Below are 66,074 nucleotides of genomic sequence, written 5' to 3' on the forward strand. Positions count from 1 at the left end.
GAAGCGTTTTTTCTTTTTTTCCAGCTGCTTCTCCACGAGCACCTTTTTCTCGAGGATGAGGATTTTCAACTCCTCGATTGTTTCTGTATTTTGCTTCTCCAGCTTATTGCATTTTCTCTCCACTTCTTCTATTTTGGCTTGTTCTTCTTCCAACCTTTGTTTCAGTACTTTAGATGTTGCCTCCTGTTTTTGCAGTTTTTCATTTTCTCCTTCCAGCTCAGATGCTTTGAACTTCATTTTGTTGTAAAGTTCTTGCAGATTTTGGTTTTTCTTCTCAAACTCTTGGAGAAGAAGTTTTTCTTCTTTCTGCTTAATGACCAGCTGTTCTTTCTCGTGAAGCAGCTCTTGATATTTGTGCAGTGTCTCATCAACCTTTACCTGCAGCATCCTGTCGTTTCCCTCCATGTGCTGGAGCTGGCACTCCATGTCTCCCTGCTTTCTGTCCAGCTGCTCTTTCTCTTGGAGGATTTCTTTATTTTGTTGCAGAGCTTCATCAAGCTTTCCTTTCAAGCTTTCATTGTGCTGCTCGATGCTCTGAAGCTTGCAATCCATTTCTTTTTGTTTGATCTCTTGTTTCCTTTTCTCTTGAAGAAGCTTTTCATTTGCTTGCAGTGTGTCATCAAGCCTTTTTTTCTCATGTTTGTACATTAGCTCCATGTCTCGGAGATTGCAGCGCATCCCTCTCTTCTTCATGTCCTCTTCTTTCTTCTCTTGGAGGAGTTTTTTATTTTGTTGCAGAGCTTGATCAAGCTTTCCTTGCAAGCTTTCATTGTGTTGCTTGATGCTCTGAAGCTTGCAATCCATTTCTTTTTGTTTGATCTCTTGTTTCCTTTTCTCTTGAAGAAGCTTTTCATTTGCTTGCAGTGTGTCATCAAGCCTTTTTTTCTCATGTTTGTACATTAGCTCCATGTCTCGGAGATTGCAGCGTATCCCTCTCTTCTTCATGTCTTCTTGTTTCTTCTCTTGGAGGAGTTTTTTATTTTGGCACAGAGCTTGATCAAGCTTTCCTTGGAGCTCCTGGTTCTTTTTGTCCATGTCTCGGAGATCCTGTTGTTTCTCCTCAATAATAGCTTCCTTTTCTTGAAGCTGGTATGACAACTTTTTTAATTCAGCGCTCTTTCTCTCATTTTCCTCCATCAAGAACTTAATGTTCTCTGTGTTTGTGAGCGTTTCATCCTCCATTTCTTCCAAACGCTTTTCCTCCAGTTCTACTTGGTCACACCAAGGAAGAGAGGAGAGGTAAGGGTCTAGTGGCTCATCCCAGGGAAGAGCGTTGGGGTCAACTTCTTGTCTCTTTGGATCTGTTTGAGACATGTTGGGTCTGGATACAGTGACTATTGCAAAGGATCCAAATATTTCAAAAGACTTTTCTGGCGAACGGTTCAATGCTGCAAACATCAATGCTGCGAGAAACGGTCTAAAAGTTGTTGCTTTTCACCCATATTTAAGGGTTTTAAGGATCAAACGATCAAAGGATCAGAATGGTGGCAAGATTCTACATGTGTGTGACGTCATAATTCTGTAAGGCAATGAGGTTGTCACATGATATTTTTGGAGGAGGGCTTTTTTCAACTTGGACAAATTATCAGTAAAGTTTCAATCTCTGTTATTTTCCCCAAAAAACGTGTTGTCGCAATAATGTTTTCTACTGTAATTAGTGCCAACAGATGGCGGCAGTTTAAAGTTGGGTGTTACTCTGCCCAGGCTGCTACCATAGAAGAAGAATGTAGACCAATAGTACCTTAACGATGATATAACTAATACTCCTTCTACTAATAATGACAATAACAACAAAATTATAATAATAATAATGTCAAAAATACCAGTAATAATAATAACAATAACAACATAAACCACAACATTACTACTAATAATAATAAAGATAAACAAATATATTAAAAAAATAAAAATGATAATAATAATAAAACTGATTATAATAACAGTAACAATATCAATCATAACAACAACAGTACTAACAACAATAATAATAATAATAACAATAACAATGAAGGTGTTGCTGCAGATCTGAGTCCCGACTCTGCAGCCTTTCTAGTGCTGCAAAGAAAATAACAAATAGAAAAAGAAAAACACCAATAAACTGAGTGTGAGTGTTTTTCTACAAGTTACACTGAATATTTGCACAGACATGCTGACTGTTTGCTGGGAGACGTCACCTGTTTTTAATAGAATAGCAGGTAAGCTGTTCTCTGCCGCTGCTCACACACAGACTCACACGTGGTCTGGCAGACGAACTCGTCATCGTACGTGAGCCGGCTGTCTGTGACGTCGTCTCTTCCGCTCATCTGGTGAACGTCGTCACAGACGTAATGTCCTGAGAGGAGAAGGCGCACTTATTAACGTCTCATAAACTTTCAAAGCTGACCTGCATTCAGCACATGTGTCTGAAAGCACCCACTCACCGCTGTAAGCTGAGGAGCCCAAACGACTGATCACGCTGACCAGCAAATAGCGAGCAGTTTCCTGGGAGAGAGCAGCAGCACCACCCGTTAGCTTAGAAATGGACTCCATCTGTACTTGAAATGAACTGTGTGCCTTTTCCCTTACCTCTTCACTAAAGGCTGTGTCCTGGCTGATCACCAGCTGCTGTGTCAGAACAATGGGGCTGTTCTTCTTCTCCACAGTGAACAATGGAGTGAATGTAAACCGCTTCAGCTGGAGGATCAGCACACTGAAAGAGATGAGATGAAGAGGCTCAGAGGAAGACGCAAGGAGGACATGACATGAACAAAACTGACACCGACTGAACTGTGGTGGTTTGAGGCCTTTGGGGACCGATTTGAGGTTACTCACTTGGGCATGTTCAAAAGAACAGCAGCTCCTCTTTGATTTTCTTAGCTCCGCACTGGCATTCGTAGTCCAACGGGCCGCCCTGCAGCAGGGAGCAGGAGGAACAGGTGCATTAGAGTTAAACTCTTTTACAGATGAATTCACATATTCGTGGGAGCAAGCCTGTTCACAGAATAGAGTCTAAACGTGCTCTTACTTTCAGACTCCAGCCCCGCCCTCCAGCAGCTCCGCCGCATCCTGCTGGCTGGCACAACCTTGCCATTGGCTGCTGCCAGGGACTCAACAGGTTAGAACAAACCTGCAGACACAACCTCACCTTCCATGAATGTCCACAGGTTAGCGGCCCTCGCTCTGCTGGTCCTCCAAAGTGAAGAAGATGCCTTCTGGTGGCGGTGGTGGAAGCCATCATGCCTCAGGACTACTACACCAAGAATCTGGTGGCCTCTCAGGTCAGCAGACACACTCACCTGCTTGCCTGCTGTGATCTGTTTTAGTGATCAGTGAGGCTGATCTCTGTGAGTCTTTGTGCTCAGACAGACAAGCGCATGCTGAAGGACTTCATGGCGGAGAAGCTTCCTCGCCTGGCATCTCAATTTGAGCATCACAACATTGACGTCTCTCTGGTCACCTTCAACTGGTTCCTGGTGGTTTTTGTTGGGAGTCTGCCGAGCGACATCCTGATGCCTCTGTGGGGTACGAGGGTACCAAGCTATCATACATCCGAACGCACCATGACAGAGATACAGACAACAGCTGAATGCACCACAGTAGTATCCATGCAAACAAAAATGATTTTGTTTTGACCTTTAGATGTCTTTATTTACATTTTAAGAGTAATAAGACATTGTTTACTAAGCATGGGGAACTGTCATGTGACATGAAATAGGAGTGGGAAAGCAGATAATTCTAGTAACGACCTCACAGTCTACCACAAGCAGCGTAAATCCAGACGATGAGCGGGACAATTCCTTTGGGCTTGTTTCTGTATCTGACAAATGCAGCACAGCTTTTACATCGTTTGTCTCAGGAAACAAGAAGGTAGTTCAGACCCAGAAATTTATACCACACAGGGATAAATGCTGACAACAGCTTCAGCCACGTAGATCTAACCCAGAAGTTTAATTTAAACTTAAAGCTCAACTACCAAGTAGGTTAAGATTATCTGGTAAGTGAGGAACCAAGTGGCTTCTTGGAAATCGGTCAGAGCTGTAATGAGTAAATGGCCCAACTGCACCACAGTCCTTAATTGTTGTGAGTATATAATGAATAAACGGCCTTTAATTGTGTGGTGTGAGTGTCATGTTATGAAATGTGTGTGTGCTGCAGGTGATTTTCAGATACACACACAGAAGGCAACACAGAGAGCTGCACTCTAAAAGATCTTTAAATATAGTAAACATACCTTGTGTGCCACAGACTGCTCCCAAACACGAGGGGGCAATTAATACCTCTAAAACACTTAAGTTGGCTTTATTAAACGTTTGATCTTTAGCTGGGAAAACATTTTTAATTAATGATTTAATCACTGAGCACAGCCTTGATTTTATGTTTTTAACTGAAACTTGGTTGGACCAAAGTAACAGTGGAGCTGTTCTCATCGAGACGACCCCTCCTAACTACAGTTTTATCAGTGAGGCCAGGGTGAGCAGGAGAGGAGGAGGGGTTGCCGTCTTATTTAATGAATCATTTCAATGTAAGCAGCTATCTCCTGGAAGTTTTCAGTCTTTTGAATATGTGGCGTTACAGCTGAAGGCTCCATCCAAAGTTGTGTTTCTTAATGTTTACAGGCCTCCCAAATACTGCACAGACTTTTTTAATGACCTCAGTGAACTGCTGTCTGTGATCTGTGTTGATTTCGACTGTGTAATTATTGTTGGGGATTTTAACATCCATGTGGACAACCCTCAGGACAAAGGGACTAAAGACCTGAGTAACACTCTGGGCAACTTTGGGCTGACTCAGCATGTAACAGAGCCCACACATAATAGAGGACACACTCTTGACCTACTGATCTCCAAGGGCCTGAGCATTTCAAAGGTTACTGTGTCTGATGTGGGCCTGTCTGATCATTACTGTGTTTTCTTTGAAAGTAAAATCTCAGCCCACACAAATATATCAACAGCAGTGATCACAAAACGGTGTATAACTGAACACAGTAGTGAGATCTTTAACCAGGTCTTCCCATTAACACCTGACCTGTCCAGAGGTTCAGTCAATGAGCTCGTCACTAGCTTCAATGCTAAAATGTTAAATGTAATGGACACTATTGCTCCCATTAAGGTGAAGGTTATCTCTGGAAGGAAAAAGTCTCCGTGGAGAAACTCCACACTGGTGAAAAATGAAAAAAGAGAGTGTAGGAAAGCTGAGCGCAGATGGAGAAAAACAAACCTCCAGGTTCATTATGACATCTATAAAGAGAAACTTCACAATTATAATTTACAACTGAGGAGTGCAAGGAGGTCCTACTTCTCTGACATCATCACCAAAACAGTCATAATGCTCGGGTCTTATTTTCTACAGTTGACAGGCTAACAAACCCTCCTGTGTCAGTGGCAGCTGAACTTCATTCGACCATGGCCTGCAATGACTTTGCCAAATTCTTCACAGAAAAAATCCAAAAGATTAGACAAGCAATTGGTACATCAACAGCAGATCCAGGATATGTACTGTGTCCACCGAAAAACTGTTTAAACACCATCAAACAGTTTCACCCTATTAACAGCAAAGACCTGGAGGACATCTTAGGTCAACTGAACTCCTCCTCTTGCTGTTTAGATGTCCTGCCAACAAGTTTTTTCAAAAAGGTCTCAAAGACTTTGGAGTCAGACCTGTTACAGATCGTAAACTTTTCTTTAATGTCAGGTGTGTTTCCAGAATCACTAAAAACTGCTGTAATAAAACCTATACTGAAAAAGGACAATCTTGACAAGACACAAATGAATAACTACAGGCCGATCTCAAATCTCCCATTTTTAAGTAAGATCATTGAAAAAGCAGTTTCTCAACAGCTCAATTACTTCTTAACACAGAATAACTGCTATGATGCCTTCCAGTCAGGTTTTAGACAGAACCACAGCACTGAAACCGCTCTGACCAAAGTGTTTAATGACATATGTTTGAATACAGACAGTGGAAAAATGTCAGTCTTAGTTTTACTGGATCTCAGTGCAGCATTTGATACAGTTGACCACAACATATTACTCAAACGACTGGAGAACTGGGCAGGTCTTTCAGGAACTGTACTAAACTGGTTCAAAACATACTTAGAAAACAGGAAATACTTTGTATCAATAGGTAACTTCACATCTGAGCAGACAAGTATCACATGTGGAGTTCCCCAAGGTTCCATCTTGGGACCCCTTCTGTTTAACATTTACATGCTCCCACTGGCACAGATTATAAAGAACAACAAAATAAACTATCATAGCTATGCAGATGACACACAAATATATATCACAATGTCACCAGGAGACCGAGGCCCTGTACAGGCTCTTGGTAAATGCATTGAGGAAATTAATGACTGGTTGTGCCACAATTTTCTCCAGCTAAACAAAAACAAAACTGAAGTAATAGTCTTTGGAGCCAAAGAAAAACGATTACAGGTCACCAGAGAACTTCAATCTATACACCTAAAAACCACAAACCAGGCGAGAAATTTGGGTGTAGTGATGGATGCAGACCTAAACTTAGAAAAACACATTAAGACAATAACAAAGTCAGCTTACTATCACCTCAAGAATATTTCAAGGATAAAAGATCTGATGTCTCAACAGGACCTGGAAAAACTAGTCCATGCATTCATCTTTCGTAGGCTTGATTACTGTAACAGCATCTTTACAGGTCTACCTAAAAAATCAGTCAGACAACTACAGCTCATTCAGAACTCTGCTGCTCGAGTCCTCACTAAGACCAAAAAAGTGGACCACATCAGTCCAGCTCTGAGGTCTTTACACTGGCTGCCTGTCCGTCAGAGGATAGACTTTAAAGTTCTGATGCTGGTCTATAAAGCTCTGAATGGTTTAGGACCAAAATACATCAGTGACCTCCTGACCCAATATGAACCTTCCAGATCCCTCAGGTCATCTGGATCCGGTTTTTTATCAGTTCCCAGAGTCAGAACCAGACACGGAGAAGATGCATTCAGCTTTTATGCTCCATATATCTGGAACAAACTCCCAGAAAGCCTCAGATCAGCTGAAACACTCAGTTTATTTAAAGCCAGGTTGAAGACTCACCTGTTCTCAGCTGCTTTTGAATAAAGCACCAAATCCACACTTTTAAGCTTAAATTTCAAAACTTACATTTTAACTACTGATTTTATCTACTGTCCTGATTTTATCTACTGTTTTGATTTTTGATTTTATATACTGTTTTGTTTGTTTGTTTGTGTTTGTTTGCTTGTTTGCTTGTCTTAGTCAATTTCAAATCATGCTTTTTATTTGTTTTTGTTTTTGATGTCTCTGTAAAGCACTTTGAATCACCTTGTTGTTGAATTGTGCTATATAAATAAACTTGCCTTGCCTTGCCTTGCCTTGCCTTACACTCTGGCTCTGTTCAAATACAAAGAGGACGACATCCTGAAGATTCACGACAGCGTGGAGATTTACCAGTACCTGCGCTTCTTCACCAAGACCGTCTCCAATGCCACGTAGAAACACTCACATTCATGAGTGGGTGAGGTAAATGGTCCTCGACCAATATTAAGGATTTGCCTGGTGACAGAAATTACTCCTTGGCCCACAGGCTCAACTGGAGCCATAATAAAGGAAGAAAGAGCTGAAAGGCTTATTTGAACTCGGGAAAAAATTGTTTCTCCTTCCTCTCTTTGACGGCTTCCTCTAACAACATTTTTTTCATTCTCCTCAGAACCATCAATATCTCAAGGTTCAGGAAGGACAGCATTGACTGAATCAATACTGTAACTCTCATTGGTGGGAGACTTTTCATTTTCATTGATGTTTACAGAAACGCTGCTTGTGGGAACCTCGGTTGTTTCAGAGGTGGGTAACTGTTCATCTCTGGAATCAAAAATCGGAACCCATCAGGCTCTAAATAACAGCTGTCAAGCTCCTCAAAGCTGAATACTGAGTGCCACAATTTTACAGACAGATTGGGTTGGTGATTCTTAGAAGCCTATTGAATCAATAAATCAATTTTGTTAAAATGTGTTTTCAAGGCTAGGTGCGGTTAGACCTGTTGCCTTACCTAATGATAAAGAACGTATAGTGAAACCTTTAGCAATTAAAATATTGTCTGGTTTCATTTATAAAACATGGAAAAGACGATTTTGCATTAGAAAAGTTTTATTTATTCACATGAAATTTAACCAGTAACATTAGTAAATGAATCAAATAAAATTTGTCTACTCTATTTGTAGGGCAATCAGAAAAGCCAAACAATATTTTTCATAACAGAGACATAACAGAAGGCATAACAGAAACTCTCAAGCAACATGCAGCATGAGCAGCAAAACGATAGTCCACTTTACCTTTGCTGGTGGAATTGGAGTAGCATTGATTCATAGTTGTTCTGTTATCATTGATTGTTGATCTATTATAGTCGACCAGGTGACAACAATCACGTTGAAAAATCATTTATTTATAGCTGACCAGGAAACTAAAGCTGCTATCACTTGGACTATTCTGTAGCAGGGATAAACTTGTACACAATTTTAGCAGATTGAACTACTTAAATTTTAATCCAAAATGTAAATTCTGCTGACTTGAATCCAAATGTGAAGCCATAATTTATTGATATATTTGTTTTTCTAATCACAATGATTATCCAGTTTATCACAAGCCAGTAATCCTCAGTTTCAACACATGCAGCCTTCCAAAAACTGATAACCATGGTGACAGAGCTGATCTGAGAAGTCGGGGACCTCCGTGAGGAGTTCAGAGCTTTCCGTCAATCCTGCAGCACTGAACCTGTTGATGCTGGGGTTTTGCCTCTGGATTTGCCTTTGCACAATTTGGATGAGGTTAATAATGCAGAGGCAATTCTACAGTAACTGTAAGCAAATAAAACAATGGTAAATTCTTAAAAGTTTTATAGGTTTTGTAATTCAGAACTTTATAAATTGTCCAGTTTGGTTAAACTGCTTAAAAATGGTTTGCTGCTTTATGGTCTGCTGGAATATACAGCAGCAGGCTATCATTGGAAGATCCAACAATAGGAATTGAAAAACATTTCAGAGCAAATATTTCAGTTAATTCTCATCATTTCTGGAAAATTAGGCTTTGGAAAGAAAAATCATTCTGTCTCTTACATACGTCTGTTACATCTATTTCACGATGTCAACACACAGGCATATACATACACATTTAATTCAATTTTTAAAAAAATATATTGATATGTTAGACGCATTTCTTTGATTGGAGGGACCACACTGGAGGTGCGAATCCATCACAGCTGGCCTTTGCCATTACAAATGAGCTGGCTGTTGGACTTAACTGGGCCGGGAGAAAAAATAAGGAGCAGACCAAGCAAAGGAGGGTATTTAAAGAGATAGTGCTCTTAAGGTGCATTTTTGGGGAGTTTTATTGTCTAAATGTCATTGTGTCACTTTCTTATGAGGCTTCAGTGAACTGAAAAAGCTTCTGGGATGAGAGGCGAAACGTCTTGAAAACAGTTAAAGAAGTCCGGTTGCTTTTTCCCCCCAAGCTCCTTAGAGTTCTCTGAAAATGGTCAGGTAGAAGGACTGGACTGAAAATGAGTAAAAAAGCAGCCAAAGCCCAAAGGAGGTTGAAAGACTGGAAACTATTGCTGAGGTCAAGTCAGTGTAAAAGTTACCTACAAGTCTGGCACCTTGAAAGCAAAACATAAAGAAATAAGGTGTAAGGCCAAATGTTTGGTCCTGCGGCCAACCGGACCATGAAATATAGAGCACAGGTGAACAAAGTGAGGCAGCAGTTTGCTGATTTCCACCTTGTGCCTTTCATGTTGATCAGCTTAGTAGTTTGCCAGCTTTCTCGCTGTTAAAGACTTTTGGCGAGAGGTTATTCATATTTGAACTCTAATTGAACAAATTTTTTGTTGTTGTTTGTTTGTTTTTGGGTGTTTTTGTTGTCTTAGATGGCCTGACTCAGCAGGTGGGGGTAAATGCAGTTTCTGAGTTCACCTTTGTTCAAACAGTGCAGAAATGGTTTCGCTATGCTCCAGACCGGATTGGGTGGTGCAGGACGCCCGATATCCAGCCCCGTCACGGAGTAAACTAAAAACAGTGAATAATACATTTAACAAATAAGCAAGCTTTAAATTTAAGCACAGAGACTGCAGACGTAGCCGCGCCATTCCAGGGCTTTTTGGTTAGCATGAGGGGTCTAGCCAGGACCCTTACTGGATGGGAATCGAACTTGCGACTCCAAAGATGTGTAGTCTTACCACTACACTATCCAGCTGCGCTACACTATCCAACAAAAAATGTTTTTAGAAAATAAAGTTGCAAAGATGTCTATTGTCTTTTTAAAAATTTGATAAAGTCTGATGCTTAATATTATAGGGATATTAATATCCCTAATATTATAGGGATGACTTCTGTTATGACAGAATTAATTGGGTAAATTATATTTAAAATTGTAACATTGTAAACATAATGTTACAATTTAACATGATGTAAAATTGTAACATTGTAAACATAATGTTACAATTTTACATTATGTTACAATTTAACATAATGTAAAATTGTAACATTGTAAACATAATGTTACAATTTTACATTATGTTACTGTCAGAGTCGGACGGTGCCCCGACCGGTCGACCTGTGTGTGTGTGTGTGTGTGCGTGTGTGTTTGTTCTCCTCTCTCTCGCTCTGCTTTTTCTCCGGCTCCGCTGCGATTGTTACGTGGTCGCGTAGCAACGGGAGACCCCCGACCCGGAAGTGCTGCCGCTCTGCGCTGCCTCACCTGCGAGCTTTTCCTCGCCAGCTGCTGCTAATTATCCGCCATCGTTGGCAGGGCTATTTAATGGTGTGGCTGAGTGACACACAGCGCTGGAGTATTGCACCAAGCCTGGAAGTGAACGAGACGGAGAGACGGAAGGGGAGACTTCACTGATTCTCTGGAGTTTTGTGGACACACGAGGGGAGACGGGGAGAGGAGCACTGAAGGGACTTGCACTGTGGATAACTGTGGATTGGTTTTGGCTTCACTGTAAATAAAGACACTGTTCAACTTAAACGAGAGGTCCGCGTCTGGGTTCGCTAACTCACCACCCTTAACAGTTACAATTTAACATAATGTAAAATTGTAACATTATGTTTACAATGTTACAATTTTACATTATGTTAAATTGTAACATAATGTAAAATTGTAACATTATGTTTACAATGTTACAATTTTACATTATGTTAAATTGTAACATAATGTAAAATTGTAACATTATGTTTACAATGTTACAATTTTACATTATGTTAAATTGTCAGTAGGCCTGACACCGGAACCGGGCTGGACCCGCTTTTGCTTTCAGCCTTCAGTGGGAAAGCAGTTATTAATATTCAAAAATAGGGCATTCTGCACAATGAGTACTTTTTGGTACTTGAAGTATATTTTGATGCTGATGCTTCAGGACATTGTGCTGCATTGTCGAACCTCTCTGGGCTTCCAGTTAGAACGACCTCACAGTGTTTTATTTTGATCTGGTGTGAAGTGCATGGTGCGTAAATGACAGCATGATAGTCACATGATAAAACTGACTTTTCTTTTTTAAAATTTTACTGGATGTGCATTTTGTTCAAATGTCTTTTTCAGCATTTGTACATAAATATTCTGTATATAAATATTTGATTTTCATTTATTTTACAGAGTCCTTTATTTTGTTTCACACATATGACGTTCATGTCAAAAGACATCAAGACTGTACACAAAGATGGATGGATCTGCCTTGCATCTGCAGTCTTTATAACGACCAGCAGGGGGCAGTGTATTACAGTCTATGAGAAAATGATCCTGCATTTTACTGAGACCTGTTTCATGCACTAGTTTCATGTCTCATTGAATCCAGCATGATGGTGATTTTGTAAATTAAGGTCACATCTTCATCACATCTAATTTCAAAACACTGATCATTTTTTTTAAAAAGTGAATTCCATACCAACTGCAGGAATAAAATAGGAATAAATAACAAACGAGAAATACATACAAAACAAGAGAAAGGCACACATGAGAGAACAGGTCACATGACAGCACAGCATTTTCCACCCACAATTTGAACTAAATAACAGATGGCACGTATTCATTCAACTTGCAGACAATGAAAACAAACGGAAATCAGAGTAAAATTTAAAAACTTTTATTGATGTTAACTTGAAGTGCTGAATTAGCCCTGTTGTCAGTTCAAATCACTTCAATCTATAGCACACTTTAAGGTCTTTAGACCTTAAAAAGTAATGCACTGCAAGGTAAGCTTGCAGCATATTACTTTAAGGTCAACTGTGAAACTTTGTGGAAAGCCTGAGACAAGTTGATGAGTCAATGAAGCGCACTTCCTTCTGATGACGGCTATACTGAGATGAGTTGTTGAGGATATCCTGAACATTATTAGACTTCTGACACCTGGCAAATAAACTCTCACGCAATATGAGAACATAATCAGTGTTTATCAGAAGGAAAGTGTGATTAACTAACAGCAAAAAGCCAGTAGCTGGTACATGAATGGATAAAAATTGGATCCCTCTCAGATTTAATCGGTTGCCCTCTTATATTCCGTTGTTGGAACCTAACCGCATCCACTGAATTAGTGCAGTTTTCAGGACAGTAAAAATAGAGAACTCTGATAGACACAATTTCTGATTACTGATAGTGTTTCTTAATGCAAAATGGGCTTGCCATTTAAAATGCAATTGCTTTATGTTAGATCTTTAGTGAAGAAGGGTCATTTTTGACTCTGTGGACAAGGGATGCAAATGGAATGTGAAGACAACAGGAAGTAGGGTGAATTAGGGTTTCGCGTGGTCTTCAGTGCATGAATTTCATTGCCACTTTATTTCAACTTTTTGTTAATGTCTTCACAAGAAAAACAAAAGAGATTCTGTTGATTCTTGTTTGTGCTATCTGTTTGTGAAAGAAAGTACATTTTACCATATCATATTGTGTTTGCTGCCATTGCTGCCATTTATTTTACTGGTCCTGCCCGAGTGTCTGGGCTGCATTTGTCTGTGCACCTTTGTTCTGGCATTCTGCTGATGGGTTTCACATGCTGGGCTTTCCCTCTTGGTCCAGACCCAGCAGCCTGCTGCTGACCACACACAGCCTACAAGCTGATCTATTCATGCATCCATCCATGCATGCATCCATGCATGCATGGCCTGGTTATTGTTGAGTTATCACCTCCAGCTCCTTGTACATAACCAGGTAGATACTGGGCTGGGCCGGATCTCTGAGCTCAATAACAATGACAAAAATGCCAAACACTTTACTCTTCATGGTAAAAAAATGTATGTAGCCAAAATCAGTGTTTTATATACAGTGTAAGTGAACAACATTGCTACACTGCTGATGTTTGATTTTAGAGGCTTTCTTTATAAGAACTATGATATCATTTCTTTTGGTGATTAACAGTTTTTATATAATTTTTATATCATATGTAGCTTTCAAGAAGCCAAAGATCACTGGACTAAAAGACTACAGACCTGCGCTCTGACATCTGTGGTCATGAAGTCTTTGAGCGCCTGGTTCTCTCCTATCTTAAGACCCTCACGGCCCCCCTCCTGGACCCCCTGCAGTTTGCATACAGAGCCAACAGGTCTGTAGACGATGCCATCAACATGGCTCTACACTTCATCCTGCAGAATCTGGACTCCCCGGGAACCTACGCCAGGATCCTGTTTGTGGACTTCAGCTCTGCCTTCAACACCATCCTTTCAGACCTTCTTCAAGGATAGCTTTCCCAGATGAATGTGCCTGATCCCATCTGCCGGTGGATCACTGACTTCCTGATGGACAGGAAGCAACCAGTGAGGCTGGGGAAGAATGTCTTGGACTCCCGGACCATCAGTACAAGCTCCCCTCAGGGCTGTGTTCTTTCTCCTATGCTCTTCTCCCTGTACACCAACTGCCGCACCTCCAACCACCAGTCTGTCAAGCTAATTAAGTTTGCAGATGACACCACCATTATTGGACTCCTCTCAGACGGGGATGAGTCTGCCTACAGGATGGAGGCTGAACATCTGGTGCCCTGATGCAGCTGCAACAAGCTGGTGCTGAATAAGTGTTATTTTCATTTACCACAAGAGGGAGATGCACTTAAATCTCTGAAGCACAATTGCTTAAGGTTAAAAAGCAGGTGGATCTCATGAATAATACCCTGTATTATATAAGTGTATTGGATCCTCAAGGCTATAGATGCAGGTTAGTGGCTCAGAGTTTTACTGGCCCAAGTACATTTTTATTGCTTGGCTTGTATTTTTAAATATGAACGCAATTTAATTGAGACAGTATTTTATATTATTTCACTTTCAATGTAAAAAAATGTTGTAAAAACGTTGAAAAAAAATAGTCACCCCTTTGAAAAGTACTCTGTTTTTGCTCTTTCTTGGGTGGTGGGTGAATGGGGGTGTCACATTGCTCGTTGTTTTCCAATCGCTACTAGACTGAGAACGTAACAAGCATAAACCACATTATTTTTTGGATTTGGATACATGGAAACCTCTTGTTTATTTTGTGCCATGTACTGTCACATATGCTAAGCCTAATTACACGATGATTGCCTGAGCCTATTCTTGTTAAATGATGAAAAACTCAAAGGCACGTTTGGGCAGTGGATCTGTGTGAAATCAGCAACTTGCAAAACTAAATCAAAATGTGGGCTATTGATTCTAAAAATAGAATTCGCAACAAAGTTCAACATTTACTAAAACCGCAATTCAATCATCTGAGAATCTTTACTCATAAAACGATAACAGTTAGCTGACTTTATATGCAGTGATTTACTGCTCAATGATCAAAGGGGAGATTTATGCAATAAAGAAGACTGTCATGAAAAGTAGGTGGTATCTGATCTCCTGTAACCTGTTGAGCTAAGCTGTCTTACCAGCTCTGCTCTCTGATTTTTCTTTTATAAAAACCATAAGTTATTTGTTTGCAAATGGATTTCAGAAATATCGACATACATTTTTCAATTAGCAGAAACTTTATGTCAGTAGTGCAAAAACCTGCACTGATCTGACCTAATTTCTTCCTCATTCTGATTCCTGACCTGGGAAGGGAGAGAAATATATTTTTGTTTTGTTTTTGTTTGTCTTCTTGTTTTATTTGATTCCTTGTGGGATTTGGATCCAACAAGTAAAGTATGCATATTATGCACACACACAAACACACATGCAGCTATTACCATTTCTTGTATTCTTGAATAAAGACATTGATCTGACACATTTAAAATGCAGTCAATTGTTTTTATTGTTATATTATTAAGAAAAAAAGAAAAAGTGGGGGTGGGGGGGATGTAAAGAAGAGCTTAAAGGAAAGGGCTAGAGGAGAGAAAACCCCAACAATCCCCTCTGAGCAAGCACTAGGCGACAGTGGATAGGAAAAACTCCCTTTAAAGGCAGAAACCTATGACAGAACCAGGCTCTAGAGGGGGCAGTCAACTGTCGGGACTGGTTGGGGGGTGAGGGTGAAAGAGATGGGGGGGGAGGGAGATGGGAGAGGTGTTAGTAGTTAAAGGGAGGGGGGGGGAGAGGGGAAAATTAAGCTGGAACAGAGGTGGAGGAAGACGAGGTGACATTGGCAGTAGTGAAAGAAGGAGTGTCCTTCCTCCGGAAGAAGCAGAAGCGTTTTTTCTTTTTTTCCAGGTGCTTCTCCACGAGCACCTTTTTCTCGAGGATGAGGATTTTCAACTCCTCGATTGTTTCTGTATTTTGCTTCTCCAGCTTATTGCATTTTCTCTCCACTTCTTCTATTTTGGCTTGTTCTTCTTCCAACCTTTGTTTCAGTACTTTAGATGTTGCCTCCTGTTTTTGCAGTTTTTCATTTTCTCCTTCCAGCTCAGATGCTTTGAACTTCATTTTGTTGTAAAGTTCTTGCAGATTTTGGTTTTTCTTCTCAAACTCTTGGAGAAGAAGTTTTTCTTCTTTCTGCTTAATGACCAGCTGTTCTTTCTCGTGAAGCAGCTCTTGATATTTGTGCAGTGTCTCATCAACCTTTACCTGCAGCATCCTGTCGTTTCCCTCCATGTGCTGGAGTTGGCACTCCATGTCTCCCTGCTTTCTGTCCAGCTGCTCTTTCTCTTGGAGGATTTCTTTATTTTGTTGCAGAGCTTCATCAAGCTTTCCTTTCAAGCTTTCATTGTGCTGCTCGATGCTCTGAAGCTTGCAATCCATTTCTTTTTGTTTGATCTCCTGTTCCCTTTTCTCTTGAAGAAGCTTTTCATTTGCTTGCAGTGTGTCATCAAGCCTTTTTTTCTCATGTTTGTACATTAGCTCCATGTCTCGGAGATTGCAGCGCATCCCTCTCTTCTTCATATCCTCTTCTTTCTTCTCTTGGAGGAGTTTTTTATTTTGTTGCAGAGCTTGATCAAGCTTTCCTTGCAAGCTTTCATTGTGTTGCTTGATGCTCTGAAGCTTGCAATCCATTTCTTTTTGTTTGATCTCTTGTTTCCTTTTCTCTTGAAGAAGCTTTTCATTTGCTTGCAGTGTGTCATCAAGCCTTTTTTTCTCATGTTTGTACATTAGCTCCATGTCTCGGAGATTGCAGCGTATCCCTCTCTTCTTCATGTCTTCTTGTTTCTTCTCTTGGAGGAGTTTTTTATTTTGGCACAGAGCTTGATCAAGCTTTCCTTGGAGATCCTGGTTCTTTTTGTCCATGTCTCGGAGATCCTGTTGTTTCTCCTCAATAATAGCTTCCTTTTCTTGAAGCTGGTATGACAACTTTTTTAATTCAGCGCTCTTTCTCTCATTTTCCTCCATCAAGAACTTAATCTTCTCTGTGTTTGTGAGCGTTTCATCCTCCATTTCTTCCAAACGCTTTTCCTCCAGTTCTACTTGGTCACACCAAGGAAGAGAGGAGAGGTAAGGGTCTAGTGGCTCATCCCAGGGAAGAGCGTTGGGGTCAACTTCTTGTCTCTTTGGATCTGTTTGAGACATGTTGGGTCTGGATACAGTGACTATTGCAAAGGATCCAAATATTTCAAAAGACTTTTCTGGCGAACGGTTCAATGCTGCAAACATCAATGCTGCGAGAAACGGTCTAAAAGTTGTTGCTTTTCACCCCTATTTAAGGGTTTTAAGGATCAAACGATCAAAGGATCAGAATGGTGGCAAGATTCTACATGTGTGTGACGTCATAATTCTGTAAGGCAATGAGGTTGTCACATGATATTTTTGGAGGAGGGCTTTTTTCAACTTGGACAAATTATCAGTAAAGTTTCAATCTCTGTTATTTTCCCCAAAAAACGTGTTGTCGCAATAATGTTTTCTACTGTAATTAGTGCCAACAGATGGCGGCAGTTTAAAGTTGGGTGTTACTCTGCCCAGGCTGCTACCATAGAAGAAGAATGTAGACCAATAGTACCTTAACGATGATATAACTAATACTCCTTCTACTAATAATGACAATAACAACAAAATTATAATAATAATAATGTCAAAAATACCAGTAATAATAATAACAATAACAACATAAACCACAACATTACTACTAATAATAATAAAGATAAACAAATATATTAAAAAAATAAAAATGATAATAATAATAAAACTGATTATAATAACAGTAACAATATCAATCATAACAACAACAGTACTAACAACAATAATAATAACAATAACAATGAAGGTGTTGCTGCAGATCTGAGTCCTGACTCTGCAGCCTTTCTAGTGCTGCAAAGAAAATAACAAATAGAAAAAGAAAAACACCAATAAACTGAGTGTCTCAGGACGTAATGTCCTGAGAGGAGAAGGCGCACTTATTAACGTCTCATAAACTTTCAAAGCTGACCTGCATTCAGCACATGTGTCTGAAAGCACCCACTCACCGCTGTAAGCTGAGGAGCCCAAACGACTGATCACGCTGACCAGCAAATAGCGAGCAGTTTCCTGGGAGAGAGCAGCAGCACCACCCGTTAGCTTAGAAATGGACTCCATCTGTACTTGAAATGAACTGTGTGCCTTTTCCCTTACCTCTTCACTAAAGGCTGTGTCCTGGCTGATCACCAGCTGCTGTGTCAGAACAATGGGGCTGTTCTTCTTCTCCACAGTGAACAATGGAGTGAATGTAAACCGCTTCAGCTGGAGGATCAGCACACTGAAAGAGATGAGATGAAGAGGCTCAGAGGAAGACGCAAGGAGGACATGACATGAACAAAACTGACACCGACTGAACTGTGGTGGTTTGAGGCCTTTGGGGACCGATTTGAGGTTACTCACTTGGGCATGTTCAAAAGAACAGCAGCTCCTCTTTGATTTTCTTAGCTCCGCACTGGCATTCGTAGTCCAACGGGCCGCCCTGCAGCAGGGAGCAGGAGGAACAGGTGCATTAGAGTTAAACTCTTTTACAGATGAATTCACATATTCGTGGGAGCAAGCCTGTTCACAGAATAGAGTCTAAACGTGCTCTTACTTTCAGACTCCAGCCCCGCCCTCCAGCAGCTCCGCCGCATCCTGCTGGCTGGCACAACCTTGCCATTGGCTGCTGCCAGGGACTCAACAGGTTAGAACAAACCTGCAGACACAACCTCACCTTCCATGAATGTCCACAGGTTAGCGGCCCTCGCTCTGCTGGTCCTCCAAAGTGAAGAAGATGCCTTCTGGTGGCGGTGGTGAAAGCCATCATGCCTCAGGACTACTACACCAAGAATCTGGTGGCCTCTCAGGTCAGCAGACACACTCACCTGCTTGCCTGCTGTGATCTGTTTTAGTGATCAGTGAGGCTGATCTCTGTGAGTCTTTCTGCTCAGACAGACAAGCACATGCTGAAGGACTTCATGGCGGAGAAGCTTCCTCGCCTGGCATCTCAATTTGAGCATCACAACATTGACGTCTCTCTGGTCACCTTCAACTGGTTCCTGGTGGTTTTTGTTGGGAGTCTGCCGAGCGACATCCTGATGCCTCTGTGGGGTACGAGGGTACCAAGCTATCATACATCCGAACGCACCATGACAGAGATACAGACAACAGCTGAATGCACCACAGTAGTATCCATGCAAACAAAAATGATTTTGTTTTGACCTTTAGATGTCTTTATTTACATTTTAAGAGTAATAAGACATTGTTTACTAAGCATGGGGAACTGTCATGTGACATGAAATAGGAGTGGGAAAGCAGATAATTCTAGTAACGACCTCACAGTCTACCACAAGCAGCGTAAATCCAGACGATGAGCGGGACAATTCCTTTGGGCTTGTTTCTGTATCTGACAAATGCAGCACAGCTTTTACATCGTTTGTCTCAGGAAACAAGAAGGTAGTTCAGACCCAGAAATTTATACCACACAGGGATAAATGCTGACAACAGCTTCAGCCACGTAGATCTAACCCAGAAGTTTAATTTAAACTTAAAGCTCAACTACCAAGTAGGTTAAGATTATCTGGTAAGTGAGGAACCAAGTGGCTTCTTGGAAATCGGTCAGAGCTGTAATGAGTAAATGGCCCAACTGCACCACAGTCCTTAATTGTTGTGAGTATATAATGAATTAACGGCCTTTAATTGTGTGGTGTGAGTGTCATGTTATGAAATGTGTGTGTGCTGCAGGTGATTTTCAGATACACACACAGAAGGCAACACAGAGAGCTGCACTCTAAAAGATCTTTAAATATAGTAAACATACCTTGTGTGCCACAGACTGCTCCCAAACACGAGGGGGCAATTAATACCTCTAAAACACTTAAGTTGGCTTTATTAAACGTTTGATCTTTAGCTGGGAAAACATTTTTAATTAATGATTTAATCACTGAGCACAGCCTTGATTTTATGTTTTTAACTGAAACTTGGTTGGACCAAAGTAACAGTGGAGCTGTTCTCATCGAGACGACCCCTCCTAACTACAGTTTTATCAGTGAGGCCAGGGTGAGCAGGAGAGGAGGAGGGGTTGCCGTCTTATTTAATGAATCATTTCAATGTAAGCAGCTATCTCCTGGAAGTTTTCAGTCTTTTGAATATGTGGCGTTACAGCTGAAGGCTCCATCCAAAGTTGTGTTTCTTAATGTTTACAGGCCTCCCAAATACTGCACAGACTTTTTTAATGACCTCAGTGAACTGCTGTCTGTGATCTGTGTTGATTTCGACTGTGTAATTATTGTTGGGGATTTTAACATCCATGTGGACAACCCTCAGGACAAAGGGACTAAAGACCTGAGTAACACTCTGGGCAACTTTGGGCTGACTCAGCATGTAACAGAGCCCACACATAATAGAGGACACACTTTTGACCTACTGATCTCCAAGGGCCTGAGCATTTCAAACATTACTGTGTCTGATGTGGGCCTGTCTGATCATTACTGTGTTTTCTTTGAAAGTAAAATCTCAGCCCACACAAATATATCAACAGCAGTGATCACAAAACGGTGTATAACTGAACACAGTAGTGAGATCTTTAACCAGGTCTTCCCATTAACACCTGACCTGTCCAGAGGTTCAGTCAATGAGCTCGTCACTAGCTTCAATGCTAAAATGTTAAATGTAATGGACACTATTGCTCCCATTAAGGTGAAGGTTATCTCTGGAAGGAAAAAGTCTCCGTGGAGAAACTCCACACTGGTGAAAAATGAAAAAAGAGAGTGTAGGAAAGCTGAGCGCAGATGGAGAAAAACAAACCTCCAGGTTCATTATGACATCTATAAAGAGAAACTTCACAATTTTAATTTACAACTGAGGAGTGCAAGGAGGTCCTACTTCTCTGACATCATCACTAAAAACAGTCATAACGCTCGGGTCTTATTTTCTACAGTTGACAGACTAACAAACCCTCCTGTGTCAGTGGCAGCTGAACTTCATTCAACCATGGCCTGCAATGACTTTGCCAAATTCTTCACAGAAAAAATCCAAAAGATTAGACAAGCAATTGGTACATCAACAGCAGATCCAGGACATGTACTGTGTCCACCGAAAAACTGTTTAAACACCATCAAACAGTTTCACCCTATTAACAACAAAGACCTGGAGGACATCTTAGGTCAACTGAACTCCTCCTCTTGCTGTTTAGATGTCCTGCCAACGAGTTTTTTCAAAAAGGTCTCAAAGACTTTGGAGTCAGACCTGTTACAGATCGTAAACTTTTCTTTAATGTCAGGTGTGTTTCCAGAATCACTAAAAACTGCTGTAATAAAACCTATACTGAAAAAGGACAATCTTGACAAGACACAAATGAATAACTACAGGCCGATCTCAAATCTCCCATTTTTAAGTAAGATCATTGAAAAAGCAGTTTCTCAACAGCTCAATTACTTCTTAACACAGAATAACTGCTATGATGCCTTCCAGTCAGGTTTTAGACAGAACCACAGCACTGAAACCGCTCTGACCAAAGTGTTTAATGACATATGTTTGAATACAGACAGTGGAAAAATGTCAGTCTTAGTTTTACTGGATCTCAGTGCAGCATTTGATACAGTTGACCACAACATATTACTCAAACGACTGGAGAACTGGGCAGGTCTTTCAGGAACTGTACTAAACTGGTTCAAAACATACTTAGAAAACAGGAAATACTTTGTATCAATAGGTAACTTCACATCTGAGCAGACAAGTATCACATGTGGAGTTCCCCAAGGTTCCATCTTGGGACCCCTTCTGTTTAACATCTACATGCTCCCACTGGCACAGATTATAAAGAACAACAAAATAAACTATCATAGCTATGCAGATGACACACAAATATATATCACAATGTCACCAGGAGACCGAGGCCCTGTACAGGCTCTTGGTAAATGCATTGAGGAAATTAATGACTGGTTGTGCCACCATTTTCTCCAGCTAAACAAAAACAAAACTGAAGTAATAGTCTTTGGAACCAAAGAAAAACGATTACAGGTCACCAGAGAACTTCAATCTATACACCTAAAAACCACAAACCAGGCGAGAAATTTGGGTGTAGTGATGGATGCAGACCTAAACTTAGAAAAACACATTAAGACAATAACAAAATCAGCTTACTATCACCTCAAGAATATTTCAAGGATAAAAGATCTGATGTCTCAACAGGACCTGGAAAAACTAGTCCATGCATTCATCTTTCGTAGGCTTGATTACTGTAACAGCATCTTTACAGGTCTACCTAAAAAATCAGTCAGACAACTACAGCTCATTCAGAACTCTGCTGCTCGAGTCCTCACTAAGACCAAAAAAGTGGACCACATCAGTCCAGCTCTGAGGTCTTTACACTGGCTGCCTGTCCGTCAGAGGATAGACTTTAAAGTTCTGATGCTGGTCTATAAAGCTCTGAATGGTTTAGGACCAAAATACATCAGTGACCTCCTGACCCAATATGAACCTTCCAGATCCCTCAGGTCATCTGGATCCGGTTTTTTATCAGTTCCCAGAGTCAGAACCAGACACGGAGAAGATGCATTCAGCTTTTATGCTCCATATATCTGGAACAAACTCCCAGAAAGCCTCAGATCAGCTGAAACACTCAGTTTATTTAAAGCCAGGTTGAAGACTCACCTGTTCTCAGCTGCTTTTGAATAAAGCACCAAATCCACACTTTTAAGCTTAAATTTCAAAACTTACATTTTAACTACTGATTTTATCTACTGTCCTGATTTTATCTACTGTTTTGATTTTTGATTTTATATACTGTTTTGTTTGTTTGTTTGTTTGTTTGTGTTTGTTTGCTTGTTTGCTTGTCTTAGTCAATTTCAAATCATGCTTTTTATTTGTTTTTGTTTTTGATGTCTCTGTAAAGCACTTTGAATCACCTTGTTGTTGAATTGTGCTATATAAATAAACTTGCCTTGCCTTGCCTTGCCTTGCCTTACACTCTGGCTCTGTTCAAATACAAAGAGGACGACATCCTGAAGATTCACGACAGCGTGGAGATTTACCAGTACCTGCGCTTCTTCACCAAGACCGTCTCCAATGCCACGTAGAAACACTCACATTCATGAGTGGGTGAGGTAAATGGTCCTCGACCAATATTAAGGATTTGCCTGGTGACAGAAATTACTCCTTGGCCCACAGGCTCAACTGGAGCCATAATAAAGGAAGAAAGAGCTGAAAGGCTTATTTGAACTCGGGAAAAAATTGTTTCTCCTTCCTCTCTTTGACGGCTTCCTCTAACAACATTTTTTTCATTCTCCTCAGAACCATCAATATCTCAAGGTTCAGGAAGGACAGCATTGACTGAATCAATACTGTAACTCTCATTGGTGGGAGACTTTTCATTTTCATTGATGTTTACAGAAACACTGCTTGTGGGAACCTCGGTTGTTTCAGAGGTGGGTAACTGTTCATCTCTGGAATCAAAAATCGGAACCCATCAGGCTCTAAATAACAGCTGTCAAGCTCCTCAAAGCTGAATACTGAGTGCCACAATTTTACAGACAGATTGGGTTGGTGATTCTTAGAAGCCTATTGAATCAATAAATCAATTTTGTTAAAATGTGTTTTCAAGGCTAGGTGCGGTTAGACCTGTTGCCTTACCTAATGATAAAGAACGTATAGTGAAACCTTTAGCAATTAAAATATTGTCTGGTTTCATTTATAAAACATGGAAAAGACAATTTTGCATTAGAAAAGTTTTATTTATTCACATGAAATTTAACCAGTAACATTAGTAAATGAATCAAATAAAATTTGTCTACTCTATTTGTAGGGCAATCAGAAAAGCCAAACAATATTTTTCATAACAGAGACATAACAGAAGGCATAACAGAAACTCTCAAGCAACATGCAGCATGAGCAGCAAAACGATAGCCCACTTTACCTTTGCTGGTGGAATTGGAGTAGCATTGATTCATAGTTGTTCTGTTATCATTGATTGTTGATCTATTATAGTCGACCAGGTGACAACAATCACGTTGAAAAATCATTTATTTATAGCTGACCAGGAAACTAAAGCTGCTATCACTTGGACTATTCTGTAGCAGGGATAAACTTGTACACAATTTTAGCAGATTGAACTACTTAAATTTTAATCCAAAATGTAAATTCTGCTGACTTGAATCCAAATGTGAAGCCATAATTTATTGATATATTTGTTTTTCTAATCACAATGATTATCCAGTTTATCACAAGCCAGTAATCCTCAGTTTCAACACATGCAGCCTTCCAAAAACTGATAACCATGGTGACAGAGCTGATCTGAGAAGTCGGGGACCTCCGTGAGGAGTTCAGAGCTTTCCGTCAATCCTGCAGCACTGAACCTGTTGATGCTGGGGTTTTGCCTCTGGATTTGCCTTTGCACAATTTGGATGAGGTTAATAATGCAGAGGCAATTCTACAGTAACTGTAAGCAAATAAAACAATGGTAAATTCTTAAAAGTTTTATAGGTTTTGTAATTCAGAACTTTATAAATTGTCCAGTTTGGTTAAACTGCTTAAAAATGGTTTGCTGCTTTATGGTCTGCTGGAATATACAGCAGCAGGCTATCATTGGAAGATCCAACAATAGGAATTGAAAAACATTTCAGAGCAAATATTTCAGTTAATTCTCATCATTTCTGGAAAATTAGGCTTTGGAAAGAAAAATCATTCTGTCTCTTACATACGTCTGTTACATCTATTTCACGATGTCAACACACAGGCATATACATACACATTTAATTCAATTTTTAAAAAAATATATTGATATGTTAGACGCATTTCTTTGATTGGAGGGACCACACTGGAGGTGCGAATCCATCACAGCTGGCCTTTGCCATTACAAATGAGCTGGCTGTTGGACTTAACTGGGCCGGGAGAAAAAATAAGGAGCAGACCAAGCAAAGGAGGGTATTTAAAGAGACAGTGCTCTTAAGGTGCATTTTTGGGGAGTTTTATTGTCTAAATGTCATTGTGTCACTTTCTTATGAGGCTTCAGTGAACTGAAAAGGCTTCTGGGATGAGAGGCGAAACGTCTTGAAAACAGTTAAAGAAGTCCGGTTGCTTTTTCCCCCCCAAGCTCCTTAGAGTTCTCTGAAAATGGTCAGGTAGAAGGACTGGACTGAAAATGAGTAAAAAAGCAGCCAAAGCCCAAAGGAGGTTGAAAGACTGGAAACTATTGCTGAGGTCAAGTCAGTGTAAAAGTTACCTACAAGTCTGGCACCTTGAAAGCAAAACATAAAGAAATAAGGTGTAAGGCCAAATGTTTGGTCCTGCGGCCAACCGGACCATGAAATATAGAGCACAGGTGAACAAAGTGAGGCAGCAGTTTGCTGATTTCCACCTTGTGCCTTTCATGTTGATCAGCTTAGTAGTTTGCCAGCTTTCTCGCTGTTAAAGACTTTTGGCGAGAGGTTATTCATATTTGAACTCTAATTGAACCTCTCTTTTTTACTGTTTTTTTTTTTTGTTGTTGTTGTTTGTTTGTTTTTGGGTGTTTTTGTTGTCTTAGATGGCCTGACTCAGCAGGTGGGGGTAAATGCAGTTTCTGAGTTCACCTTTGTTCAAACAGTGCAGAAATGGTTTCGCTATGCTCCAGACCGGATTGGGTGGTGCAGGACGCCCGATATCCAGCCCCGTCACGGAGTAAACTAAAAACAGTGAATAATACATTTAACAAACAAGCAAGCTTTAAATTTAAGCACAGAGACTGCAGACGTAGCCGCACCATTCCAGGGCTTTTTGGTTAGCATGAGGGGTCTAGCCAGGACCTTTACTGGATGGGAATCGAACTTGCGACTCCAAAGATGTGTAGTTTTACCACTACACTATCCAGCTGCGCTACACTATCCAACAAAAAATGTTTTTAGAAAATAAATTTTTTTCTTAATTGATGCAAAGATGTCTATTGTCTTTTTAAAAATTTGATAAAGTCTGATGCTTAATATTATAGGGATATTAATATCCCTATAATATTAATAGGGATTAATATTATAGGGATGACTTCTGTTATGACAGAATTAATTGGGTAAATTATATTTAAAATTGTAACATTGTAAACATAATGTTACAATTTTACATAATGTAAAATTGTAACATTGTAATCATAATGTTACAATTTTACATTATGTTACAATTTTAAATTGTAACATTGTAAACATAATGCTACAATTTTACATAATGTTACAATTTAACATAATGTAAAATTGTAACATTGTAATCATAATGTTACAATTTTACATTATGTTGCAATTTTAAATTGTAACATTGTAAACATAATGCTACAATTTTACATAATGTTACAATTTAACATAATGTAAAATTGTAACATTGTAAACATAATGTTACAATTTTACATTATGTTACTGTCAGAGTCGGACGGTGCCCCGACCGGTCGACCTGTGTGTGTGTGTGTGTGTGTGTGTGTGTGTGTGTGTGTGTGTGTGTGTGTGTGTGTGTGTGCGTGTTTGTTTGTTCTCCTCTCTCTCGCTCTGCTTTTTCTCTGGCTCCGCTGCGATTGTTACGCGGTCGCGTAGCAACGGGAGACCTCCGATCCGGAAGTGCTGCCGCTCTGAGCTCCCTCACCTGCGACCGATTCCTCGCCAGCTGCTGCTAATTATCCACCATCGTTGGCAGGGCTATTTAATGGTGTGGCTGAGTGACAGACAGCGCTGGAGTATTGCACCAAGCCTGGAAGCGAACGAGACGGAGAGACGGAAGGGGAGACTTCACTGATTCTCTGGAGTTTTGTGGACAAACGAGGGGAGACGGGGAGAGGAGCACTGAAGGGACTTGCACTGTGGATAACTGTGGATTGGTTTTGGCTTCACTGTAAATAAAGACACTGTTCAACTTAAACGAGAGGTCCGCGTCTGGGTTCGCTAACTCACCACCCTTAACAGTTACAATTTAACATAATGTAAAATTGTAACATTATGTTTACAATGTTACAATTTTACATTATGTTAAATTGTAACATTATGTTTACAATGTTACAATTTTACATTATGTTAAATTGTAACATTATGTTTACAATGTTACAATTTTACATTATGTTAAATTGTAACATTATGTTTACAATGTTACAATTTTACATTATGTTAAATTGTAACATTGTAAACATAATGTTACAATTTTACATTATGTTAAATTGTAACATAATGCTTAACAGATGATGGTTAATTTGCAGTGGTTTAGTATTGATTGAAATACCTGTGAAGTCCTGTTGGTTTTTAATGATGATTCTATTGTTTTTTCAATATTATCCAAGGGTGCAAACATGGTGGAGAATCAGAATTTAACATTGATCCAACATCAGACCCTAACATTGTTTCAATATAGGACAGCGAACTTGATGAAAGTGACAGCGAGTACGAGAAGATCCCAGAGTCAGGCCTGAGAAACAGAAGATCAGGGGTCAGTTAAAGGTTATCAATATCTGATGTGTGTTGGTAAGCAATAGTGTGTGTGTGTGTGTGTGTGTGTACTTCTATGAACATCAACTTGATGTTTCTTAAAATGATAACTTATTAATTCATATATAAACAAGGGGCCCAAAGCTCCTAACAAGTAGGGGTGGAAGTAGGTTTGGTACAATGACAGAAGATATCAGTAGGCCTGACACTGGAACCGGGCTGGACCGGCTTTTGCTTTCAGCCATCAGAAGAGGGTACACTGTGGTCATAACAATACTCAGACTGTAGCATTTAAAGGTCCCAAAGTGTACCAGGGAAATATTCCCCGCACGGTTACACCAGCAGCCTGAACTGTGAATGTGAGGGTAGATGGATCCATGCTTTCACGTCGTTCACTCCAGATTCTGATCCTACCAGCAGAAATTGACACTCATCAGACCGGGCGTCATTTTTCCATCTTCTTCAACATGTTCAGAGCTCTCCTCCGTACTTTGGTTGCTGTAGCCTTTGTATTGGCTTGAGGCAGTCAGGTCATTTGACATCAACACCACCCAACCGGCCTGTCTAGCACGGACAACCACGTCACGAGTCCATTAAATCATCTTTCTTCCACATCCAGATCCACACTTTGAACTTCAGCAGGTCGTCTTGCTCATGTCTAGAGTTGCACTCATCTGAAACGGGTTAACAGCTGAACAGGTGTACCTAATAAATCGGCCAGTCAGTATGTGGATTTTGGCTAAAAAAATTTTTAAAGTGTCACAAAAGGGTAAGAAGACAGATTATTGTTCAGATCAACAGAAAAATAACCACCAACGTGTCCTGTCACATTTCCACGTGGGACCATTTGTTGGATATTTTCGGGCATTTCGGAGGCCAAACGATTAATCTGTCAATCATATTTCCTACTGATATGATAACACACAGATCTTGAAAGTCAACAAAAATACCAAGCACAGATTCAAATTTTCCTTTTTATTATTTTTCTTAAAAAACAAATATACATAAGAAATGATAAATATAAAAAAACAACCCAGAGCCAAAGAAAAAGTTCTTCAATGTTACAAACCACTTCGTACTGCAGAGAAAACAAACACTAGTGTTACACCTGACAGTTAAACTCGTGTTGCCTAAAGTCTTAACTTGTTCTTGTTGCTATGAAGCCGTCCCTCATGAAGACGAAGAGTCACATCCGAAGGAAACAAAGACGTCAGAGTTTTTAGTGCTGTGGATCTAACAGCAGATTATTCACACCGTACGAAGACGACGCGCTGCAATACGGAGCTGGAACACATGGACATGCAACTTTACTACAACACCGGCCCTTCATCTGCTCCAATCCGGGCCCGAGGAAGCAGGCAAACAGTCTCAGATTGCCTTATTTAAAACCTACAACCGAAGTGAGAAGGGTGGCACGTAGAGGACGAGTTAGAGACACTCCAATGTTAAAGAAAGATCACTGCCAAGGCTCAGTTACAGGTTAAATAAATAACCTGTACCTGGTTTGGTTGGTCTGTTAACAGGATTACTCAAAGAGCTGTGCACAGACTTAAAGGTTGGCTCAAGTTGCAAGTCTTTAAACTTTAAAGAGCTAGATTTGGGGAATTTTTTTACCGTTATGGGTAATAAAAATCGATAAAAAATACAAATGGACATTTTGGGACATTATATCAAACTGACCACTGATGTTCTTAAGAAAATATCAGAGTAGTCTGGGTTGAGATGTTAATAATCGAGAGAGAATATGCAAACATGTTATTAAAATGTTGTTAAGTTTTAAGTGCTACCCCCAGCCTCCTAGCAGATGCACCTACGACAACATTTTCAGAAAACTTGACCTCTGACCTTCACATTGAAGTTGAGGTCACTAAAAGGTCAACCTTTTATGGCTGAGGGGTAAAAAGCAAGAAACAACTTCAAGGCTCAAATGAACCTATAAACTTCACAGGAGAATAGATAAGACCATTTTTAGCTGTGACTGCCGAGATTTCCAAATACCAAAGATATGATATCACACCTGAAGAGCGGCATGCAGAAACGGGGGCAGGTCAGGGTTAACCGTCCTCTTCAGGTTCTGTGAAATACTACTGACCACCTTGAGTTTGCTCACACAAACTCAAAGAACCAGCTCAAACAAGAGGAAGTCGTCCTGAATACACCTGCTCTTCTGCTTTTAGTTATTTCCTGTCATACTGAACAGGTTTCAAATAAAGAATGTTTTCTCAAGTAATCCCTGCGAGCCAAAAGCTCAGGTTGCCGCTCTAAAGGCTTAGATTTAAAGAGTTGTTTTCCTCTTTTGAAGCTGTATGACGTAGAGCACAGTAGCCCCACACACCTCCTGTTCAGACCACTTATTATAATTACTAAAGACTGAAAAAACACTTTAGTTAACTGAAATACATAAAGCAAAACTTTGGGAAAAAATAATGGTGATGAACTGAAACAATGTTGTGAAGTAAAAAAAAAAAAAAAACATACATGAAATTTACTTTGTATTTGGATAGTTTTTGTGAGTTTGGTCAAATTTGTCAAGACTGAAAGCTAACCCATTCTAAACTTCTTAAAGTAGAAAGACGAGATGCAACCTGATAACCCTGCAGTAACGATGAAGGTTTTATACTTCTTTTTAAAGAAGAGGTGAAATGTTTTCACATAGGCTGTAACCTAAATGTCACTGAGCTACGAGCAGCACAAACATCACAAACACCGGCGGAGGTCACGTTTGTGACAGATCTGGGGTTCAGTTCAGGTTTTGGAAACATTCTTTACCTTCTGAGATGAGACAGAATTTGACTTAAATCAGCCTTAAATTTGTGTTTTGTTTTGTTTTTTTACCTGTGTGACTTCAAACTGATGCTTCTTTTTAAAAAAGCTGTTTTCTTTATGCAAATTTGACAGATTTGACCTTAAAGTTAGATGCACCCTGTTTAAATAAAAAATACAATAAAATCCACTGAAAAATAAAAAGAATCACAATCTGATTATGACAACGCTGCAAAAGTCAGTCGATACAAAGATTCTGATTGGAGTGTCACTAACCCACAGCTCACCTGCTGACCCTACACCTTCAGCAGCAGCTTGACCTCTGCGTGCCGACTGGATGGATTGAAATTGGTAAATGAAACGTATAATTAATCAGCAGACAAGGAAGAGGAGCTGAAATGTTTCATTCCAAGAAGAAATAGAGTTAAATAAATAACAAATTTGCTTTGTTAGTTCATGATTTTCACATAAAGTCCTTAAACAGGCCGGTCACGCCGGAAAACCCTCTAAAGTTTCTCAATTAAAACAATTCTGTAGAGACGTCTGGACAAAAATACCCCAAAGTGAAGTCTGTTTGTGTTTTAGGACACACACCACTTGAAGCCTGATGAGGATTTTACTGTTTTTATATCACCACGTTTGTTTTCCATCTCGTTTTTGTCATTATTCCAATCACACTGATGGATTTGAGTCCTGCATACAAGTATCTGTACAAATTCTAACTGAATACTTGAAATGATCAGACTTTCCTGATGTTGGAATGAAACTTCTCAGTTCCAGGTTAATCTGCAGTCAGGTTAATCTGCCCGGCGACAGCAGTCACATGGTCCAAACTAATCTAAGTGTATCTGAATAGCAGGAGTTAAATATTTAGTTTGATTGCTCTTAGTTTTTTCTTTTTGGGACGTTTAAACATGAATAAATGTGTGTGTGTGTGAGAGAGTGTAAGTGTGTGTGGTAATATCTGAGCTACGAACACTGTTCATCTAAAATACTTTACAGCTACTTCAAACGGACGTCAGTGATGAATGAACTCCATCTTTAGTGCAATTAGTTAACATGCTCGGAGCATCGAGTGCGGCGACCACGGCCTCGCTGCTTTTTCACACACATGCTCTTAATAATTGAAAGCTGAATGTCAGACTGAGGTCCAGTTTTCTGCACACGGAGAGATTTCCCACAACAGCTTGTGAATCTGTCGGATTGTTTTGTTTTTGTTTGGAGGAGACGCTCCTCAGTTTGGCCTCTCTGAGCGGTTTATCTGTCAAAGTGAAGGAGGTGTTTGGCAGAGACGAGGTGCATGATGGGAACAGTCGCAGCCTAAACACTGCCGGTCGGAGCCAATCAGCTGCGCCCATTAACATCTCAGGAACAAAAAGTGTTAAACTGCACACAGATGTTCATCGTCACAGCAGCAGACTCAGACCAGAAACATGTCAGCAGGTCGATGTTTGAACACAACAAACTTTAAACTGACTGAACCCAGAGAACGTCCAAACTCCAGACTTCATCCTTAGGATGTCTCCATGGAAACACCTTCAGCTTCAGTCTACTGTAAACAGCTTGTAAAGGTAACATTTTTTGAATAATGTGGATGAAAGTTGCTCTGTTTCCACTGATGCAAATGGCAAAGTGCCCACAAGCTGCAGTTCCTCTAACATCCACCAGAGGCTCCAGCAGCGAGTCAGTCCCCATAAACCCCCATGTTAAAACTTTACAGCAGAAATAAACATGTTTACAGTTTATATAAAAACGTTTTTTGTCTCTATAGATAATTTACACCTTCATAACACGTCTACAGGTCAAGAATGTTTTTATAACTCACCTCTTTAAATTATATTAAGGCTTGAAGTTTGCATAATTAGGGGTGTGGTCTATTTGACTGATAGCTGGATAGTGATACAGGTGACTGTAGCTGCTAGCTGTCTGCTAGGCTTCACCTCAAGTAACTGGAGTTAGAACTGGACCTCTGCACTGTGTTTGTTGGAGCATTTTTAATGCAATTATCTGACCAATAATATGGCTGCTGTGAGGTTTCTGTACTAACCGACTGTCCAAATGTTCTGAGCTTCAGTTTTGGTGAGGGAAATTTTAGGATTTTATTTGCAGCACTAATTAGGTTCTAAACCTTCATTAATTTCCCTCCATTTTGAACCTGGTTTCCAATGGGAGGTACTCATGTGCAGATCATCATAATGATTTAGGATTTGGGATGACATAGGAGTGTTCAGTCTACACAACATAACTGAGCTGTAGGTCCCCAAAAGTGCCCAGATAAGGCCAGACATGTTTGCTATCTGGGTTAAGTCTGTATTTCAGTCTGAAGGAAGGACGCTTGGATTCAGCCTCACACACAGCTTAACCTGCAGTGCAACAAGGCAACATGTTGGCCAACCAGGAGAGTAGTTGCCTTGGCAGCACCGTTGCTCTCAAATCAAAAGTTCCACTTTCTTCAGCACTTGACTCAAGACATTCTGATAACTCAAACTCACATTTTGGGCAACCTTTCTTTCTCAGGTTGCCCAATGAGTTGCCTTGTTGAACAATAAAAGGAGATTAAACCTCTGACAGTCGAGCCATTGGTCGGACTTCCTGCCTGAGGCGAAATTAATCATTGAACCTGGAACATGTTGAACAAAAGGAAGCAGGAAGACTTGTTGTCGGTGTTGATGTGGTCACATGATGCAGTTTTTTTTTATTGCTGACTGAACTCAGCCGTCACATCTCCCACCGTCTTCTCGATGGAAACAACAATTTGATTTGTGGCGGTTTCAGAGACGGCGGTTTCGGCTCTGGACAGGAAGTGGGATCCGGGTGATTGTTTGTTGGAGCATCCGTCTCTGACTCCAGTAAACCGTTTTGAGCCCCGACCACAAGGGGACTCGGCTGATCGTTACAGCCTACGAGGTGAGAGTCATGTGACTGATGGAGACAGTTTTCTATAGGCTATTTATAGGTCTGATATGCATCAAAGATTCTGTCCTGATATGTTTAGGCAATGCACAATACATATCTTGGTGTTTGAAATGACTGATTGATATTTTTTAAAAAGAGCGTGATTTCAAATGTATTGATTTATCAGTCAGGAAACCTTTTAAAATTATTTTCCATTGTTCACAGTCAATATGTTATCTGCAGTGGGTGGCAGAAGGCCACGCCCACAAGCAGATGCACAAACAAGAACCATGAGCTGCTATGTACACAAGATTTTCTCCACTTTACCCATATTAAACAGCTTTTCTTAAACAAGGAACTGAAGCTGTTACACTCCACCAGACCCCATTCATAAAAACAGTAATTTTACCTCAAAGAACACAGGAGTTACTCATCTACTGTTGCCACAATTGAATAGTTTGTAATATTGTGCTACTTTGGTGTTATAATGCATTAATTCGGACCTAAACTAATGCATTAAAAAGCAAAAGTCACACAAATAGGTCAATAACACTCATTTTCAGTGTTAAAAAAAATCCCTGTTTTTGTCAAACAAGTCTGGTGGATTTTAAAAAAGAGCCACTAACCCCGTCTTCTCCACAAGCTCTGTTGTCCTTCCTAGCTGCAGGAGAACTTCAGGCTTCAGCAAACTGAAGGTGCTGCATTAAGGAGTCACATGACTGGTCTCATGACCCACACCTTGCAGGTTGTAGCAGTAACTACGGTAGAAAAAACAAAAAACGCACACTCGTGGTGATCCATCCCACATAGAGTTTGACAGCCTCAGTATGACCTGGACAGATCTCATCCACCAAATAAATGGAGTTTTATGGCTGCTGTTCCGCCTGTCCACAGGCCCCGCCCCTTTGATGACTTGGTTGACGAGCTGTTGTCGGCGATGCGCGGGTCGTCTCCAGAACAAACGTTAAGACAAAAAACGAAAAAGTGGCTGAAAACTGTTAGGAACTGAAGAGTGAGCGATGAGTTGGGGTGAGTTTTATAAAAAAGGACATCACTACGAAAAAATGCATCAGCCGGTTTAAAATCTGCAGCGCTTCAATATAAAGTGCTTCATTACATTGTTACTTTTTTACAGTTTCTTATTAAAATATTGTTTTCCCTGGAGTGAAACCATAGTAAACATGTTACACGTTGGTAAAAATAAACATTTGGAATGTCTCTTTTTAACAAGTCCCATTGGCTGATTTTGGTCAAGCTGAACTCGTCCCCGGAGCCTGAAACAGGAAAACGGTCATATGGTTAACACAAGTCATTACACATTACAGGCAGTCACACAGGGTATGGAGGAGAGAGCAGAGCATAATGGGAGATGAAGGTGAGTCAGGTCCACATAGCTGGAGCAGGGTTTGCTTATTTCCTAGTTTTTTTTTACTAAGTTATTCACTTAACAGTTTTTAATATTGTTATTATTATCAATATTATTATCATCACCATCATCATTTTTAGGGGTGTAACAAGTCTTCAGTCGGTCCCTTATTTCCATGAGAGTTCCAATCTCTGGACATCCTGTTTCATGGGGACGCTCATTGGGATGCTTAGAATAAATGGGGCTCTATGGACTTAGAGCTAAAAGGGGTAAATGTTGAGGTAAAATCCCTTTCCTCGAGTACTACAGCACCACAAGCCCCTTTACTATATCTTACATTCTGATATCTGGCTTCATACAAGCAGTAGTTTCCAGGTGGCATCACCTTTAACCACCACTTTGTCTACAAACACTTGTAAGATCTATGTAGTTATTGCCACCAAAGGACGACCTCCTGTCATAAATCCTAAACTGAGCAACCATTAGCAAAACAATGATAGTTTTTAGGCGAAATTGGCTTCACTGTAAGACTAACTGAAGGACTTTAGTGTTATATTTGTAAAATATTAGCCTAGAAGCTGCCAAATAACCTCCAACTGATCGAGACAGTCCATCCTTCTCTGAGCCTGGTTCTGTTGGGGTCTCTTCCTGTTGTAGGCTTTTGACGTTACAGTATTACGGTGACTGTTATGAACTGGTGTTATAACAGTTGAAATAACCATTTTAGCTGTTTGGCTCCAGAGTGGAAAAGCTATCCTTAAACTGCTTTGCAAAACTTTTAGAAGCGACTCAGGGTAAAGTGTATCCACCACAGCTATTTTTCCAGTGCTGTTACTACCGTGAGAGAATACTGGGGATTTTTCACAAACTGAAACACAATCTGCACAAACCTACAAGAGCTGGAGTGGTCCTTTGCATCTCTCTGTTGTTGCTGCGCTTCTAGATTTGGTTGTTTTTTGTTTCTTTGCAGTTTTTCTTTGGTTGATTGTTGGGGGTCGCTGATGGACAAACATACAGGACGTGACAACCACCTGGTTTCTGGTTTTTAATTCGTCTCACTCTACCAGGAACAAACATCTGGTGGGGAAAATAATGAACCCTTTAGAATTCATTTCTGAGTCAGACCTAGCTCTTCCTAAGCTGCTCGAACTGTGAGGAACATGAGTTCAAGTGATGAAATATCATTCTATAAAACCAAACAGGAAGCTAGGACCCAGAAGAAAGCATCTTTCTAAAAACCACCTTTAGTTAACCTCAATTGGCTCCCAAAAATAGATTGTTTTTAAATCTATGGTCCATAAACTGAACTGAATGTAAACATTTTTGATTCATATTTTAAAAATTAACTAACCTGTCTTATATCTGTTCCAATTTTATTGGTTATTCGATCATTCTGATCAGCAGGGAAGAGCAGAGTTTACATCTCAGTTTAAAGAATTTTTCTCCAATCATAAGGTAGTATATCTAAAAATGTCATGACAGGACCAGAATCCCAGAAGCACAAAGAGAGCCTGAGACTGAACCATGAACCTGAAACTGCAGCTTACCATCTGCTGAGTCCTTCTTCTCGTTTAAAGCACCACAGTGAGAAAATAAGGCTGAACAGAAATTCACTCAAATAGCAACAAAACATCAACACATTTATAAAAAAATATTTCAAATATAAAAATTACAAAAGTAAAAAATAAATAGATTACAAACAAAAAGTCAGTAGGAGTTTAGTCTCTGAGGAAGCAGCCAGCATGATGATGATGATGATGGCGGCGGTGTAAATGGGTTTGGCTAGCATGCGTAAGTGGGCCATCCAGTCAGCATGCTTGAGTCACCACATGCATCAGTTAGCATGTATTGGTTAGCACACAGTGTTTACGGCGGCTGATTTAACATGTGATTTGGCAGAGGGGGCGGGGTTTGGCGTGTTCAGCAGGCTGACGAACAGGAAGAGAGTGGAGGTGGGCAGGTAGACACAGAGGAAGAGGACGACATCCTCGCTGAGACAGAGGACAAAGTCGCTCTGCTCCATCAGCATCCAGTCCACCAGCACCCCCACCAACAGGTAGTACACCTGGAATTCCTGATGTTCCTCCCACTCCCCGTCACCACCCCAGTCTGGACCCACCGATGCCTCCTCCAAAGAGTTCTTCTGCCTGGCCACGCCCCCTCTGGTGTCACTGTCACTCACCATGGGCTTGATCTCCGCCCCTTCTGATGCCACTTCCTTCACCCGACTCCGCCCACGTTCCACGGCACGCTCCAACCGCCGGCTGCTCTCCACAAACTCCTGCAGGAACACAGAAAGGTGGACGAAGACCAAACACGTTAAAACACTGCACCCCATTGATCTTCAAGAAAGTCCTTTTATGAGGAATCATGATCAGAACTTTATTTAGAACATAATCATGTTTAACAATGAAGGAACTACACATCCCATAATGCATTGCAAACTGGAGATTCTACAACAAACAACTCCCCCTTCTTGAACTGACACCTGCAGGTAATCATTACACTAACATATTTTCAGAGTTGAATGTTACCATATCATTCCTTTTAGTTAATTCACTGAGCTCTGAGGGAAACAGACGAAAGATCTCACCATCAGAGCTTTGTCCATGAAGAACTCCTTCCCTGGAGTGCCGTCATTGTACTTCGTATCAATGGCGAAGCAGAGGAAGAGGACGTCCACCACGATCTCAAAGATGGACAGGAAGCAGTGGGCCACCAGGAAGGAGAAAAGACACACGATGATGAGCGGCAGCAGCCACTCTGCGTAATCCCGCTGGTAGTTCAGGAGGAGGACTCCAGCGAACGCCGTCGTTGTCACAATCAGGATCTGAGGAGATTTATTCAAATAAACTGATGACAGGTGGGAAAGAAAAACGGAAATCCACTGTCCGCATATGCCGTGATGCTTCAAAGTTCACTTGCTACTTTTTTCTACTAAAGACAGAAAGCAACAGAGCTCCCGAGAACACCTTAGACAGCTAACCTACCAGTCAACATCAGCTCCAGCTCTGCTGGGATGTTTGTAAGCTAGACATTTATCTATCAGCTCAATGTGGACAAAAGCCAAGATGAAAGCCCTCCCTGCCACTAGATTTTACAGCTAAAAAACAAATGCAAAGAAAATCAAGAAAGAAGATGAACACAATAGCAATGTTTCTGGATCTGGCTAGCTAACAGCTCCTTTCCCCACCTATACTGGCGTATACGTATAGTATAGAAAAAACATTTAGGCATGGCATCAAATCTCATTTCACAGGACCAGTAAGTGTGTAAAGTCAATGTTTTGGAAATTCTTAACTTAATCCCACAGGACTGGTTCTTATATAGTGCTTTTCTGCTGTACCTGAGCACTCGAAGCTCTCTTACAGCAACATTCAGTTAGGTGGTCACAGTGAAAGTGAAGATCCTTCCTCCAAAGCAGCACAAACCTGGCAGGAAAAATGAAAAATCAAGCTCCCGCCTCACCTTCCCCAGGAAGAGCACAAAGTCTCCAATGGCGTTGATTGTGGCGACTCGCAGCGCGTTTTCTACCAGGATCACGAAGGCGTCACGTGCAGACGTGCAGAAACTGGTGCTGTTGATGGCTGTGGCTGCATATGCATTCTGGGAAATAAAAGCAGACATGGTGAGATGATCATATCAATGAAGAGAAGAGAAGAGAAGAGAAGAGGGTGGAGTATTACCTGATTGAGATAGTTGAGGCACTTCTCCAAACACCACAGACAACAGATACAAGTTTTCAGCATACAGCGAGCGCACGCATTCTCCTGATAAACAACAGATAATATCAGGTTATATATAAAATGTATTTATGTTTACATGTCACATACAACACACTATACATGTAATCATTTTAAAAAAGGATGAACGAGTTGTTAATGCAACAGAAATGGTGTCGTAGTGACGAGGAGACTTCTGTATGAACAGCAAAACATCATCAGCATACAGAGGGATGCTCTTCGGTCTGTATTGTTACCAAACCTTTAAAGGGCATCAAGTCATTCTTCTGATGTTTCTTTTTCCAGATTGATCATAATTGGTGAAACTGTTCAATGAATCACTTTCGTGTAATCTTAGCAACAGTGTGTTCGCCACTGACAGGTTCACATTGTTCTTCGAAGTGGTAAGGTTCCCTACTGAGAAAAAAAAATCCATAAACCTATGCACATCTCAGTATTCATCAGGAGTTTCAAGAGGGCATGCTGAAAAAGAGAAAATCTGCCTAAATGCTTTCTTTAACTAATTGTTACATAAAATCAATGTAAAATCTTAAATTTAATGGGATCTGGTGAAATAACATTTACTTGGTTGGTATATATTCAGTTTATACTAAGCACTGTCCTCTTTAAAAATTAGGTATTTGAATAAATAAAACTTTGATTTTAGGTATTTTGTTTGCATCTTATTACTTCATGTTTAGTAAAAGTGAAAACTAATTTTTTCAGGGTTGGATTTTTTTTTAAAAGGCTTCTGGCGTGTGGCAGCCTGTTACGGCAGCTCTGCTCATTTCTGAGCTTTTTTCTTATTTCCTCTTTATCTTCTTGTAACGTTCTAACTTAAGTCTTAGCAATTATATTCTGCCATCATGCACTACTGTTTTGTGCTAGTTATAGCATTTTATTCTATTTTTAGATAGTATGTTATTCTTTTATCTTATTCTATTCCATTGTCTTTCTTAATTTTTGCTGCTGTAACTTTGCACTGTCCACTTTCTGCTGTGACACAAAAAATTTCCCAGATGTGGGACTAATAAAGGTTTATCTTATCTTATCTTAGCAGTCTAGTTATAAATAAGGTTTTGTACCTTTCCTTTGAGCTGATTATGGATGTACATGAGGATGAGTCGTGGGATCTTGACCAGTGTGATGATGAAGGATCCTTTAGCAACTGTGCCCAGGTGGTACCGGACCAGCCTCAGGACTGAGGACAGGATTGGAGTCACTGGGAGTCGGTTCTTGTCCCTGAAACACAAAGTCCTGGTTAAGAGTCTTTCCTGCCAGGAGACATTTAGAAGAACCTTTATGTTTCCTGAAACGAGGGGGTACACATGTGGAGAATCCACTCTGAAACCCAGAGTTTAAAGATGCAGTATTATGCTGTCATTGTGTACCAGAGTGACTAGAAATACAGACAGTATGATTTTAATACCTTGAGAAAAAACAATCATAATAATTTTTTTGTAATTTTGACTCTGTACACCTCCACAGTGTACTTTACTTCAAACAATTACGATATGACTGAAGCGCACTCTCTAGAAGTATCACGGCCAATGTCTACAATCAAGAGACACCTTCAAAAATATTATTTTTGTCGTAAACAAGCTGCAACCCACTGCTTACAACCAATAAGAGGACCAGATTAGCCAGCAGAACTACCTCCAGATCAACACTAGTAAAACCAAGGAGCTGGTGGTTGACTTCTGCAGGCACAAACATCCTCCACTGCAACCACTAAACATTCAAGGCATGGACATTGAGGCTGTGGACAGCTACAGGTACCTTGGTGTTCATCTGAACAATAAACTGGACTGGACTCATAATTCAGACGCCCTCTACAGCAAAGGGCAGAGCAGGCTGTACCTGCTGCGGAGACTTAGGTCTTTTGGAGTGAAGGGCCCACTACTGAAGACCTTCTATGACTCTGTGGTGGCCTCAGCCATCTTTTATGGTGTGGTCTGCAGGGGTGGCAGCATCTCTGCTGGGGACAGGAAGAGACTGAACAGGAGGGCCAGCTCTGTTCTAGGATGCCCTCTGGACAAGTGGAGGTGGTGAGTGGCAGGAGAATGGTGGCTAAGCTGTCATCCCTGTTGGACAACATCTCCCACCCCATGCAGCAGACTCTGACAGCACTGAGCAGCTCCTTCAGTGGCAGGCTGCGGCACTCACGCTTTGGGACGGAGAGATTTCGCAGGTCTTTCCTCCCCACTACTCTCAGACTCCACAACAAAGACTTCAACTGATCAAACACACACATCCACACATGTGCAATAGCAATAATACTAAGTGCAATACTCTTTTCGTTATATTATACTATGTTGTATATAGCATTTGTATTCTATTTTATTCTATTATATATAGTACTTTATTTTATTTTATGCTATTCTATTGTGTACAGTTGTGTACAGTATCTTATTCTTATCTTATTCCAGTGTTTTTCAAATTTTTGCTATGTAACTTTGCATTGTCCACTTTCTGCTGTAACAAAACAAATTTCCCACGTGTGGAACTAATAAAGGTTATCTTATCTTATCTTATCTTAGATTAGACTTTATGACAAAACATCTAAAGAGCCAGCACAGATAAATCTATACCAGAACGATGGCTAAAGAAAAGTATGGAGAAAGAGAGACACATGATCCTGCTGTCATTGTCCAAATACCTACAGACCAGCTGTTCATTTTCCTAAAAGTATCCAAGCTGATTTTATCCACTTTCCACCATGTTGCTTTACTACATCGATTACAGTCAGTGGCTCAGGCGAAAAGAAGCTGTCTTTTCTATTTAAATACCATCATATACCAAATTCCCCAGTGAAATATCAAGTATGAAAAAGGTATGTAAAGTGTAGTATGGACTCACCTTGTGAAATAGTACGTGACCACAGCACCGGCCACAGTCATCTGCTGACAGGCCAGAATGAACTCACTGATCCAGACCAGCCCCACAGCATGGTACCAGGTCAAGTACTGAAGAGGACCGGTCAGTCTGAACTCCGTCAGCCCCGTCTCCTCATTCTGTACAGGGTTACCTGCACGACCACACAGAGCAAAGAGAGAAAGAATAATTTGATGACTAAAACTAAATGAAATCTGCTACTTTACATTCAACGTTCAACAGAAACACAAATCCACAGAGATAGTTTCCAGTACCGCGATTCGCCCAAATTGTTTCAAGCATAATTTATAGGATAAATGATTTACGAATGAGTCAGTACAACCAAAAGGTACAACAAGAACAGAGAGAAACTGTAGATCTTGGACATGTGAACATGTGTATGTGATTCAGGGGGGGGGGGGGGTGGGGGGGGGGGGGGTGTTTCAACCAAATATACACCAGCTGTTTGACTTATTAGCAAAACAAAGACGAATATCTAACAGCATTGTAGTTTAAACTGAAGACAGGAGGCCAAGGTAGCAGTAGCAGAGTTGAAGGTGTTAAGATGTTCACTGGGAGTAACCAGGAGAGATAGGATTAGAAATGAGCACATCAGAGGGACAGCTCTGTGTTTATGATGTCAGCTTTTCTCTTTGACAGCTGCAACTGACCGGTGGTTCCCAAGAAGAGAAGGACCAGGATCCAGTAGATCCAAAAGAGCAGGAGGGCAAAGAAGGTGACAAAGGGCTGCAGGGTGAGGAGGGGGAGGTGGATGAAGACTTTTCCTGCCACGTGGAACAGAGCGATGGTCAGAGCTACTCGTTTCCTCATGAAGAGCATCAGCAGCAGGAGGATGATCTGGAGACAAAAAACACAGTTAGTTTCGGGTTTAAAACTCCAATCGATCAGACTTTCTTTGCTCTGTTTGATGTCGAGTACATACAGTGAATACAGTGGCAGCAACGGCATAGACAAGCAGTGCCTGTCCGCTATCTCTGGTGACCTCCACCTCCTCCTTCGCTTCCTTCAGTACTTTAGAGGAAGTGTCGTTCCCGTATAGCCGGTAGTCAATGTAGAGCCACCAGAGCACACTAGTCCCCGCTTAGACACAAAAAGCAGAGCCCTGATTTCAGACACATTTCATCTGTTTACATCTTTTAATGCAACAAACAGACAGGAAGTGACCTCACCAAGGGATCCAAGGACAACCAGCGAGGTGAGGATCCAGACGAGGACAGCAGAGATGTAACGAATGATCACCATGAGGATCATGGAGAGGACTGAAAAAGACAGGCAAAAAAAAGTGATGTTAGAGCCTCAAGTGGCCATTAGAAGAACTGCAGTTTTTGGCACTTCCGTATGAGAATTAGATTCTCATCTTAGATGTTGATGCTTGTTCTCACACAGTGCGAGGACACAAAGTCCAATGATGATCTCTTTACTGGCAGCGACGCCAGCGATCAGTCGATGCAGAACACTGTTATCCCCGACAAACGTTACCACAGCCTCAGCAAACCTTGCGTAGCAGGAGATGTCCACCGGAGTGCAGCGATTAAACACGGGCAGCGGTTTACTGAGAATGGAAGACAGAGGTCACAGGTCACAGAAAAAGCAAAAAAGCAAGCGACTTTGGGGTGAAAAGCTGCTACATACCTTGGTGGAACAGGTAGTTTGGGGCATTTAGTGGTCCTCTGTTCGAGAACAGGATATCTATGAGCTGCTAACTCATAGGAGCACAGCTCAGAACCTGAAAGAAAAAAAAACACCATCATATTTTAAATAATAATAAAATAACTTCTAATACAGCCCTTTAGATGCAGAGAAGGTCTTTGACAAGGTTTAATGATCCTAGTTCTTTAAAGTCTCACTGGGATGGTCCTCTGCTACCGCTGCAGTTTACACTAGCAATTCCACTTTTGCAGTAACTGTACAATCGTTAACAACAGGACACATTGGCCATCAACTATCACTATATGTTGATAATATAATTTTGTTCATGCCAACAGCATCAGACTGATGTTTGCAGACGATATGCATGACCTAATTGAAAGCACATCTGTTTCAGTAAATCAAACAGTTCCTGAAATAGGTTTTTACTGGCTTAACCATTTTAAAAACAATAAAACATAATAATAATCTTTATTTATAAACTGTTTTTCAGAACAAAGTACTTCACAGGACAATTCAGATAAATGGTAAATGGACTGGTTCTTATATAGCGCTTTTCTACTCTCACTGAGCACTCAAAGCACTCCGTAAAATAAACTTTATAAAATACTGGCAGGTGCCAGCGCCTCAGCCTCCTGGCAGTTGAATCTTTAGGTGGCACAATCCCACTTTTACATTTTAACAAGGTCAAAAGTTGTTCTATGCTTATTGTATAATGTTGAAACAACATTAACATCTTTTAACATTTTTGCAATCAAATTGTGCCCTGGCCTGAACATCCATACAGTTACAGCAATCTGACAGAAGAAGTGTGATTATCATTATGAAAATTCACTGAATGTAAACTGGGGAAAAAGCTTTGAATGTCATTGTGTCAAAACACTGAAACACTGACACCATTTTAACTACATATTGCTTCCTGCGTCATTGAGAAACCTGCAAAACAAAAATACATGAATTGGATCAAGATTGTCAAATTGCAAAGTGTCAGAGATTGACAGTTAAGTTATCAGTATGAGAAGCCTATATTATATTCTTCCTGTGTAAATACACCTATTGCATTCACAAGATTTTTAGTAAACATGACCTCTGACCTTAACCTTGAGGTCAAGGTCACCAATATTGATACTCATCCAAGATTTTTAGTAGATGCACTTATGGGATCAAGTCACTAAAAGTACAAAAAGGCACCACTGTTCAACTATAAGCTGTTCTGCTGTTCTTCTAAATTTGTTTTTTTTTTTTGATATTCACAATATTGGTATTCTAGTCCTCAAGTTATAGAATCAGTATGATCTTAACATGCAGACCTTCATGGTTTTCACATCCAAGCTGATGTCATGGTCGGGGTGAGTGCTGGGTTTTTCCACAGTTCCAGCGTTTCCAACTCTGAGCGTAGCCGCCGCATCACCGCTGACAGGCTGCACCTGAGTGTAATCTGGGCTGCTGGCTTCTTGAAATCAGTGCTCATATTCACTCTCCACCAGATCGTCTGCTAAGCCTCGTTAGTCAAGGCCGCCACAGTGACAGTATCTTGCCATAGTTATTCTTATATTGACCTTGTACCTTCTGCTCACAGAAAACCTCTGGATGTTGCTGAAACCCACTGCCATAACCCGTCTTGGTTCAGTCACTGGTCAGCACGCAGCTTCTCCACTTACACTCACCTGCCTGCCTCCCTGTCCAGCACTCTGACATTAACGGATTTACTCATCGGAGTACCTCTACACCCCATCCGGACCACCAACCCCTCTATGCTTCGCCTCCGCCTGTGAAAAGTAAGACTGTTTGCAATTTGCAACCTACGCCTTGGATCCGTATCTGGCATCCCTTCTATCACTTGTTTCCCTTGTTTCAGTGACTCTGAGAATTCCGCTACACCCTTTCCCTCTGTCCCACACCCCATGGGTCCTGCACTGGATGTTACCCAGTGTTGGGTCCCCAGCCCTCGTCCGCAACAGCCCCAAGGCTCCCTTAAAGACCATGTCACAGTTCACGCAGTGATTTACTAACCACTCATTTCAGTGTTTTTGTAATCGTGTGACTTTTATAGTGTTGTTTCTGTGCTTCATAGTATACTTCACGTTCATAGTGTTTCTTAGGAGCATTTGAGCAGTGATTATGGTACAGTTCAAGGAACTAGTACATCATAGTATTACTCCTGTTCATAATGTGTCAAAGAATTATTTGAGTAGTAGCTTCCTAGTTTGCTTTGTCACTTGCCCTAAGTTTATGGTATACTTGCTAGCGCTCCTTGCATTTCTGTACACTTTGTGCCTCAGTTCATGCTCTGTAATAAAAGTCTATTTTGCTCACAGTCTCTGACTCCAAGTGTGGTCTGCATTCAAGTCCATTCCCTCGTGTTGGCCCTCTGGCCATGACATCTGGAGGAAAAGTTTAGGAATTATAGGTCTGTACTACATAGACAACTTCCAGGGGCCAAATGTAACCTGTGGTACAGGGTTTCATTAATTCATCATAAATTAAACAGCTAAAAGGTGGATAGATGAGTCCAGGTCCATCTGCTATTGGCAGCTGCTTGTGTGAAACCACAGCATGCAGCCAAAGAAGCTCTTAGAGTCTAAGCATCTTAGTTTAACTACCCTAAGCACAATACAAATCCTTCACTGTTCCCACGACCTGTGAAACTAGGCAAGGATAGATCAATAGTTTGGTACATTCAGAAGAAAACTCGAACACAATGTTGGGCCCAGCAGCACTAAAAGGTCTGCACGTCCACAGAAGACAACAGTGGAGGGGATGATCATAGGATCCTTTCCATGGTCAAGAAAAAAGAACACTTTCCAGGAGGTAAACATATTGTTGCTCAAGTTTACCATAAAGACACAACTTCAGAGAGCAACTCCAGTGGGTTCAGCACAAGCCGCAAAACCTGTAGCTCTGAAACAGCAGACAGACAAAACTAAAATAAACATGTAGAGTAATGATGGAGGGAAAATGGGTGGAGAAGGCATTGAACAGCTCAGGATCTGAAGCAAACCACATCCATACAGTGTGCAGTCCAGACAGTGTGATGCATGGACCAGTTTAGCTTCCAGTGACACTAGGCCACTGCTGGTTACAGATGGACTCTGAAGTGTACATGGATATACTATACTGATATACTCTAGAGGTATGATACTATTTTTAAACCAGTTCGTTACTTGGGCTTTCATTAATCGGTGCAACATAGACATATTGCAGAAAATTGCACATATTTGTATCAAAAAGGTATCACTACCTCTGCTCTCCACAGTGATCATGCTTGCTGCCATACATAATCACCATCCAAAGGCACCATTCTTAGGAGGGAAGAACTCTAACAAAAGAAACATGCAAAGCTCAGATGACTGCAGTCATTAAAATGTCTTGTGTGCAAATCCTTTAAAAAACCCATGGGAACGTGTGGCTGAAGAGGGGAAAAAAACACCATCCAGTGCAAATAGCTCCAAGAGAAACTAGTCCCCAACATGCCCAGTCATTTGACTAATATGCCCAGTTTGTATCATTCCTGACTGTGAACTTGATTTGATTTTTATTTTGAAAGTTTAATCTGAAACACAGATATGAATATTTCCGCTTGTATGAACAAACTGAGTGTGAGCGTGCTGGAGCTGGGCCTCTGTGACAGGCTGCTCAGGTGTAGCAGATAAACTAGTTCCTCTGTGTGAACTGTGACAGTGGATCCTTTATAAACGACTGCCGGAGGAGCTGTGAGGTCACCTGACCAAGGGTCTGCCGTCATGTTTCAACACGTTTGTGTCTCAAGTGAACAGTGAAGGCTCTGAGTCACAGAGCAGCCATGATGGAGGAGAAGCAGAGCAGAGTGGCACCAACAACACGACACGCATTAATGCTGCCATTGTTACTGTACTGTAAGTTCAGTATACTGTTGGTGTGTCCGGTCTGCAGACATTCAATCATCACGGTGACGCGATGGCGAGCGGTCGGCCAAGTGCTGACATCACTGTTTCCTTTAAAACCAGCAACATGTTCGTACTTCGGTCTTTGTGAAAACATCGAGTCACAAAGTGCACTCCCCAATCCCCCGCCACTTCCAGCACTCCACTTGCTTTTTGCCTCCAACGCATCACCCAACCTTCATATTTAACACCTGCTTTCTGATTCAGCACATTGTATGTTTTCACCTTCAGCAGATCACCCGTTTCACCTTTAACACTTTGCATGCTGGAAAATGATTATTTATAAAAAAAATCATTAGAGAGAATGCCTTTGTCAGAAGTGTAAAGCTTGCACATGCATGTGGCAGAATGTGTGCAAAGCAAAAAATAACACAAGAAAACCTGATACAGCTGAACTGGTCCAGTTTAGAAGGTTGGTTTCAAATCCAAACCAGGACAGGGAGCAATGCAAGTGCAGGCAGGAGGGAGTGTTTCACTGGGCCCAGCTCTCACAGCTAATTACTCTCCAAATCAGACAAGACGCAGCACAAACCACAAAACCAAAACCAAAACAGGGACATCTAGTGCCTAAGGGTCGTCACAACTTCAAGACATCACTTGCTTTCACCTCCAGCGGTTTACCTACTTCTATCTTTAATGGTTCACCTGCTTTAAGCTTTAATACTTCATCGGCTTTCCTCTTTAACACTTTGCATACTTCTTTCAAACTTTATTATATTATTTAACCTCAACATATCATCTGCTAGCCATACAAGGGTAGAGAGATGGGGGGAGGGTGGGAAAAGTTCGTATAAAGTGTTCTCTACTTTTTTTGTTCTTTTTTGTCCCACATACTGTCTTATCCTAATTCTTTCTTGTAATTACCAATATTGTTATTACTTTTTGTGTTTGGTTTTCAGATGTTTGAAATTATCCTTGAATGGCATGGATACAAGAATATACACCTAAGTGTGTTCCTATAGTCACAATAACTTACCATACGAGTTGTAGATGTTTACTATGTGCCATAAATGTTCTGTAAGAGCTTTTGGTTTTTTTACTGAAAAATGAAAATAAATCTTATAAAAAAAACATCACGTGCTATTACCTGAAACACGTGAGCTTCTTTATACTTTATTTCCTTCTATTTTTATTGCTTCCATTATCTTCATATTTATTAAGTTACCTGCTTTTATTTTTTTACATTCTGCACGCTTGATCTCAACACAATCGTCACCTTCTTTCGGTTTTCACCTCCAACACATCACCCGGCCAGCTTCACCTGTTTTCATCTTTAACATATAATCTGTTTATACCTCAAAAACTTTACCTGCTTTAAATGTTTGACCTTGCTGAACAATCAAAGACACAGATTCAAATACATTTCCCATCAACACCCTCTTCTGCCTAGAACAAAGCCTCTTTGTCCGTCAGCTCAGACGTGTAAAACTATATCTGGATATCCAGACACCTATTCAAGCGTGCAAGGAGTCGTGTGACATTTATGCCCTCACCATTGACCATAGCGAACCTCTTCAGGTCCTGGTAGGTCTTCAGCTCCTCTGTGGGACACAGAGACACACAAAGAGCCATCGACTTGATTTTCCTTTGAACAATGTCGATGTTACAGGGATCCAGGAAGAAGACAAACCTGTATGTGACAAAAAGCACAGGAAGTCAGCACATCGACATTTATAATAGAAAAATGACTCAATACATAAAGAAAAGAAACGCAGGTAAATGCCTCCAAAGACCTTAAAATCTAAAAAAGATAGATCAGCAGTGGATTGGCATTTAAAACATTTAACGAATGGTGCTTCTAAAACCAGAAAAATCTCCATCTTCTAATAAATATGAAGACATGAAGCCAGTAACTTTATTAAAATTTAATTTCAGGAATTGCTGATAAAGAACACAATGCATTTTTAAAAGAAAAGCACAATTTTCCCGATTTTAGAAGAGTACAAAATATTATAAATAAAGCAAAAAAGCTTCTGATAAAGTCCTTTAAGTGTCTTTAAGTGCAGGGAAGGCCTTCAGTGGGGTTGAATGGACCTACTTATTCAGTGCGTTTTAAAGTATCAGTTTTAAAGGATCACATTCAAATAAATATCAACTGCAGAAATGTTTAAGAACAGGAATATGTTACACCTAATTTCTATTAAAAGAGGCGTGTCGAGACTGCAATAGAATGCAATCACATTAAGGAAATATACTTTCAAAACTGGATAAACTGAGTGTAAGTTATAATTTTATACTCATGATCCATTTTATTATTAATCAACCTCATTATGATACAAAACCCAGCAGAAGCACTACATCAGCTGCCTGCTCTTCAGTCCATCGTGTATCAGTGCTGCTACTATCTGACTGTTTCACGTACTGTAGACTTGAACTGACTGCTGAATTTTGGCAGCGCTGCCCACTCTGCCCAGTTTGATAATCCCGACTTGAGTCATGAACAGAAGTGTTTGAGTAAAAATAGAAGCTGAGACTGAGCAGAGGAGGATTAAAGCTGAGCAGAATGCAGGAATGTAGATGTGGGAGAAACGTGTGACTCAACAACAAATGGAAACAAAGAGCCACAAAGAGTCTGCAGAGACTCAAACCCTCGCCGTTCCTCTCCTACAGGAGCAGGAATCTGTGATCCTGTGATCCCGCTCACTTCACCTGAAATCACCTCGCTCTCTGTTCAGCCTCGTGTTCCCCTGGGTTTATATCAGCTGAAGGACTACATCTGATCCCACATCAGTCAGAATGTCTCAGAGATCAAACACTCTGACACAGACTGAGCTGACATATCTCTAACAAATCAGATCTGTACCGTGTGTAAAAGTAGGTCTGACATCGCCTCCAAACTCCAACAGCTGCTCGCCCTCCAGCAGGTGGAGCTCTGTGTGTGCGTGTGTGTGTGTGTGAGATGAGTCACAGCTCTCAGCTAGTGTCAGCATTATCAATGCTGAACTCTCCCACAGGACCTCAAACGCATCGAGTGTTAAAGTGCCAGGATGAGCCGCCACAACGCTCTAAAAATACCGAAGTACTACTTCAGTAATACTGCAAATTAACAAAGACAGACTGTACAGGACAGACGTGCAACACAACCAGAATACAAACAAAAATACTAAAGAATTACAGTGAAATTAAATTATTTACATATATCACCACCAGGAGCACAAAATAAATGAAACAAAACTGCAAAAAGACCCTGCTAACTTAAAAAACCCAAAAATATTTATGCAATAAAATCCTAATTATTAGACACTAAAAACACAGCACTGTGTAATAAAATATCACCACAATAATCGAAACTGCTATGCACTGAAAAAGCTTTATAAACTGTAAAGATGAACACCTTAATACAACCTATAAACCAAGATATGCCAAACTACAGAATTCCTGTAGTCACGAGTTTTTCCGACAGACAAATTCATACACAAAATCTCCCCTCTGATAACCTTTTTTTAAACATTGCTTTGTTAAGTGGAGTATATATTTACTCAAATATCACATTTTTGTTTCTCAAATAGTCAGAAGTAACTTCAAAATGCACAGATTCCTGTCAAACAGTAACAAACTCAACACTTTAACTGTACGAGGAACAGTAAAAACCTCAGTACTTACTTCCTGTCAGTGTGGTCGAGGCCACTCAGCCTGACGCCTTCAATCTGTTCATTTCGTTGGCCGCAAGTGTTGCCATAGCTGTCATATCCGAAGACGAGGCGAGCGGCGCCGCCGGTGACGATGGTGAACCCGCAGATGCTGCCCTGGAGGATAGAAAGAGAGTCAGAGAGTGCAACACACCTTTAGCAACAGGCGCATTTCTTGCTGTCTGTATTCACTGAATCTCATCACTGCACTCGGCTCCATCCCTCAGTGCACTGTATCCCATCTACTGCTGTCACATTCTCCAGTTACACTTTAATTTATATTCAGTCAATAATCTAATCTGATCAACTGCATAGATTTGAATCTGGGCCTTCAGCTTTTGCATGGTTGGGAAAATCTGTTGTGTTTTATCTGTACTGATACTCGCACCAGACTATGAATACATGTGGAAACTTTTCGTGACTCTCGTCTCAGCAGCATGTAAAATGACCGAACTCAGGATGAGTTCCAGTAAAAACCCCGTCAGAACATCACTGTGAAAAATCTAATACCACATGACATCTAAAAGGTTTAAATCCACAGAAATCAGGGCTGAATAGCAGATGTTCTGACCTGAACAGGTTCAGATCCACTGTTTATTCTCTACTCATCATAAAATTTTCATGCATCTATTTCTGTCCTCACTTCAGTTGTTAAATCAAACGACTCCTGACCAGTCAGAGCTCTGCCTGAGGCTCTACAAGCCAATCAGCTGCCTGCTCTGCTCCTGCTGCTACTTCCTGTTACCACAAGAATGTTATTACAGATGTGCACATTCATTCAGTCCCCCCCAAAAATTATATAAAGGGCAGACACATACAGTTTAATAACATGCTTCAGTGTGGTCCACAAAGAGCCACATAAAGTTTATTAGCCATCAAGCTATAGTTTGGAAAACAATTCATTCTGATTTTAGTTTTTCAGGTACCTCACAACTTTCACAAGTCTGAGTCTAACAGCTATGGTTAGAATGAGGCATTTAATAAAACCAAACATGTCGTGGTGCCGAGTCAAAAAATAATACACCTAAATAATCAGGGAGTTTGCCCGCATCATACAGCCTGGCCTTCTGCCTTCAAACGTGCTGCAAATAAAAATGAGTTTTATCACTGCTGTGCTGTAGTTACAGGTCTCTTCAAACTGCTGCCTGCCTCAATAAGTCTGGCAGGAGATGTTGTTGATGTTCTAACAGCGTTTTCGTTTGAGTTGTTGAACCCACCAGGGCCAGCGAATGAACATCTTACCACTTCACCTTGAAAAGTAAAGCAATCTGTCCTGTCTTTTCTTTATTTCTGAGTTTTTTCTCAGAAATTTAAGATGTAAGAGAACCCAAAAGTTGTGTAATTACTAAGCTGAAAAGGAAGAAAAACTACTTAACCATGTTTATTAAAGGGCAAAGAGACAGCGGCGTTTCAGCAGTAAGCCATTGTCAGCAATTATCAGCGATTACTGTGTTACAATGGCTAACTATATATAAAATATAAAAAACTGAAGACCTATAAAGTCAAAATCTACAATAAGGGGTTAAAATGTAAAATGAATGCAGTCACTGTGGCATGAGGTGGTAAAGATTTTCTGTATCTGTGCTTGTGGCAGCAGAAAAGTATTCAGCTGCATGTCCAGTAAGTAATTTTCCTCATAAATCAACTCAAACAGAAACGCTGTTAGAACATCAACAACACTAAACATATTACAGAGGCAGGCAGCAGTTTGAAGGGGCTTCTAACTACAGTGCAAACAGTTTCTTCAAGTCGATTCTTAACAAGACAAAGCTGTAAAGGCAAGTTTCACCGACTTTACTTTTCAGACATGTTTTTTTCTCTAAAAGTGTTCACACATCTCGCACGTCTTGCTTATACCGTCATGCGCTCTCACGCTGCTCAGCCAAATCCCAGTTACAGAGAAGCCTCAGAGTCCGTTCTCTATGAAAAACATTACACTAAAACAGGCTTGTTCCACATTTTAGCACCAACACTCAACCATAAGCATCAGAAAATGCTAAATTCACTCGCCTGATTTTCTGGGTCAACGCTTATCGGTCAGTAAGATGCAGATTCATAATAATTTGTATTTTTATTTCATTTAAAATCTTTGGTTTAGTGTCAGTGAATAAAATTTGCTCATTTAAGTTTAAAAAACAAAATAAAACAGTTTCATTTTCAGCCATCGGCCACTTTACTGGTTACATCTGTTCAGACTGCTTTGAACTCAGATGAAGGCAAAAGCATCTCAAATAACCACCCATTACACCCAAGACATGCAGAAGAAACATCTCTAAACACACAACGTTGAAGCAGATGGGCTACAGCAGCAGAAGACCACACCATGTGCCACTCCAGAGAAGAACAGGAAACTGAGGCTTCAATTCACACATGCTAGAAGATTGGAAAAATGCTGCCTGGAATTTAGTGTAAACAAAATGAGAATGTTGTGGTGGTGGTGTTATGGTGTGGAGGGAATTTTTTGGCACACTTTGGAACTCTTAGTACCAACTGCACTCATCATATAAACATCAAAGTCTACCTGAGCTGTCCATGAATTTGTGACCAAACTGTACCCATTTTCTGATGACTGCTTCCAGCAGGATAACACATCATGTCACAAAGAGGAACATGAGAATGAGTTCACTGTATCCAGACGCTCTTCACAGTCACCAGATATGGATAGAGCACATCTGAGACATGGTGGAACATAAGATTGATATCATCTGCAGGAACTATGTGATGCTATCACATTGATATGGACCAAAATTCCTGACAAATGTTTCCAGCAAGTGAATAATTAAAGCAGTTCTAAAGACAAAAGAAGGTCCAACCTTAAAAAGGTGGCCAGTGACTGTATAATGTGTAGTATTTGTCAGATTGTAAGATTTAGGAAGTGTGGAACTGTCCGGTTACACAATAGCACCAAACAAGCACCTGACTGAGTGTCAGGTACATATCCCAGTATCAATAAACAGATGCACCAAAGCCTCCACAGGTGTGTCGTGTTGACATATTTGCACAAAGACTAAAATAGTCCAGTTTGCTTTGGGAAGCTTCCTAACCAACTGCAGTGACCCGGGAGTATCCACATAGCAGCCATAACAAGCACAAATCGAACATCCGACTATTCACGAAAACAAAAACCATCAACACAAGTGGCACAATCATGTTTTATTAACTGTGCGTTTGGAGCTTCTAAGGACAGGCTGTTAATCCCACACAGGTGAACTGTGAACGTTACGCTGCTCTGATAACATCTGCTTCCTATGAAGTTTTTGTCATGTGTGAAGAATACAGATTTATACTTTAGAGCAGCGGTCCCCAACCCCCGGGCTACGGACCGGTCGTTTGGTAGCGAGCCGCGAGAGTTGAGGCTAGTGTGTGAAATTGATGGTTTTCAGGGTTTTTATCGTTAAATCGGTTTCCCTGGGTCTTTACCTGTTGTGTGTCTTATTTTGAAATAAATATTTCCGTGTTACCATAGCGACCAGAGAGCATTAAGGGGCAGAGAGGAGGATGTTACTCTCAATGTTGTTGGTGCATTTTAGGAGGATGCTGCTAATAAAGTTACACAATTACACAGTGAAATGCATTTATTATTAAATTTACAAAATACCACAGTTTTTGTCTTGGTCATATCATTTTATTTTGTTGTATTTATCCGCGTTGTAATAAGGCCGGTCCATGAAAATATTGTCTGACATTAAACCGGTCCGTGGCGCAAAAAAGGTTGGGGACCGCTGCTTTAGAAGGTTTAGAAATGAAGATTATGAGCTAGATAAAGTCATCAAAAAGAAGCTAAGCTTTGTCCTAATTTCTTTGCTATGTCCTCACCCCATAGCACTCACTTCTCTCACCCAACCGGTTGCAGCAGATGGCCGCCCCTCCCTGAGCCTGGTTCTGCCGGAGGTTTCTTCCTGTTAAAAGGGAGTTTTTCCTTCCCACTGTCGCCAAAGTGCTTGCTCATAGGGGGTCATATGATGGGTTTTTCTCTGTATCTATTTTTGTAAGATCTACTTACAATATAAAGCACCTTGAGGCAGCTGTTGTTGTGATTTGGCGCTATATAAATAAAATTGAAATGAATTGAATTGTCCTTACTACTCAGTATGACCGTTGCTGTGTTACTTTTACTTTTATTATTAATTAATTTGACCTCAGCCACAGAAAGCCTTAATAAAAACCTGAGTTACACTCGATCGTCTCTGGAGAAGGAAGAGAATAAAGGACAAGCATTGTATTTCACCGTTTATGAGCTATATATCCATTATTGTTTATATTCTTCCAGTCTTTGTAATGAAGTGATGATTTTAACCTTATTTTTCTATATGACCTGCTTCAAAGAACACGTTAAGAACACGTTGGGCAAAATATCCAAGGTGAATTTAATAAGTAAACAATATCATTTCATTTTTTGAATAAAGTCTACTTTTTATTTCAGTAACTAAAATTTATTCCGCCTGTAACTCAGAAAATATTCATAAATGAAGCAAGAAACTTTTAAATAATGGCTAATATGGGATCAAGATTGGTAACAGTGAAAATAGTTTTACTGCAGTTATCGTTAGAGATTTTTGAACATAATCCTTCATAAACTGATAAAATGATTTTGTGAGGAACACAGAGAGAAGAGTTATGCTCATAATCACAAGTGGGCTCTTATTTACCCAAAAATCTACTATAATTTGTGCTTTTATTTTACTTAGTAGTTAGTGCTGGTGGACATTATTAGCATAGTATGACTGTTTTATGAGGTATCACTACTGTAGTATCACTGTAGCATTGGTGGTATAATTGCTGTAATACAGGAGGGTGCTATTGCTATAGTATCACTGTAGTACAGGAAGTATTATTACTGTGGTATTACTATATTATTGTGAGGTAATATAAATGCACTATTACTATTGTTTGGAACTCTTATTGCTATAATATCACTGTAATGTTGAGGGTATTGTTACTGTATTATTACTGTAGTACTGGGGTATCATTACTGTAATTGCTGTAATTAACTGTAATTACCAGAGTATCACCGTAGTTTTGTGTGGTATTATTACTGTATTGATACTGTATATCCGAGGGTATCATCACTGTAATACTGGGATGCTACTGTAGTATCACTGTAGTACTAAGAACATTATTTCTACAATAATATTGTAGTTCTGAGGTTATCATTACTGTAATAATAGGATATTAACATTGTACTATTAGTTGGTATTAATACTCTAAAATTACTGTAGTTATGAGAACATCTTTACTGTAATAGTTACTGTGGTATCACTGTAGTATCAGGCATATCATTAATGTAATATTACTATAGTTCAGAGGTATAATACCCAGGGTATTACAGTAATAGTACTGTAGTGTTGTGTGGCAATATTACTGTATGTACTCCTGAGGTAATATCACTGTAATACCAGGATACTATCGCCATATTATCATCGTAGTATTTTGTGGTATTATTACTGTAGCATTACTGTAGTACTGTGAGTGATGTGGATGCTGATGGAGGGTTTCTGTGGTTACCATGCCGACGCAGAAGACGGTGAAGAGCAGAAACCAGGGCAGGTCTGTGCAGCTCCGGTCCTCCAGCGGTCTCCATTCTCTCTTTGTCCTCTGAAAGACACACACGCACGCACACACACACACGGTGAGAGCACAGCCGGGCCTGCAGGAACTCCATCCCTCCCTCTATCCCACCTGCCCCGGCCTGCTAACTCGGCTCGGTTCCATCCCCCAGCTCCGTGTCTGTTTACGGCCGCAGAGAGCGGAGCGGGGCCGCTCACAGGCCGCGGTTACCCGCCTGTTCCCGGCTGGAGCTAATTGGATTAAACGAGCTGCTGGCTCTAATCCGAGCTCGGCCCGCTCTGCTCCCCGGGACCGGTTTCCCTTTCAGCGGTCACAAAATAAACACACACCGGCGCTCTGCTGAAGGACAGGCTTAGAAGAACGAGCACGGTACCGGACCGAGCCGAACCGGACCGAACCGAACCAGGCCGCGCTTACCTCCGTGCTACCGCAGCATCCCATTGCAGTCAGGGTGGAGGTGCCCGGAGCTTCACGGAGCTTCACAGAGCTTCAGCTCAGCAGCAGCGGGGGTCTGGAGCCCGACAGGCGGGGGGGGTGGGGGGCGAGGAGGAGACGACCAGCCCCGCGTGATCCCGGAGGCCGAACCCGGAGCGGAGACGGTCCCGACGGTCAGACAGAACGCTCCGACCCGCTGAGCATTCTACTTGTCGGAGGCTACTCCGGGTACCTAACCGAGCGGGGATTAACGGCCGAGGATTTGTCCGCCACACTTCCTGGTGGGCCGTCAGGTGCTGCGGCCATTCATCTCATTGCGCTTGCGCAATTAGTGCCCGCGCCGTGAGCGGAGCAGAACAACAAAGCCGTTTTTGACCCGCAGCTGCAGTACCCGCTTTGACCACTAAATCCATTCTAAAGGCAAGATGCCGCTGTTTGCCCTGTAGAGCTCATCTACACTAGAAAGTAACACCAAATACTCTAAACAGTCACATCTTCTAAGTAATCATCAACAGTTTTCTCAAACAGAGTGAAATACCCCAAAGTTATGCAACAATCTATCCAATAAATAAAGAATTAAACCTCAGTTTCTCCCCCAAAATCCCGCAATTATACATTTCTGCAAACCAGACTGATATCTGCTATGAAAGGTTCAGTAAAAGCATAAACCCATCAGAGGTTTGGGCTTATTTAACATAATAGTTTGGATACTAATAGTGTACGTCGTACTCTACGCTATTTATTTTAAAGCTTTATTTTTCAATAGAATATTTTATTATTATATAATGTATTTAATATAGATTAGTCAGGAGTACAATCAGTTGAAATCATCTCCAGCTGCAGCATTAGAGTGATGTGTGGCAAGGATAATGGAGCATTGTCTGATATGAAAATTAATGGATTAATACTTTTATTCACTTGTCATTCTAAACTACAGAAGAGAGATGGATGCAAAATTAATTCAATTTAAATTCAGTGTGCCGAGCACTGAGCAGTGTATTTGCTTTGATTATTTTATTGACTGTATTTTTTATTGTTTTTTTGTAACATGATATAACATGATATGAAGCACACAAGAGCTGGAGGTGGCAGTACTGAAGGTGCTCAGATTTCCATTGGGAGTGAGCAGGATGCAGGATTAGAAATGAGTCTATCAGGGGGACAGCTCAGTCAGAAACGTGAGGCTGAGATGATTTGCATATGTGCAGAGGAGGGAGAGTGAATGTACTGGACAAATGATGATGAAGGTGGAGCTGGCAGGCAGGAGGAAAGGGAAAGACGTCAGAGGAGGTTCATGGATATAGTGAAGGAGGACATACAGAGGGTTGTTGTGGAGATGGAGGCAAATGATCATCTGTGGCAACCAAAATAAGAGGAGCTGAAGATCAATTTTCAGTAAACTTCCTCACTTACAAATACTGTTTATCCTTTCGATGTTTTCACTGTCGGGATGATAAGTTTGACCTGTGCTGCAGAAGAAGCTGCTCTGGTGTTGTCAGCTCCCCTGCATGTATGTATTTATGTACTTTTTCATTTCCCTCCTCTTCCTCAGTGTGCATTTGCTGTTGAAGCTGAAGAAAGCCACTGTGTCTGTCACCGTAAACCTGCTGATTTTGATAAAGCTTTTAAAGAAAGCAGTTTGACCTCTGACCTCCACTGACAGACTGCCACGCAGAGCTCCTGCAACATTTAAAGAAGTGACATCTTTGTTTCACGTCCATGCGAACACTCGGTGCACTGTTGACATTCTCCACCAGTCACCACATACACAACACACCATCATACAGCAACACGCGCTTTCTTCCACATGCTGGCTAAGAAAGAAAAAAGGGTGGCGTTTGAACTTTGCATCTCTACATGTTCATATACCTCCAAGAGACTATGCTGGCTCATTTATGAAGCCATGCAGCTGCTGCGGTATTTTCAACTATAGAAATGTTTCCTACCATGAATTCGTCATAATTCTACTTTAACAACTTTTCATAGTAATTAATAGAAACTGTTCCATTGGTGTGGAAAGGAAAGGAAAGGAAAGGAAAGGAAAGGAAAGGAAAGGAAAGCAGAAAGTTGTGTGGAAATATTTTTAGCACTATACAGATTTTGTTCTGATTTTTGACTTCTAATGGCTACACTCTGATATTTCGAAGAGACAGATCTAGAAGAAGACTCGAAGATATCCTGAAGTACGTGCAGTTTGACAATCGAGCAGCCAGAGCAGATGGTGAACAAACCTGCTGCTTTCAGGAATATTTGAACAATGTTTGTAGCTGGGACTGTCTCCCTGGTTCTGATCTCTGTGAGGATGAACAGTTGGTAGCTTTCAGAGCCAGGTGCAGTTTCAGGCAGTCCGTTCCTTCTGAGAAAACTATGATGGCAGAACTGCGGGTTTGTTTGTTTTGTTTTTTTTCATAAAATGACTGAAAATCATAATGCATGATGTCAAAATATTTTAGAGTATCTGTCATAGATTAAGAAATGATGGAACTGTTATAAATACAGACAGAGCCATGAAAAAAAGGATTCCTTTGTAAGTTATAATGAGGTCTTGACCTGCAGCTGTTTCACTTTCTTTTTATAGTGTACATATTATTTATTAATGCAATTTGCACTGTTGTTTAACTTGTCTAACTTAACCTAATTTAATTTTTGTATTTTATTTGTTTGTTTTAATCACTATTGTGTACATACATTTTGTACATCATACTATGCACCTGTGGCACTTTTACTGTAACTATATTGTTTATTTCTTGCAAACTGTACTATTTGTATTCTGCACTAACAACCTGCAACCTTTTCTTCCTTTGTGCTCCTGTATTCCTCAAGTTATTTTTTTTACTCCTCGTGCCCGTTGTGGATGCTGGTTTTGCCGTGTCTTTGTGGTTTTTGTTTACCTTTTGCTCAAACAGCCAAATAAATGACTCGCTTTTGGTCTGATTGTGTCCTGCATTTGAATCCTTCACACACCACATTCTCGCACTAGATATTAGATTTCTGAGAAAGGACTTCTTCAAGTTTGTGTCACTTCTACAACCACAGCTAAACTGTAGATAACAACTTTCATCATGTCAAGCTTGAGTGTTTGAACTTTTATCTGAGAGCTGACCTTTTACTGCTGGTATAAATTTAAAGGAGGATTTTCCTTCAGTTGAAATCTGATCTGAATGTTTAAAGAAATTCTCAGTTTTTCCTTTGAGGCATTCATTAAACCATCTGTTAACGTGGGCGTGCCTTCAGCCGTGATCACCTTTTTTAGCATTTTTATAGGCTGTCATGGCATCCCGCCCAAAGACTAAAAACGAAAGTTTATTTCGTGCTCTCTCTGATTGCCATGAAGTAAAGGATTTGGTCTTCATGACGGCAGCTTCTGCAGCAGGCTGTGTGCCCCTCCTTAAACTATTATAGCGCTGATGTGACTGTAAGTGTAAGACAGTGAGGATGCTGATTTTCATTCAGTGTTACACTGATTTTGCAAAGTTTCCTTCACATTTGTATTTGTTTTTAAAGCTGCACTCACTCTGCTAACTTCCTGTAGCCCCTCATAGGCTGAAATAAGTACATTTCCCTGATTCTAGTAGCACTTTGTGTTTAAATGCAGTGGTTTTCTATTGCTGTATTTTACTCATACATTTGCTGCAGTGAAAGCTTCCCTACCTCCTCAGGTCATCCCTCAACAACAAATTGTTTCTGATGATTAAAATCAGGGGTTAAAGTGCTTTTTTAAAAAACTTGCTTTGTATTGTTGAGCCATAAAGCTCTCTGCTTTCATCTTGTTAAGTTTAATTCTCCACAAAGGACAGTGAATATTGGAGTAGCAGCAGGGTTAGCAAATCACAGCCTGTACACAAAGCTCATAAAACAAAGTGTAAGGGTTCCCTCACCTTCCAAATCGCACTTTAACTCCTCAATAAAGGTACTGCAGTCAGTTTAGAAACTCCTGTATGCATTGTCCAGTCAGTGCTTTGTTATCATACTGTTGTTGTATTTTTTGTAGTACTTTAATATCACTGTTGGAGGTAAGTTTACTTTTCTGTCCCACTAATTTTCCTGTAAATAATAATCAGATTCTCGCTGAGTCATTGAGTGAAACCAAACCCACTTTTTTATTGTTTTGTTCATTTTTGTGTGTGTGTGTTCATGTAAAATAATCATGTTTTCTGTGTGAAGAGCAGCAGATCTTTTACCTTTTGCCTGAGTCGAACCTGTTGCTGAGAGCTTGAGGAGAGGCGCTTGGGGTCCATATTCCTGTGGGAGTCCTGGAGGGTCCCGGAGGGTTACGCAGAGTCCTGGTGCTGCTGTCAGACTGAGGACGGCAGTGATGTAGGTCTGATCAGGCTGCAGAGGACAGAGAGCTTTTGTCTTATTGTTTACTGTTGTACCAGGCTGAACACTGGGGGTGTGTGTGGGCATGTGTGTTCCTGCGTTCTTCTTGTTATGGGGAGATTAAACTGTTCACACGGTCACATTTCGGGCACGTAAAGTAGTTGAACCTCATATACATACATAAATCATGAAGTTTTATTAAGAGTCATTAAAGTCTCAAATTAAGACACACAGTCATGTTTCCATTCCTTCAGAGGGCGTCATGACTGTGTGTGTTCATTTAAAGAGTTGACGGCAGCAATGTTCAGCAGAAATATTTAACTTCTTTCAAAATCACATTTGAATCCGGCAGAAGCAATTGTGACCAAACAAATCTGTCAGGAAGAGGCAAAAATCCAAAGACAGGCAGACACACGAGGAATGAAACAAACAACACCAAAGAAATTTCTGGAAGGCTTAACTGGTGAGAACAAGAAAACACTGCAAAGGACCAAAGACACACAGAGGAGTTTATATACTGGAGAGTTATTAACAGATTGCGAGCAGGTGATGGTGATGGAGCTGGGGCAATAAAGGATTGCTCCCTTTCTTAGTCTGCCTCCCTTAACACTGAAATGGCAGGAATACAGAAGAACCAAAGATTACAAAATAAATTACGAATTAGTTTGAAACAAAGCAACTCTTGCAAAGATGACATACTTGTGTAAAATGTTCACAAAGAAACACTATAAATATTCAACTCTGTGCAATTTTTGGTCTCTGATTTCAAAAAGAAAAAAGTTTGTGTTCTTGGAAATGGAAAAAGCAGACAATGTAAAACTTTTATTAGAGATGGAGCTGCAGTTTCCTTTGTTATCTTCTCTAAAACAAACAGACTGACATAATGAGGTGCCCTTTGACTTCTTGGGTCTGTTTGGAGGATTTGAGTTGTGTCGAGTTGATTGATCTTTTTACACCAACCAAAGCTCCTGTGAAGTTAGACACGGGTTCATCCATAATGTTTCCAGTGTGCTAGCTGCCGGTGTCCAGTCCGACTCTGATGGAGACACAGCAGTGTTCAGATGTTTGTTTGGGGCTTTTACAGGCTGTAAATTCATCAGTCCACTTCAGCCACTTCTGTGTTTAATGCATTTATCAAGGGAAAGGAGGCATAACATGGTCTGACAGGGTGAAACAACCTTAGTCACAAATCCAAGCAATTAGAATAAAAGAGCTGCTGATAGGCCATGTTTGCATTTCATTTATATTTATTCTGGTTTTACTTTCAAAATCAAACAAAGAAAGAAAATAACAATAAACAAACAAAAGGGAAAAAACTCCATTAGTTAATACATATTGAATCATATAGAATCAGGGAGGGGGGCCCAGGGTTGGCCCAGGACAAGCTGGAGAGATTATATCTCTCAGCTGGCCCTGGACAAGCTGGAGGAGTTGACCGGGGAGAGGGAAGTCTGGGCTTTTCTGCTTAGGCTGCTGCCCCGTGACCTGGCCCCAGATAAGTGGAAGAAGATGGATGGATGGATGGATGGATGGATGGATGGATGGATGGATGGATGGATGGATGGATGGATGGATGGATGGATGGATATCACGAGACAGGGATCATAATGAGCTTTTTGCCACTTGCTTGAGAACATTTGGGATTTGCCTCAGAGAGAATAGCTGATCTTATTACACCACAGAGACACTGAGCGTTGTACCTTTGTAAAGTTTCAGCAGATTGAAATTCTGGATTTGAAAAATTATGCTTTCTTTTCATTTTTAAGCACTAAAAATGTTATTACAGCTGTTGGGAAATGAATATCCGAGAGTGGTATGAGGAAGACTTTTTGTTTGTAAGTGATTTATTGTTTTGTTTTTTTATTTCAGACTTTCAGACTTTATTGGTAAATGTAATTCAGAATACAAAAAACAAAAAATAAAAAAAATAAAAAAGTAATCATTTGATTGCTGTTTGAGTTCCATGAGGTCCATGAGCATGTCCATGAGGCATGCTTAACAGTCTGGAATTAAGTCTGCACAGGCTGCAGCTTTATTATTAAACAAGAAATTGTATAAAATTTCTTGAGTAGGGAAATAATAATAGCTCTTGGTATTGGCTAGGCTTAGTATTTATCCATAAGATTAGCACTGTTATTAAATGTTGTTGTTATCGTGCTTATTTGAAGAGTTTCAGTTGGGTTTCAAAGCTCATCACAGTACAGAAACAGCTTTAGTGTTTAAAAGTAGAATTGGAGGGAGAGCCTTCAGTTTTCAGGCCCCTCTTCTATGGAACCAGCTTCCAGTTTGGATTCAGGAGACAGACACTATCTCTACTTTTAAGATTAGGCTTCAAATTTTCCTTTTTGCTAAAGCATATAGTTATGGCTGGATCAGGTGACCCTGAATCCTCCCTTAGTTATGCTGCAATAGGTGTAGGCTGCTGATGGATTCCCATCATCCACTGAGTGTTTCTTCTTCACTCATATGTGTTTATACACCTCTCTGCATTTAATCATTACTTATTATTAATCACACCATCCTCCCCTCACCCCTACCAGTCGGGGAGCAGATGGCCGCCCCTCCCTGAGATTGGTTCTGCTGGAGGCTTTTTCCTATTAAAAGGGAGTTTTTCCTTCCCACCTTCACCAAAGCGCTTGCTTATATGGGGTCATATGATTGTTGTGGTCTTCTCTGTTTTCTTTGTATTACTATAGGGCCTTTACCTTAAAATAAAAAGCAACTTGAGGCAACTGTTGTTGTGATTAGGTACTGTATAAATAAACTTTTACTGAATTGAACAGAAGTTTATTAACAGGATCATCCAACATGTTCGAACAAAGAAACCTTCAGTATTTATAACTGATGTGATGGGTGCAGTTTCACTCTGGTCCAGCAGAGGGCAGTGTGACACAGCAGATGCTTCATCATCGTCAGGAAAAACGCAACAAGACAACAAATTTAAACTTTCCAAGCTGCCTTTTACTTTATTTCACAGTTATAGACAACCAGGTTATTACAGGCTTTCTGAAATCTTATGTCAGCTAAAATCTATTAAAAGTGTGCTTTAATGTCTGCTAAAGTTCAAACAAACATCTTTTAATGCTTCCTGGGGGCAGCAGCTGGAAGTAAACTCTCACAGCTGGTTGTCATTTGTGCAGCTGTGCTGTCATGGTGATAAGTACCCTTTTGTAATTACCCACAAAAGAGCTCAGGTACAGCAGTGGTCTTCTGAGGGCCAGACTTGAATTCAGGTCACTTATTTCTGTTGCACACTTAAAAACAATCAGGAGTTTACTCAAAGTGCTTTCCAGACACCAAGTATACAGAAAAATATGCAGAATACACAGTGACAACACAGAATGGGTGGTGCAAAGGAAAAATCATGAAAATCTCATAAAAGTGATGTCAAATAGAGCAGCAAAGAGGAAAATACATTTAAAAATATTATTGAATGGATAAAAGCTGAGCAAAAATGAGAACACATAAAAATATCTGTATGAACGTCTTTATATTAGTTCAGTTATTTAACTGTACATATAGGTCAGGGGTCAGCAACCTTTAACACCCAAAGAGCCATTTGGGCCCGGTTTCCACGCAAAAGAAAACACTGGGAGCCGCAAATACTTTTTGACATCTAAAATGAAGATAACAATGTATATATTGTTTTTTACTTTTATGCTTTGTGTGAACAACTAAGGTGTGTTACTTATGAAATCCATGAAGTGCTACAGAGAAAATTACATTTTATTTATGTAATTAACACATTTTGAACTCTTAAAGAAATATAACAAAAGGTATGACACCCAGCTGAACTAAAATGATCCATGTAGCAAAGAAAAACTGTTATATCGCCTTTGGGCTTTTGGAGCCTTGACCTGACTTTTAAAAAATAATTGGAAAAAAAGCACTATGCTGCTAAAAAATGAAAAATAGATATTTGCAAAATTCTGCCTAAATATGTATTTTACCTGGTTAATGTGTGTGGCGGGGCGTGGTCTGCAGCGCCGCTGCATGGGAGGCGGACGCACCTGAGCGGCACCCGCAATCACGCCTCGCCGCCTTTACGTCTGTGCTATCTATGCTGTTGTGTTGGTATGTGTCGGGCTGTAAGCTGAAAAGCTACAGCCGGCTGTATGCGTCAGCAACCGTGTGTGAAAAGTGGTCAATAAAGAGATGCTGAAAAGCGTGTTCATGGAAACATCGTCGGGTCTGCCGTGGTATGTTTACAATGGGACTTCTGCTCCTGAACCTCTGCGCACAGCGTCTGCAAATCGGGGCTGTACGAAGTCACTTTCATCTTTACGCAGGACTGTAAGCTGTCATCTGTGAGGCGTGAGCGGTGTTTGTTTTTAACATAGTTCACGGTGGAGAATAGCTGCTGACATAATGTGGATCCGAAGATCCATAATTGGCCTACCTGGGATTGAAAGTCTCGATAAATGCACGGAGTTTCGGCGGGTATACCGGCTTCCGCGAGTGTGACGCTTATTTTGAGCGATGAAAAAATAATAGAATATAATTTTATTTTTATATTTCAATATCACAATAATCTTCCAATTTAGAACTACAAGTTAAAAAGAACTAACATAAATAAAATACACTTCAGCTAAATACTTCTAATTTATTTTCCCAAACCACGCGGAGCCGCACTATAAGGACTAAAGAGCCGCATGCGGCTCCGGAGCCTCAGCTTGCCGACCCCTGATATATATGCAATCAGGGAATAACTTTAAATAAAACAGGAAATAGCCAAACAATAGAACATAACTACTAAGATGAAAGAGACCAGGAAACAGAAGGGACCAAGGTATAAACACAGAAACAAAGGAGGTACTGAAAGAAACTCTGATGTACATACATGGGAAAAATAAAGTTTTCACAGGACTCTACTCTTTCCAGTGAAAACTTTCTTTTTCACATGAGTGTATCCTAATAACATGTAGTTAAGCACCCAAAACAGAACTCAGCGGGAATGTGGAAAACAACACTAGAGCCTAACTTCAAGCCAATAGCAAAAATCACCATTAACTGCAGAATCTACCAAGGAGATGCCCTGTGCCCACTGCTCTTATACATAGGCCAGAACCCCTCAATGAGATCATTGAAAAGACTGGCTACAGATACCATCTATTTAATTGAGCATCAGCCACCTCCTCTACATGGATGACATCAAGCTGTATGCGAGGAGTGAACGAGACCTCAATTCGCTAATCCACACCACAAGGATATACAGCAATGAGGCTGGAATGTCATTCGGACTGAAGAAGTGTAGTCGGATGGTAACAAAGAGAGTTAAGGTAGTCAGACCTGAGGGCATCGCACTACCAGAAGGCAGTATCGCCGATATCAGGGACAGCTACAAGCACCTTGGAATCCCACAAGCAAATGGGAACCATGAATAGGCCACTAGGAATGCTGCAACCACAAAATACCTGCAGAGGGTCAGGCAAGTCCTGAAAAGTCAGCTGAATGGGAAGAACAAGATCAGGGCAATCAAAACCTACACCCTACCGGTGATCACGTACCTTGCTGGGATAATAAGCTGCTCAAAGGAGGAGATAGAAGCCACTGACATCGAGACAAGGAAGCTCCTGAAAATGCCGAGTGGCCAGCATAGTATACCTGTATAGTATATCTGTGCCAAGTATTGCCTGGAAGTCCTGAGGGACTTCCAGATACAGATGGACAAATTAGTGATGGCCAACCAACTGGACAAAGTAGTGGTGGACAAGCAGATGGAGATGACTGTAGTGACATG

At 40.6% G+C, this 66,074-nt stretch overlaps 1 protein-coding gene across 6 annotated transcripts; it reads right to left on the reverse strand.

The window, feature by feature from the left end:
* Positions 1–28,131: 28,131 nt before the first annotated feature.
* Positions 28,132–60,334, reverse strand: slc44a1b (solute carrier family 44 member 1b). 6 transcript variants are annotated; one of them, XM_063493163.2, is made up of 17 exons: positions 60,196–60,334; positions 55,517–55,606; positions 49,986–50,128; positions 47,876–48,012; positions 42,445–42,538; positions 42,195–42,364; positions 41,982–42,071; positions 41,735–41,892; positions 41,463–41,649; positions 40,777–40,945; positions 39,003–39,159; positions 37,882–37,965; positions 37,664–37,801; positions 36,789–37,025; positions 36,378–36,476; positions 35,090–35,272; positions 28,132–34,103 (listed from the first exon to the last, which is right to left on the reverse strand). In XM_063493163.2, the coding sequence occupies exons 1-16, from the start codon at positions 60,250–60,252 to the stop codon at positions 35,135–35,137; spliced, it is 2,148 nt and encodes a 715-aa protein (XP_063349233.1). In that variant the 5' UTR covers positions 60,253–60,334; the 3' UTR covers positions 28,132–34,103; positions 35,090–35,134. The 6 variants fall into 6 exon arrangements, with proteins under 6 accessions (XP_063349233.1, XP_063349224.1, XP_063349242.1 ...); XM_063493154.1 differs by having other exon boundaries at positions 35,086–35,272; XM_063493172.1 differs by lacking the exon at positions 35,090–35,272 and having other exon boundaries at positions 60,196–60,333.
* Between the last annotated feature and the right edge of the window lie 5,740 nt (positions 60,335–66,074).

This window comes from Pelmatolapia mariae, linkage group LG2 (assembly GCF_036321145.2).
Source record: "Pelmatolapia mariae isolate MD_Pm_ZW linkage group LG2, Pm_UMD_F_2, whole genome shotgun sequence".
NCBI lineage: Eukaryota > Metazoa > Chordata > Actinopteri > Cichliformes > Cichlidae > Pelmatolapia > Pelmatolapia mariae.

What these genes read in the sequence shown, in the direction of transcription:
- slc44a1b (XM_063493128.1), bottom strand. Translation starts at nt 60,252, where the DNA reads ATGGACCCCAAGCGCCTCTCCTCAAGCTCTCAGCAACAGGTTCGACTC. An exon ending in ACTTTGTGTCCTCGCACTGT is followed by an intron (nt 42,072 to 42,194) that starts GTGAGAACAAGC and finishes TGTCTTTTTCAG; the next exon opens with TCCTCTCCATGATCCTCATG. An exon ending in GCCTCAACTATCTCAATCAG is followed by an intron (nt 37,802 to 37,881) that starts GTAATACTCCAC and finishes TTTATTTCCCAG; the next exon opens with AATGCATATGCAGCCACAGC.